A 72,089-nucleotide genomic window follows, 5' to 3' on the forward strand; every position below is an offset into this window, starting at 1 on the left:
GTCTTTATGATGGAGTGGGATATAACCCTAGTGTTTTACTTGGGATTATCTGAAGTATTGGGCACCTGCTAAAACAAGCATATACCCATAATTTGCTGCAGCAATAATGGAAATTGCAAATATTTGAGTGATGAGTAGGCTTAGCTGCTTTCAGATAGGTTTAGCTCAGAGCTAGTGAGCTGATAAGAGTGATCTAGGCTCACTCATAAAAATCTTTGGAGTTCTGCACTCATGAACCTCTTCCTCTTGGATATTACAAAATTATGTCAGAAGATAAAATGTATTATAGCTGCTATGTGTTATGCTATATGGGTATTTGGAGATTACACTCTTAACAGCCTAAAATGACTGGTCAGTAGTACTGGCACTTTAGAAGAGAAATGACTAGTAAAAAAGGGAATGAGTGGGAGGTAGCTCAGTCTGCAATTTCAGATCTGACGTGACATCATTATTCCAGTATGTATGAATCTGTATAGGTTTAAACACAAGTGGCACATGCACTTCTGTATGTTTGTGTGTATATATAAGCAGACTAAGCACACAATGCAGCCCCATAAGATGGTAATAAAAATATAAGAAAATAAAGGAAGTTTGCTATTTATAGACATTAACTATATTTATTTTATATGCAGGCAGCCCAAGACATTCCTCTTCACTCAATGCAGCACAGGCAAGCCAAAAGGTTGAACACACTTTCACTAAATCCTTATTCTCTGTTGGTCTTGAATATTTCAAAATCATTCTAACCAAAAATTGATGAAAACAGGACACATTGAACCACATGAATACATTGGGTATTTTGAAAGATGGCTTTCTCCTAACTTAGAAAGTAGCTTACGTGAGCCTTACTTATAGCTGTTTTAGTTGATTTAAGCCATTCCTCCTGTTATAAACAGAATTTTTTTTATCCCATTTATATCCCGCCCTTCTCTGAAGACTCAGGGCGGCTTACAATCTAAGAAGCACAAATCAATGTGCTTAGCAATAGCCTTCATTCTATGTATATGCCTGCTTATTAGGGCTTTCGGGGGGCCCCAAGCAGCATTATTACAAAGTCAGCTTATTGCCCCAAACAATCTGGGTCCTAGTTCGTATGGCTCACTTTACTCTGCTCTAAGTCTTTTTTTTTTCTTCCAATGATCAATTTTATGACAAGCACATTAATCCTTTTTCTATAGAGCAGTCTGAGTGGTATAACAGATTTGTTTGAAATTATGACATATCTTCTAACAATTCTGAGGTGATTTTGTGTTACACTCTTGCATGTTATATAAGGAGAAGGTTCAAAATGATAGCATCAGTTTTGTGAATTGTATTATTTGAGCACCACATATTATTTGGTATGCAAATGATCTTTATTCAATCAGGCATAAGTGAATAAAATATTCCTGAAGGCAGTCTATATAGTAAATAAGTATAATAATAATTGACTAAAACATGTACAAAACAGCACTGAATACTTTGAGCGTAACGTTTGCACATACAACATTATTATGTTATACACTGGCAGATCCTGTTTTCTTTTGAGGTATGATTCAGTTGATGCTTTCTATTCTAGGGGCTCTTTCCCTCCTAACTTTGATGCCTACAGGTACGTTGAACCACAACTCACATAATTCTAAGGCTGCATCAGTTATAGTGGCAGAGAATTACAATGTTTACAGTCTTCCCATTCTTTGCACAATTGTACATGGGAGAGGATACAAGGTTGGGAAAGACTGACCTAAACTGTTTAGTTCCTATATTTGCTAGTAAGATAGTGGTGTATCAGTCTAGACCAGGGGTATCAAACTCAATTTCATTGAGGGCCGCATCAGCATTGCGGTTGCCCTCAGGGGGCCGGGTGGGTATGGCCAGGGTGGGCGTGGCCTACTGGGTGGGCATGGCTAGAGTGCGTATGGCCTATTGGGTGGGCGTGGCCAGCTCTACATCGTTCACATCAAGGGTGCCTATGGGGGCCTGGGCAGGAGTGGGACAGATGTGAGGGTCTCTGGCAGAAGGAGGGTCTCTGGGCCAGGGCCAAGGCAGTGGGGGCCGTTCCCTCACTGTTTCCAGGATGGCTTCACGGGCCACATGAAACCACTTCGCGGGCCAGATCTGGCCCCCGGGCCTTGTGTTTGACATGTCTGGTCTAGACAGTGATGTAGCAAGCCTACCTTTCTTTCCATAGCATTCATCTAGCCTTAGTTTCATTTGTGTTGTATCTCAAAAATGGAAGTTTAAATTAAAGCATTGACATTTAAATGTGAGACTGGTTTTAGATCAGTAGGAACTGTTATGGCTAGAATATTGAAAAATATCATATTAGCCTTTGTATTTGGTAAACTGAGAAATAATCACTGACATATCAAATTATTGCCTCCTAATTCTACCTGTGCAGGTAGAATGTAAAAACTAATACAGTTATTCCTGTACAAGTAGTACAGAAATTTTGGGCTCAGTTGTGGTTGTACATTGACTTACAACCACAACTGAGCCCAATATTTCTGTTGCTAAGCAAGACAGTAGTTAAATGAATTTTACCTCATTTTACGGCTTTTCTTGCCAATCAATCAATCAATCAATCAATCAATCAATCAATCAATCAATTTATTACAGTCAAAGACCAACACATAGATTAAACATTCAAATAAAACAAAACTAAACAGAACCATCACAAGAGGACATAGCAATATATTACAATTAATCATGTAATCAATGGGTGACCAAGGTCTGCCTAGTTTTACAGACAGTATATCGGAGTGTCAAACTCAATTTCATTGAGGGCCGCATCAGCATTGCGGTTGCCCTCAGGGGGCCAGGTGGGTATGGCCTGGGTGGGCGTGGCCTACTGGGTGGGCGTGGCTAGAGTGTGTATGGCCTACTGGGTGGGCGTGGCCAGCTCTACATCGTTTGCATCAAGGGTGCCTATGGGGGCCTGGGCAGGAGTGGGACAGATCTGAGGGTCTCTGGCAGAAGGAGGGTCTCTGGGCCAGGGCCAAGGCAGTGGGGGCCGTTCCCTCACTGTTTCCAGGATGGCTTCGCGGGCCACATGAAACCACTTCGCGGGCCGGATTTGGCCCCCGGGCCTTGTGTTTGACATGTCTGCAGTATATCAAAAACTAGGTAGCTTCAGAAAAACTGAATCATACTGACCTGACAATAAAAATATATTGAGTATAGTCTAAAATTGGATATAGCACATAATGAAATTAATTATAAAAATTATTAAAAAGATCTAAAATGATTATTTATGTTTCTGGCGAATCCCCAATGCTGCTGCACAGACACTATCCACCTGCGCTGTGATCACTGCCTGCTCATCCTTAAGCAGCCACTGGAGATAAACACTTTCCGAATGACCAGGATGCCTATCAATTATGGGGAGGATATGGTTTTTCTGAATAGCTCTGTAGAAGGAACATTGAAGGTGTATGTGTCCAATGGTCTCCACCTCTCCTGAGCCACAGGAGCAAAGTCTTTCAGACAGTGGTGTCTTTTTATACTTGCCGTACAGAACGGCCGATGGAAACGCATGGCACCATGCAAGCGAGAATGCTTTCCGGTGGTTTACTGACTACAACTGACTAAGATACCTGGCAGATGTAACCATGTATCTAATAGAGTCTGGAGCCAGAAACAGCGGAGCTATACCTAAGTCCGTTTGCCTCTCAATGTCCTTTACCCTTTGACACAAGGTTTGTTTTGCTTGGTCGTAGTCCAATTTGAGAATTGAGGCTGACGAGAAGCCTAGTTTGACAAGGTTGGACTTGACTGCCTTGATCCATGAAGAGGAAAATTTATCTTGTAGCAAGGCCTTGTGGAAAGCAATTAAGCCTTAACCAGATGTTTAAGGAAGCTATACAGATTCTTGCTTCTACTTTTATCAATCCTGTCTCCAGGTGCAGAAGTACATTTGGGACACAGCGCGGCATCTGGAGAATTTGGATTGAACTCTTTCCAGTGGTGTAAAACTGAGGGTCCGAGCAAGGTCCTGTAGAGAAGCTGTGCTAGCGACTTTACCAGAAAGAGCTTAATTGCAGCTGGAAAATAGTGTCCTCCCTTTGTGCGGAAACATTTAAGAATGGCATTCACTGATCGTTGGCCAGAGGCAGCCGTGTATTCTCCATGGGCTTTTTGTGAGCCAGTGGCATGAATGACCACCCCTAGGTACTTAAAGATGGTTACCTGCTCTATTTTGTGGCTATTTAAATACCATGAGTACCGTTTTGGCCTTTTTGCAAAAGCCATAACCTTTGTTTTCTCATAATTTATGTCCAGTTTATTATATTTGCAATACTGGACAAGGGCTTGCAAGGCTCTTTTAAGGCCAACTGGAGAGAATCACAGCATCACCTATTTTTTGGGGGTGGTAATTTGGATTATTTAACCATTTTACCATATCATTTATGTAAAAATTGAAGAGCAAGGGGGCCAAAATGCACCCGTTTAACCCCCTTTTGAGTTTCAACTGATCTCAAGAGAGACCCTTGCATGTTACACCTCACCTTGAGGGATGTTTTGGTATGTAAGGCATGTAACAGATGGACGAGTGTGTGATCAATTGAGGCAGCTTCCAGCTTCTCCCATAGCTTAGTCCTTGTAACCATGTCAAAAGCTGTCTTAAGATCTATAAAGGCAGCGTATAATGATACAGGTCTATTTGATGCATATTTTTCAATCAAATGATGAAAAACTAAGTACTGATCTATGGTGCCTCTTCCCTCTCTCCTCTTCAGCAATCAGGTTCTCAAGATCCAGCCACTCCTTTAATTTATCTTGAAGGTTTAGGTTTAGGTTTAGGTTTTATTTGATTTCTATACCGCCCTTCTCCCTAGGGACTCAGGGCGGTTCACAGGGCATATATAAATAACAATACAAAAGTTAAAAGGAAATTAAACCAGTGCCCAGTTAAAACAACAATAATAAATACTAAAAATCAATTTAAAAACCCATATTCCCCCATCAGGCCAGACCAGCTAATTCAAATAAGTGGGTCTTCAACCCGCGACGGAAGGATCGGAGGTCAGATGCCATCCGGAGCTCAACCGGCAGTTGATTCCATAATGCCGGAGCGCCCACAGAGAAGGCCCTCCCCCTGGGGGCCACCAGTCGACATTCCCTGACCGGAGGCACCCTGAGGAGGCCCTCTCTGTGGGCACGTACTGGGCGGAGGGAAGTTGACGCCGGCAGCAGGTGGTCCCCGAGGTAACCCGGACCCATGCCATGTAAGGACTTAAAGATCATAACTAGAACCTTGAACCTCACCCGGAAGACAACTGGTAGCCAATGCAGCTCGCGGAGCAAAGGTGTAACATGGGAGTACCAGGAAACTCCCAGGACAACTCTCGCGGCCGCATTCTGTACCAGTTGGAGCCTCTGAGTGGTCTTCAAGGGAAGCCCCATGTAGAGAGCATTACAGTAGTAAAGGCGAGAGGTCACGAGCGCATGAGTGACCGTACACAAAGCATCCCGGTCCAGATAGGGCCGAAGGTGTTTGGCATAGAGTTTGCTGATTATATTTAGTAGACTTATTGGTCTGTAGTTGGCAGGGTTGTCTCTCTTTCCCTTTTTATAAATTGGGACCACAATTTCCAAGCCCCATTCCTCTGGGACATGGCTGGTGGAGTCAATATAGGACAGCACTGCTAGGATGGGTATCCACCACTCCATATTACAGTATTATTTAGTAATTCGGCTGAAATGAAGTCAGCTCCTGGAGCCTTCCCGATCCTGAGTTGGCCAATGAGGGATTTAATTTGAGACTCTGAAACTGGAGGCCACTCAGGTAAATCCTTCATTATAGACCTTGTACTCTCGCTGGAGGGGTCTTCATACATTCTCTGAAAATGAAGTTCCCAGGTTATAGGAGATATATGACAGTCTAATGGGGTACAGATTCTTTCAGAGGGGCAAGCTATTAGACACCAAAATAAAGAAGAGTTCTTTTGCTTTGCTGCCATGATGAGCTGTTCCCAGGAAGACCTTGTGTCTTGTCTCTTCTTGAATGCAATCAATTGCTTGAATTGTTTTTTAAGTGTAAGTAACTGTTTAAGAATTGCTTTATTGCCATATCCAGTCTTGCAGATTTTTTGAAAATTATCCTCTGTTAGGGCTCTCCTTACCTTCTGATCAAGTTGTTGGGTCCATTTGACCCGACATCTTGTTAGGTTGGCTGTAGAGATTGCAGGGATAAACTGGTCCTTGGAGGGTATCTGCCTGATAAAAGGCTTTATGTATTTACACAGAGGAAGATGATCACTTTCTAGGTAAGGCAGGACTTCAAAATCTTCTATATAATGTAACTTCTATATAATAGAAGTTAAGATGTAGTCAATGGTGCTAGTTTTGGACCCTGCCATGAATGTAAACTCGCCAGAATAGTCACCAGGCCATGAGCCGTTAGATACAAAGAAGTTAAATTTATTTGCTAACTTAGCAAGACAGAGGTCAGCATAGTTAGCTCTAATGTCTAGAGAGTTGTATGAGGGGGGCATTGGTTTGTATAGGGACCCCCAAAGGTGGGTATTGATGATGTTTCACAAATAATATATAATCATCTGGTCCCAATCTGGCATTAAAGTCACCCCCTAGTAGGACCCTGGCATTTGGGTGTTCCACGAGTTGTTTATTAACGTAGTGTTCCACCTCCAGCCATACAGCAGTTTGCTGGTTATATTTAGCAGACTTATTGGTCTGTAGTTGGCAGGGTTGTCTCTCTTTCCCTTTTTATAAATTGGGACCACAACTGCCAAGCCCCATTTCAGCTTTTCTTAGTGAAGGAGGGAGATAAACATTAATTATCAAAAGCAGGACTGAGTCCCACTTGACGAGAAGGGCCATAGCTGAATGGTTTAAAGGGGTAATAAGTGTGGACTCTGCTCTCACGTTGGTAGAAATAAATATACCCAGCCCTCCTTTCAGTCTCCCTGGGCCTCTGCCTGGCCTTGCTTCCAGCTTATATGAATAATAGCCATTAAGCAGGAGATCATCAATAGTTCAAGTCTCTTGCACCAATATAATATCCTTATCTTTCAGAGGATCAGAGGGATTAAGTCCTCTGAAATGATACCACCCACCTACATTCCATGACATGATGTTTAAAGTGTTTTTCTTACACTGGCCTTCATATAGTCAGTTCAAGTTCTTCATAGGGGTACTTGTTGAAGGATAGTTATAATTGCTATTTGATGCATTAGATTGAATAGTTATTGTCAATGCTTCTTTTAAAGCATCCAATCTCTGTGTATAATTAGCTTGCTCAGGTTCTGGCAATATATTGTTGAAGTCTATCAACATTTCTTCTGGCATGCCCTCAGCAGAAGCAGTGACTGTGGGTAACTCTGTTTGTGGATCACTTCTCTGTTTTCTCAAGGTTGATTCAGCTGACCGTGCTTCAAACTTATCAGTATGAGGTCTGTTGCCGCTTGGATTTAAAGCAATAGTTTCCTCATGGAAAGACTGAACCAGGAGTGGGTGCAGGTTTCCTGAGTGGAAGACACGTATTGGAAATATTGAAAAACTGCTCAGGAAGTACTTCATTCTAAAAAGCATTGAGGGACTTATGCTTGAAGGATAACAAAATCCACATACACTGCTTTCTTGTTGGCAGTCACTCTGCATGTAATAAATCAATCAGTATACTCGCAGCAGAGCAGCTGGCTCAGAGACCGCCTAACAGCTCTTCTTTCACTCCAATGTCCTCTATTCCTTCTGTTGTCATAGATTTGCAAGGTAACCTGGTTGGTCTGTAAACTGAGGTTACAATGGTCACCTCTAGAACTATCTGACTGAGGGTTGTCTTTGTGGATATTCTTTCCTCTCTCACTTATAGAATGGAGAAAGGGGCCTGTTCTAGTTTCCATTTCTGCATTAGCCACCCCATGTCTATCATTATGTGTTCTCCTTCTGCAACATTTGTTTGACTGCTGATAAACTTTGCAAAAGACTCTTTCAAGCAGTCAACCTTATTTGCGACAACTGATAAAAGTTCGTAGATTGAATTTACGGTTTGAGCTGTGAGCAAACATTGTCTGGAAAGGAGATCTGTTTCATTCTCCCTTACTAAGTTTGTTACAATCCCATCCTGTGCAGGAAAAGCGGGTGCTGAATTCCAGGGAGGGGAGCTATTTTCTGTGAGAGAAACAGAAAGGTCTATATGCTGTTTTGCTTTCAAGTTCAGTTTGTAAAACCCATTCCAATGAGTCACATACAGATGAGTTACTTACTGGAGCAGGCTGTCTATTTGCAGTGAAATCTTCCATTTTCTGCTGCTTCAGTGGCTTGGGAGAACTCTCTGCTGCCGAGTGAACATGCTGTCTCTTTCTCCTTTCCCCCATTCTTGGTAATCCTGGCTTGTAGACTTGTTAAAATGTAGGTAAAACAATGGTAGCCTCTCCAGTATATATCCTTTACAAAAAATCTTTGACTATTATAAAAAGTCAACCAAGGGTTAAAACAGATTTAAAAATAGGTTAAAAATGGGTTAAAAATAGGTTAAAATGGGTAGGTTAAAATGCAGTGTCCTAGGTGCTTGAAAGATTCCTTCCAGCTTATATATTTGCAGCCAATTTCTTTGACTAACAATTTTGCTTGATGATGCTAGCTACTGAGCTTGGCAAGCATCAAAATTCACTTCCCACATACAGTATTGTAGTATTCCGAATTGCAACTTCACTCTCTTCTTAATGGCAGCCAATTCTGATTTCTCTCCAATCTACTGCCATATAGTGATTGCTAGTCTGTATTGCTAGTTGCCAAGAGAGTTTCCGTGTCCTTTTCAATCAGGTGTTTCTGGATACAAGAAATTTGACACACACATATCCCGAACCTGTGGGTCAGATTTACCTTATGTTCAGGTAGACAATACTGCAGTATCACCTTAAGAGCATAGAAGCCATTAATTTCTGAACCTAAAGTTACTTAACACTGCTATTGTTGTTACCTGGGTGTTCAGAAAAACAATTTCTAATCTCTGTGGTTAAAGTCCATGTACATGTGCAAAAGACACAAAGGTTCTGAACTGCAGACAGGTATGAGTGCAGAAAAAGGAAAACCCAGCTTCATGTTTTGAAAGCCATTTAAGTGCAGCCTAATGTATTACAGGAAAGGCAAGAAAAAGTTAAATATAACAGCATGTGGACTTAGCTGTCTCAGGAAAGAAACATGCAATGCAGCTTTTTTCATTTCTTTTTGATTTCTGAGAACAATCTCTTTAATCCTTGCATCACGGAGACTTGGTTGGGGCCAGAGGGTGGGGTCCCTTTGGTTGATCTTTGCCCACCAGGCTTCCGGGTGCTACACCAGCCTCGAGCTCAGGGTAGGGGTGGGGGAGTGGCGGTGATCGTTAGGGAGACCTTATGTCCGCGGGAGACCACCGTTCCTCAGATAGTCGGGTGTGAGTCTCTCTTTATGAGATTTGGCTCTGGGGCGCAGTTGGGCTTGCTGCTCGTGTACATTTCGCCTAGTCGCGTAGCGGCAGCCCTGCCCGAGCTGCTCGATGTCCTCTCAGGGTTGGTGGTTGAGTTCCCCAAACTTATAGTTTTGGGAGACGTCAACCTACCATCCCTGGGAGGTTCATCTGAGCTTGCTCGGGAGTTCATGGCTTCCATGACGGCCATGGACCTGACGCAGGTAATTTCTGAGCCAACTCATGAGGGAGGCCACACCCTTGACCTGATTTTCTTATCTGGACGGTGGTTGGATGATCTTGGTGGGGGCTTTCCACTTACTATGCCCCTGTCATGGACCGATCATCACCTCCTGCGGCTGGTCTTCCATTTTGCCACCCCTCGCCGTGGAGGTACGGAGCCAACTAGATGGTACCGCCCCAGACGCCTAATGGATCCTGAGAGATTCCAAGCGGCGCTGGGGTCTCCACCTGCCTCCATTGCTCACAGCTCGGCGGATGCCTTAGTGGAAGCCTGGGAAAGGGCAGCCACTGAGGCACTCGACCGGGTTGTACCCTTGCGGCCCCTGACCCGGCGCAGATCCCAGCGAGCTCCATGGTTCTCCGCGGAGCTCCGGGAGATGAAGCGGCGGAAACGGGGCCTAGAGAGCTGCTGGAGGTCCAGCCGATCTGAACCCGACCGATTGCGGTTAAGAACCTATATTAGGTCTTATCTCGCTGCGATGAGGGAGGCGAGGTGTAATTACTTCTCTACCCTCATCGCGTCCGCAGACAATCGCCCGGCCGCCTTGTTTAGGGTGACTCGCTCCCTTCTTAATCAGGAGGTGAGGGAGGATCCCTTGCAGGGTCGTGCCGAGGAGTTTGGTCAACATCTGTTGGATAAAATCGCTCGGATTCGGACCGGTTTGGACTCCAGCTGGGCAGAGTCTGACGATCAGGACACGGGCGGTCTTGTCAATGTTATCTGGGAGGAGTTCGATTCTGTGACCCCTGATGAAGTGGACAGGATTATGGGGAAGCTGAGTTCCACCACATGCTTATTGGACCCGTGCCCTTCTTGGCTGGTTTACGCAGCTAGGGAGAGGACACGAGGCTGGCTCCAGGCGGTTATATCTGCTTCTTTGAGTGAGGGTTATTTCCCCACCGTCTTGAAGGAGGCGGTGGTGAGACCTCTCCTCAAGAAGCCTGCCTTGGACCCAGCTGTATTGAACAACTTCCGTCCAGTCTCCAACCTTCGCTTTCTTGCGAAGGTTGTTGAGAGTGTGGTGGCGCATCAGCTCCCTCTGGTCCTGGATGAAGCGGATTATCTGGACCCTTACCAATCGGGTTTCAGGCCCGGGCACAGCACGGAGACGGCATTGGTCGCTCTGGTGAATGATCTCTGGAGGGCTCGGGATAGGGGGTATTCCTCTGTCCTAGTCCTATTAGACCTCTCGGCGGCTTTTGATACCATCGACCATGGTATCCTGCTGCAGCGTCTCAGGGGATTGGGAGTGGGAGGCACGGTTTTTCAGTGGTTCTCCTCCTATCTCCTGGGACGCTCGCAGTCGGTGTTGGCAGGGGGGCAGAGGTCGACCCCTAGGACTCTCGCTTGTGGAGTTCCTCAGGGGTCGGTCCTCTCGCCTCTCCTGTTCAACATCTATATGAAGCCGCTGGGTGAGATCATTCGTGGTTTTGGAGTTGGGTATCATCAATATGCTGATGATACCCAACTTTTTATTTCGACCCCAAACCACCCCAGTGATGCCCTCGCTGTGATGTCCCGTTGCCTGGAGGCGGTTCGGGTCTGGATGGGGAGGAACAGACTTCAACTCAACCCTGACAAGACTGAGTGGCTGTACATTCCGGCTTCCCGAGACACCTGGGATGTTCCACCTCTTTCTATGGGGGGTGAGCTTTTACCCCCTGTGGATAGGGCTCGCAACTTGGGAGTCCTCCTAGATTCACGACTCACTTTGGAGGATCACATAGTGGCCGTGACTAGGGGGGCTTTTGCCCAGGTTCGCCTGGTGCGCCAGTTGCGGCCCTATCTGGATCGGGAGGCCTTGTGTACGGTCACTCATGCGCTCGTGACCTCTCGCCTAGACTACTGTAACGCTCTCTACATGGGACTTCCCTTGAAGACTACTCGGAGGCTCCAACTGGTACAGAATGCGGCCGCGAGAGTTGTCTTGGGAGTTTCCCGGTACTCCCATGTTACACCTTTGCTCCGTGAGCTGCATTGGTTGCCAGTTGTCTTCCGGGTAAGGTTCAAGGTTTTGGTTATGATCTTTAAGTCCCTACATGGCATGGGTCCGCGATACCTCGAGGACCACCTGCTGCCGGCGTCGACTCCCCTCCGCCCTGTGCGCGCCCACAGAGAGGGCCTCCTCAGGGTGCCTCCTGTCAAGGAATGTCGACTGGTGGCCCCCAGGGGGAGGGCCTTCTCTGTGGGTGCTCCGGCGTTATGGAATCAACTGCCGGTCGAGCTCCGGATGGCATCAGACCTCCGATCCTTCCGTCGCGGGTTGAAGACCCATTTATTTGAACTAGCGGGTCTGGCCTGATGGGGGTACTTGGGTTTTTTATTGGTTTGTTTTAGTATTCTGGTTTTAACTTGGGCATTAATTTAATTATTTTTTAATGTTTGTATTGGTGTTTATATTTATGCCCTGTGAACCGCCCTGAGTCCCTTTGGGAGAAGGGCGGTATAAAAATCTCAATAAATTAAATTAAATTAAAATCAATAAATTTGAAAAGTATTCATTATTGTCATCTAGTGACATTAGATTTTTGAATTAAAGGAGCAGGTTTTGTCTCACTCCAAAGCAGCATTATCATTTCACTCTCTCTACCATAACTGTTTGGTTGAATTTTGCAAAACGGGAATTAATCGTGAATCATCTTCAGATATAACTGTTGAATAGGGCTTAGTTAGCAAGCTAGCTTTACTAAAATGTTTTTTTGTGTGAAGTGATATTGGGAGGCCCATAGGGTTTTCTGAGTCTTATTCCTCAGTTATATTTCTCAAACAGAATCAAATCCATAGGTGGCATTGAATTCTCATATTCATTTCCAGTTAGCTTTGGTTAATCCTGCTTTTTCTATCGCTCCTTGTAAATTAATGCTTCACCCAAAGAGAGAAAGAAATTAAGCATGCATGCTCTCTTTCGCATAGGTATCTGCTTATCTTTACTTGTGACTTGCCAAATTTCTGAAAAAGTAAAATAAACAAAAAATCTAAGCAATTAATGAAGAAAAACAAGACAGGGACTCTGAAAGGAGGAAGATAAGCAAATAAGCCATCACTCTTTCATAAATGTTACATAGCTAAGTTGCAAAATGTCCAGGTGTAATGTTCACTGCTGTTGATTATTTTGGGATGAGTGGAGTAGCCAAATGGCAGCTTGTCCCAGATAAAAGGAGGGTGGATGAGTGGGTGGTGGGAGGGAGAATCTTAGTAACCTGCCTCTCCTTTGCTGCAGTAGGGAAATAAGTGGCTTAGTACCATTGGGCAGAGTTATGAATTTCATCACCTTTGCATATTGGACCAGCCAATGAACAGGGTGATTAAATATATCGTCCTGTCTATATTAACTCCAAAGTTTACAGTGACTTACGTAAAGCTTTGTGAGAGTTACACTGAGCCTTGTGCAAGCCACCCCTGGATACTGCATTTCCCAGGTGACAAATGTAAGATCGTTTTTTTCATATTTGCATTTTATGTAACTGCATCTTGGCTTAGATTGAATTTGGGGTGGGAGGAAGAGAATTCTAGTATTACTGTATTTGAAGGTTAAGAGTTACCTGAAATTCTTGGTGACTACCTGAGTGCACCTCTATAGTTTTCTTGTATGGAAATAGTTTGCCGTTGCTGTTTTCCTAGATGTTCTTTCAACTTGTTCAGATTCTATTTTTTTATGGTTATCCCTATTTTTACTTCTGGGCAATATGAAAATATGAGTGGCCCCAGAAAAAACAATCTCGGATTTTGCACCAGTTATGACTGTCTTTATTTCATCATTCCCTCTCAATATACTTGCTTGTTCTTGGGTATTGATCTGATTTTAATGTTGTATATTCACTAGTTACAATGCACAGTAAGTACTTTTTGGAAACCAAAATGTATTATTTATAGAAAGCATAATTTGAAGGTACCATAAAGGTGTAATATAGGAGAGAGAAGAAGTTTCCACTCCATGTGTATTCCCCATGATCTTTGATCTGGAAAATTGAGATTCCTGAAAAAATGAAACATAAATGACTAACGGGAAAAGAATATGCCTGTAATTTTCAGAGACTGCCAGGAAGATTTCCCCACCCTGTCTGTATAGAGCGCCAGTGAGAGTTCATGTTTACAGTTAGCCTTGTTCTTCTCAACCATGCTGTGTGTTCTAAGCCTAGAATTTGCAGCAGCCACATTCAACTCAGAGTGCAAACTTAGCCAATCCTCTATTGCCAAAATGCACTTTCTTTCTTTTCCTGTTGAGAAGCTAACAGGATAACAGGATCTGATTATGAGGAAAGCTTTCAATTAATTATCCCACTTGTACAAGAGACTTAGCTGGTACTCTGTTCAGATTTTTACAATTCCTTTCAATCAAGTGATTTGTCATAAATCCTGACCATGTGATATACTGCAGAATATGATGGAAGGCCTATCTTAACCAGTCTTAACTAAACGGTGAGTCTTTAGGAAAACTGAAATACAAATAATACAAGTTTCCTAGGATTGATCTCAGTAATTTCAGCAGACCACAGAGGAACCTGTGTCTCAACCATAATTCTTACTTTCCCTACTGAAACTAGGACAAGTTGGAACTATGGTTAAGCAATAACACGACAGCCATAAGTTTCTACAGTCCTGCTTTAGAAATTGATGAGGAATAATAGTTATAGTTGCCAACAGCTTAAATTCCATGCTTTCAAAAGAAATGTTGACAAGCTGGGAAATGCCTTTCTTCTTAAAGAGATCATTGGTCCGATGTGATTTCCAGAAATCATTGAGAAGAATGGGATTTATGTGGCAAAATGACACTGAAGTTACTCATGGGAGAACACTGAGGTGACTCTTTCAAAATCTGGCATTTTCAACCCAAATGAAGACAGAACGATTGCCCCCGCCCAGTACATCCACTTCTGTCCTGCCTTTTTTAAAAGTATGCTGTACCTGAAATTAGCCCATATTCTATACTTATCTTTTTTCTTTTATAAGGGTTCTTGGTTTCCATCCCATGCCCTTCTACTTTGGAGATTATCAGCAAGTTCCTTCTTTGCAGTGGTCAAAAATTACAATGATGACATTAAATAGCTGGCATGATTATAAATAGCTGGAATGGCAGACCACACAACTGCCACAGGCAAAAAAGCATTACTTACTATGTGTTTACAAAAGGGGCCATTAGTATGTCTGGAACTCAAAACCTACCCATCCCTCGCAGAAGAGCACAAGGTCATGCTCTTCAACTTCAGTCTGAAAATAAGCTTCATTACATCAAGTAATAAATACATACAGAGAGGCAAAGTTGCAGTTTAAATCCAGAGAAGGGAGAATTGTTGATATGAGGCTGAATTGGCTGTTTTCGGCTTGGGAGGAACGTGTGCGTTTTTTTGGGGGGGATGGCTGTGGAAAACTCATGCAAAGAAAGAGACACTTTGGAGGATACCATTTATAGTTTGTGCACCAAAAGAATACCACTTGAGATGATTATGGTGCTTGAAGGGCAGATGGCAGGGAATTTTATATCTCCTCCAGCTTAAAAACAGTTCCTGAAATGGTTGGGCTGACAGGCAAGTTAATTTGGGGTGATTAAGGCAATCCCCCCTCCCCAAGAGGCTAATCCTGCAAATGCTAAGTATTTACCTTGATGCATTGTAAAGAATTCTGGTTTTTTGTTTTGTTTTGTTTTGTGGATGCCCACGAGCTCATCCAAATAATGGTGCGGTTCTGTCCTCCCAGGCACGCAAAACTATTTGATGCATTATACAGGAAAACGTCAGTAACGCAGGGGGATTTCTATTAGGGAAATCTGTCCAGCTTTATTTCAGCGAGGGACCTCTGGAAAGCTGCCGAGGATTCCTCAACCGGCCCTGAATGCAGACTGGAAAACGATCTTAAGAGGACGCGAGTCTGCAGAGCAACCGCAGAAGTTGAGAGGGGACGTTAGGAAAGAGGCAAAGCCTGTTCCCCGATTAGGAAAAAGGGGGAAGAAAGAAAAAAAAACACCCAACAATTTCCATTCATCCAAGGGGTGGCTTTGCATGGATCGATCCAGGCTGCCTGCCTGCTGAAACCAAGGCTCAAAAGTCGTTTGTGAGATGACAGAAACATCTGAACGGGAGCAGGAATTCAACCGGACATGCGGATCCATTCTTGAGAAGGACAATATCCAAAACCAGGAAGAGGACACGCAGCCTTGCCAGTTTGAAGGGTGGCTCTGCCTGATTCAGAGGGAAAGGGGGGGGGGTCTCTTGGAGGCAGGGGGCCGAAGCGGGGGTGGGGGTGGGGGAAGCCGGATCTTAGGATCTTGCATTTCTCTCAAGTCTCTGCTAAACATTCCCGAACCAGTCCTCTGGCGTGGATGATGCCTCGTTTTAGCCTTTCCATGGGACTTTTACTTCCGGCATAGGTAGGTCTGATTTCTTTGCCTAATTCTTCTATGATGCTCAGGAGTTCTGCGTATTTGCTCTGAGGGACTCGATTGCTGCCAGTCATCTGCCCTCCTTGCGTGTAGCCTAGAGAGGGTGTGTGGGGGTCCGTAATCATTAAGCAGATGTCGGTACTGCCCCGAGCCGGCCATGCTGGTAGGAGGGGAATGAGCTGGCTCCAGGGGCTTGTAGGACACGCGGGCGCCGGGAGGCTCCGGGGCCAGCACGCCCGGCGAGGTCCGCACCACCTTCGCTAGCGGAGGAGGAGGAGGAGGAGGAGGAGGAGGAGGAGGTGGCTAGTGGGGGGGGGGAGAGCCGGCCCCGCCGCAGCCGCCCATCCCTCTGCTCCTCTCGCCTGCCCCGCCGCGCTCCCGGCTCGGCCGTGCGGGGGGCGGGAGGGCACAGGAGGAGCAACTTCAGTCAGAAAAATGTAATGAAGCTTAAGCATTTGCTATCATAATTTCTTCAAAGCTTCTCATGGCTGAGACTTTTGAGTAATATAGTTTTCTCCTGTCGCTCCAGTACAGTTCTATAGTACCAAATAAGGCCTCTCTATTGGCAACAAAATAATCTTCCCATTCAAAAATTTGAAATTTTGTACTGGCTTAGCCAATGGATTGCTTATATTTTTTTGCCGGAAAGAATGTATTGGGGCTTCGCACATTGTGCGAGTTGATAAGGTGGTTTGTTTGATTTTAGCTTATTAGGTTGGATCTGAATCCAATATAATGTGTTGAATTCTATATGCAAGCCTGATTTGTTTTAAAGTCACAGTTTTGTTTTAGGGTATGTTAGTGATGGTTACATATAGAGGTTCCATAGGGTCCTTCTTTAGGTTCATTAGCTTCCCTTCCAATTGGAGACTTCTGGATTCAGTCTGCAGTGTGTCTTGTATCAGCTGGCAGTTCTCTGTCTACAGCTGCCCCAAAAGTCCTTATATCATGCTGGCTGGAAGAAAAAGGCAAAATGGAAAATGTAAATAATTGTCTTTGACAGCATGACCAGCATGACTGTCACAAAAGGGGGAGCAAAGTTAGCCGCTGCTGTTTTCAGTCTGACCTTTGCATTTTTGGGATTCTTGATGTCATGGAGTGATGTTAAACTGGCAGAGTATTTGTTTCTGTTCAGGGCTAAGCTGTGAATGTGTGGGTGGGGGGTGGGGGGCGTGGGGTGGGTGGGGAATGAAAACTTTTCAAATTATCTGCCTTTTAGTTTCTAAAAAATGAAGCCTAGCAGTCCACATAATCTCTCCCCCCCCCTAAATTCATGACTTTGGTGGCTTTGAATTGTATTCTACAACTTTGCAGTAAGTGTGAGTTTGGAGGGACTCTGAAGAAAGAAGGGGATTTAAAAAACTTAAGTTCAGTATGCTGGATTCAAGAGATTAAAAGTCCCAGAGTGTGTAAAAATGAATGCTGAAAGCAAGATAATTTGGACTACTGCTTCTTCTTTCTTGTTTCTTCTTCTTCTTCTTCTTCTTCTTCTTCTTCTTCTTCTTCTTCTTCTTCTTCTTCTTCTTCTTCTTCTTCTTCTTCTTCTTCTTCTTCTTCTCCTCCTCCTCCTCCTCCTCCTCCTCCTTCTTCTTCTTCTTCCTCTTCTTTTTTTTTAAAAAAACTACATTGCTGAAGACCCCTTTGAATAGTAAAAGGAGAGGTGTGAGACAGTGAAAATACTTGTAATGCCAAGAGATAATGATGTATGTTTGCACATAGGTAGTAAGGTCAAAGGATTGATACTTGTTATCTCTGTAACACAATGCTGTATCTTCACACTACTCCTACACTTCTGTATTGCCATTCTCTCAAAAAGTCTGCCATTTGAAAAGAATGGTATCTTATGAAACGAGGTGGAGGTAAGACGGATAGCAAAGAAAGGAAAATACATTTCTTTGCCTATAATTAGACAAAAATAGAATAGGGAAGTAGCACCTTGTGTGAATTGATCATCTGACTCTGACTGAATGGCTTGAAATATTGTACCCTATTTCATAGGATCGCTGTGAGGAAGAGAAGTTTTCAGATGCACATATAAGTTATACTCTGTTGGAGCTTGAAGGCAGAGTTGCATGTGAAGAGGTCCTGTTCTGGATGAAAATTGCAAAAAACTAAAACTCTCTGCAATTTCATCCCAGCATGGTGCAGATTATGTGCGTCTCTTGTCCCTTTGCATATGATGTATCACTGTCCTTTTCCTTGGCCAGAAAGTTGAATTGAAGGATATGTGCACTCCCCTCAACGCTTATTGGAAGAACATCTTAAAACAAAATTAAGTGCTTTAAACTTGAAACTGTGTCCAGATTTTAAAGTGAGTTCAAACTATCTTGACCCAAAAGTGATTATTTGACAGTGGATAGTGAATAAGGGACACGGTGGCTCAGTGGGTTAGGACGCTGAGCTTGTCGATCAGAAGGTCAGCAGTTTGGCGGGTCAAATCCCAAGTGCCACGTAACAGAGTGAGCGCCTGTTACTCATCCCAGCTTCTGCCAACCTAGCAGTTCCAAAGCACGTAAAAATGCAAGTAGAAAAATAGGGACCACTACGGTGGGAAGGTAACAGCGTTTTGTGCGCCTTTGGCGTCTAGTCATGCCGGCCACATGACCCCAGAGACGTCCTCGGACAAGCGCTGGCTCTTCGGCTTTGAAACGGAGATGAACACCGGCCCCTAGAGTTGAAAACGACTAGCACACATGTGCGGGGGAACCTTTACCTTTACCTAGTGAATAAGGATAATGGCCTCTGCTGATAAAATGATCAGCCAAAGCCAAGGAACAAACCATGCGTGGCCTTGTTTCAGTTTTGCACTCTTGATCCTTATCTTGAGATCTGGGGATATTAATGCCACTTTAGAAGTTACAAATATATTTTATCATTATTTTTTAAAAATCAAAGCTCTTGCTTTCTTATGCCACTTACCCTCCAATAACCTTCCAGACCGTGTTTGAATGAGGTACTTGTAAAACGGCATCTTCAGAAAAGGCAATTCTGGACCGCCGGGCGGGCCCACCGCTCACTTCACATTCTTCCAGGAGGCAGGCAGATGGTCAAATGCAGCTGAGCACAAGGAGCCCTGAAAAGCCCAGCTAAAGTCTGGATCTCTTCCATGTGCATTAAAAAGGAAAAGCGGTAAACCCAAAGCCCCCAAATGGCTTAGAAGAAAGGGAAATAATGCCTGGGGCATTTCTACACAATACCAAACTTAAACTCTTATAAATGGGGACTCCTTCCCTAAATGGAGAAGGGGTGGGCTGGGAGGAGCTTGGCATGTATTGTCAGATATTTCTCCTGGCTGCTGTTGTTTCTGTTACCGGAGAGCTGGCTAGGCCACCTGTTGGGTTTTGACACATGGGAGAGGCCGCTGCCCTTTTTGACACTGCCTGCCTGTCCTCTTTCCCCTTGTCCGAGTTCCCTCACTTTTCCCTTCCAAATAGTTGTCTTCTGTTTACAACTGTCCCATTGTGGGGCTTGGCTAGAAGCAGCTGTGGGGGGGGGGAGAACTGTTTCAGGCTCAAGGGTAATTTCAGCCTCTTCAAAAGCCTTTAGAGCCTTGCTCCCTCCCTAAGAGGATGGCAGCACCAACAAGGGGATAATTTGATGGATTACTCTGCAGGGCTGAGAGGCTCTTGGCTAATCCCCTTTGTGTGTTTGCTGGGGGAGACACTCAGCAGAAGCCCCCACCCCCCCACCCTCGCTTTCCCTGCCTCAGGCAGAGAAAAGGCTGCTCAGCAGGGCGGGTTTTACATCCTGACATATAAATGCAATCAGCCGGGTCATGTGAGTAGGGTTTAATCCTTGCCCACTACCATGGCCAAGACTTTAAAGGGAGGGGGGCACCTTTGGGATGGCTTTAGATTTTTCTCACTTGGTTTGATTTCCATTTTTATTCTTCTGCATTAAACCACAGGAGGAGGCTAATTGGCAGAGGGGCAATCCTTAATCCTGGCCCGTTTGAAAGCAAACAGCTGAGGGAGGTCCCATCTTTATTTCTAAAAGGCACTTTTCTCTTTCTCACTGAAGATATTGACAATCCAAGTTTAATATGTCCGATTAGTGATTTGAATTAAGATCTTCCAAGCCATAAGCTACTAATACTGTGAGCCTTTGGTTACAGTAGAAATTACAGTTGGCACTGCTATGCTGTATATATTGACTGTGGAGCATGGATTTGTAGGACTAAGTGCAGGAACTATACATTGTGTGTGTGTGGGGGGGAGGACCCTTTGTTGGGCTGTAGGAACAGAGCTAAATCTTGACATTTTTAGAAGGATTCCCCCCCCCAGTGGATGGAGGGGAGGGGAAATGCTTTGTCGGGTGATGGTGGTGGAAATCTCAGCTCTGGGATGGGGGAATCTCATCTTCATATGGAAGTGAGATTCCCCCAATAGGCAGCTCTTTCAGCCAGCCCCCAGAGATGGCAGGGAGTCTTTCTGGCTGCTGGCAGCAGCTTACAACCTTCCCTGCCAGCTTCCCTATTGGCTTTCTGGAGAAGCCACCAGAGAAGATTCCAGATGGTGATCACGTGGTCACAGTCATAAGTCTGAACAGGTTTATTTATTTATTTATTTATTTATTTATTTATTTATTTATTTATTTATTTATTTAATTTGTATACCGCCCTTCTCCCGAAGGACTCAGGGCAGTGAACAGGGCAATAAATACTAAAATACTGAAATGCAAAAATTAAGAAGAGATTAAACCATAATGCCCAAATACAACAAATAAATTACATAAAAACAGTAATAAAACCGAAACCCATCAGACCAGGCCGGCTTGTTCAAACAAATAGGTCTTTAGATCACGTCGGAAGGAGCGAAGGTCGGGAGCCATCCGGAGCTCAACCGGTAAATGGTTCCACAGATCAGGCGCACCCACAGAGAAAGCCCTCCCCCTGTGGGTCACCAGTCGGCACTCTCTGACTGGTGGCACCCTGAGGAGGCCCTCTCTGTGGGAGCGCACTGGGTGGAGGGAAGTTGATGCCGGCCGCAGGTGATCCCTAAGGTACTCCGGACCCATGCCATGAAGGGCTTTAAAGGTCATTACCAGCACCTTGAATCTCACCCGGAAGGCAACTGGAAGCCAATGCAGCTCACGGAGCAGAGGTGTAACATGGGAGCATCGGGAGACCCCCAACATGACTCTCGCGGCTGCATTCTGCACCAGTTGGAGCCTTCGAGTGGTCCTCAAGGGCAGCCCCATGTAGAGAGCATTGCAGTAGTCTAACCGAGAGGTCATGAGCGCATGAGTGACTGTACGCAAGGCATCCCGGTCTAGATAGGGCCGCAACTGGCGCACCAGGCGAACCTGGGCGAAGGCCCCCCGAGTCACAGTTACTATATGATCTTCTAAAGAAAGCTGTGAGTCTAGGAGGACTCCCAAGTTGCGGGCCCTATCTACGGGGGGTAATAACTCACCCCCCATAGTAAGAGATGGAATACTCTGAGTTGCCAAGCATCCAGTTCACCATCATGTAACTGTGGGAAAGCATGACACTACAATGGCTGGAAGCACTTTACGGGTCATGAAGCACCCTTTCTGAGGCCATCATAACTTCAAACTCTCATTAAACGACCAGTGGTAAGTTGAGGACTCTCTGTATTAGATACGAAGGCAGACATTTGACTAACACTAAATAACTTCTGATTTACCTGCAAATTCAATTCAAAGAAGACCTAGAAACAGATCTCATAACCTGGAGACTACCTGAATTGCTTTGCTTGGAAGCTGGCAAACACAAGAGAGGGTGATGTGAGAACAATTCATTCTTGCAATTCAACGACTGCACAGAAATTACTTAAGAGTTTAGTTGCCTACAGTACGTGCAGTCTGGATGTTCTGTGAATTGGATTTGTAGACATGGTGGCCTAATGAGCAAGTCATTCTGAAACATTTGACTTTCCTTTTCTTATTCACACTCCTTTTTATGCCAGGCAAATTGATTCTACTGTTAAATTGCACCAGCTGTCTTTGATGGTTCACAGAGAGAAGTAGTACAGGGAAAACCTCAATAAAGCGTAAATGAAAGCCTCAGTGTGTTAAAATAGCTTTCCCAAAAATGGTATTGAACTTTCTTGAGGGGCGGTGTGTGCTTCCAAATCAATTTTGACTCCTGGCTGCTGCCTGGAGAACTCCATCCAGCTTTCTTGGCAGCACTTTTGGAAGGACTACAATTTGCCACTGGCTTCTTCCTAGGGCTGAGAGTAACTACGCCAAAGTTGCCAGCGGGTTTCTGTTGAACTATAATCCCCATAATTTCCATCAAAGCACTGGTTAGTCTAGTAGGGGATTAAAACAGGCATGGTCCAGTATCTGGTTGGGATAGGCCAGACATGTCAAACACAAGGCCTGGGGGCCGGATCCGGCCCACGAAGTGGTTTCATGTGACCCCCGAAGCCATCCTGGAAACAGTGAAGGAACGGCCCCCACTGCCTTGGCTCTGGCCCAGAGACTCTCCTTCTGCCAGAGACCCTCAGATCTGTCCCCACTCCTGCCCAGGCCCCCATAGGCACCCTTGTTGCAAACGATGTAGAGCTGGCCATGCCCACCCAGTAGGCCATACGCACTCTAGCCACGCCCACCCAGTAGGCTATGCCCACCCAGGCCACACCCACCCGGCCCCTTGAGGGCAACCACAATGCTGATACGGCCCTCAATGAAATTGAGTTTGACACCCCTGGGATAGGCTGATGCTAATAGGGCTGCCAAAGTTGAACTGGAAATATTAATGGCCACCAGATGGCAACAAAGAGAGCTCTCTGTCTAGCTGCCACATAATGGTTGCCCAGAATTTGCAGAACAGATCTGGCAGTTCTGTTGATAATGTATTTCTTCTCTACTCCCACTCCCTGGGTTGAGTGGCTTCAAAAAGACCAAAGAATATTTGGTTTTTTCTTTTCACCTTCTAATTTTATTTAAAGGTCTTGTTTTGAAATAGATTTTCATTCCAAATAACTTTACTGGCAGTCCCCAACTAATTTTTTTATGGTTAACGTAGGTTGTTGGGAAACAAAACTGAAGCACAATTGTATAATTAGAAATTTTTGTTGTTGTTGTTGTAGGGACAAAATAGCTGGAATAGTCAACAGAGTCAACAGATTATGCAACGATCCTCTGAACACTTACTCCGTAGTAACCTCCTGTAGACCATTCTTCAGTAATTGAATGTGTGATCCCAGCCTTATTTAAAATTTCAGTGAACTGAAATCAGCAGTTGAATGCCAGTTCATGAATCTTAAAGAAACAGGGAACTTCCTTCATTGTGAGTTTTCTTTTCCATTTACAGAAGCTGTTAGATCAAGGCAGTATTTGTGCATTCCTTGAATAAAAAGGGGTTTTTCAACATATTATTAGCCATGCTCTGATGAAGAGCTAGAAATATAAGTTACAGTTACCCAGCGGGCTTCTGTTGAACTATAATCCTCTCAGTTTACCAAACCAGGAGCAAATTCAAGGAGCTGAAATTAAATAAATTACAACTGTGCGTCTATCTTCTTTACTCTGAGCACATACTGTATTTAAGAACTGAGGGGGGATGGGTCAGAGAAAGGTGAGGGACTTTTCCCTTGCCCTCTCAGATCAGAGAGGAAGTTTATAACTCTTCTGTTCCTCTTTCATTCAGTTTGAAGGACAGCTTCCCAGTTTTTCTTTTCTTCTTGGAAAGCCAAGGTTTCTGAGTCTTTTTCTCGAAGGATAAATGCATACAATATTTCGCAATAGGTTAACTTTTGAGAAATATATTTTAAAATTAGTAAGAAGCAACTCCCAGTTCCCTCTGCTAAGGGTTTACTTTCCAGGCCAGGCCTTGAGAAGTAATTGTAAGCTGCCCGCTGAACCTTAAGGTAGACAAGTAGACTAGACAAAATGACATCAAGTGAGGCTTAAAGAAAATGTTGTCTGAAATGTTCCTCTTTCCAGTTCTAAGTTATAATTCTACATCTCCCTGAGTCTAAGCTTCATTAAAGCAATCAAATTTACTTTTCAGGAGACTTTGCTTATAATTGCACTGTGAAGCATATGCTCGTTCAATACAATCTGTGCCTTCAACTTTTCAGATGACCCCCAAAGAGTCAACTTCCAATGTCTAAGATATGGGTTTCATCCTTGTTTGTGGGTATCCATTTCTAGTGTGTTCTAAAACAATTTTGTACTTCTGAGAACTTTGGGCTTGACCCTTCACCTCTCTCTTGTGTGGATGAAGTCTGCTGCTGCTAATTTGGCGACTAAAAAACCCTATACTGTATTTGCATTTAGAGGGAAGATAATAAATTCTGTCATTTTGCCCTACAGTATTGTTTCTAAAAGTGCTTTTAAATGATTTAAAAATGGAAAAGCAGTATACAATATAATTAACTATGCCCATTCTCATTACTGTGAATTCTAGGCCTCTCTTAGGCATGAAAGCCTTCTCTCTCAGCCCAACTGACCTCACAAAAAGAGGAGACAAGAGGATTAGGAGTGTTTGCTATTATATTTTATTTCATCTGGGCAGGAGAAATAATAATAATAATAATAATAATAATAATAATAATAATAATAATAATAATAATAATAATAATAATAATAAATTATTATTATTATTATTATTATTATTATTATTATTATTATTATTATTATTATTATTATTATTATTATTATTATTATTATTATTATACCCCAGGTCCTTTGGAAGGACTTGATAGGCAGATAAAAATGCCAGATCCAATCTGAACCTCTGATTGAGTGATGAAAGATAATAATGTGTATCATATATTTCTGTGTTGTTGAATACTAGTATAGTTAATTAATATTATACATTGGTGCTGAATAATTTCTTCTGGAAGAATTTCTAATTTTTATTGATTTTATTTTTGCCCAGCAGTCATTCATACATAATTTTTTGAACATGTCTATACCATTTTTTAAAAAAAAAATCAGCTTGGTGTAATTTGTTGAGTTGTTACGCTTTGATACAGTCCTCAAGGTTTTAGGTCCATTGGAACAGCGTTTCCCAACCTTAGGAACTTGAAGATGCGTGGACTTCAACTCCCAGAATTCCCCAGCCAGCATAGCTGGCTGGAGAATTCTGGGAGTTGAAGTCCACGCATCTTCAAGTTCCTAAGGTTGGGAAACGCTGCATTGGAACATATTTGTGCAGAAGCTGCAGGAATGTTAAATATATGTTGTTGTAACAGTTGCCATCCTTCTAAAGTGTGCTTTAAATTTTTCTTCCCTTTGTCTGGCTTTTCCCTTTAAATCATGCTGAGGCCTGGCCTGCTTACCTGGTTTTCAGGTAAAGGAGTTTTGTTTCCTGGTTTCTTAGACAAATGTTGTTCTCTATTCATCAGGTAGGGCTTATAATGTGTTTTTTTTAAAAAAAAACTTCAGACTGTCTCCCAGGAGAAGAATAAAGCAAAGTGCGAACTGATCCTGTGCCAGATCAATTTAGACTCTATTGACTCTATTGCGTTCATAGCAGGCAGATGCTTATTTTTTTGTTGAAATGTGAATCTTAAGGTTCAAAAGCAGATTTGCAGGACACTCAGAATCCTTATGTTTCAGGGGGAGGGAGGGAATGTAGTATAATTAAGAAGATAAAACATCTAACATTTTGAATAGAAATTTTAGTTTAGGTGGTGAGTTTGACACCCCTGAGACAGACCAACTTTGGAGATTGGACTTTTATATTTAATCAGATAACAATTGATAATAGATGGTATTAAGAAACAGAAATGGATATTTGATCCAGGAAAAATTAAAGTTAACTCTTAATAATGAATTGGGATAAATAAGAAGCTATGGTAAATTTTTTATGTTGATTACAGTAACAGCTTGTTAACGGAGGGTTTTGAAATTTTAATCTTGTCTTTTTATTATTATTGTATTTTCAATTAACTATTTTGTCATTAATATAGTATATAGATGACATATTAATTGCAAATTGAATTAGTAGTTTGAAATTTTGGGGGCCTATTTTGCAAGGGGTGGGAAACTAATATTGTTGTAATATATTAATCAGCATTCAACTGGTGTGGGATAATAGGTTTATATGTGTTAGGTTAGTGTCTTGTTTCGGCGGGGGTTGTTTGCTTTTTAAAATAATAATAATTTTTTTTGAAGTTTCATATTTAAACTTCTTTTGAATAAAATATAAATAGACAAAAAATACTGTTCATAGTCAAAATAGCCAAATCATTTTCATTTTAGTAAGATATGAACACTGGTGTCTGGAATGTCAAGGTATAATAAACAAAGCAGTTGTATTAGACTCTCATCATGACCACAGTTTTATTTTCAGCATGGTGGGTTGCAACTGCAGTTATCTGTCCTGGACACTTCCACTTTAGCATCTAATTTGGCTTTATGCCTGGCAGACCTAGTCTCTTGGCAAGTGTGTTGTGGGAGAGATTAGTGGCTTATAATGCCTGCCTGCTCTCTGTTGAGACTGTTATTAGTAGCCAAAAAGGTACCTGCAAAAGTGTAAGCTTTGAATTATGAGTGATAACTTCCCCCTCTTCTTTCTACTTGATCCACATTTCCTCCATGACTGAGATATAAACAATGTACACTCCGTTCATCTGAATAGAATAAATGCTGTGTCTATAGTATCTGTTCATGGTGGTAAATATAAAATGACATTCAGTGATTCAGGAATAAATTTTGAAGTGTAGGTGTTTGGGTGTTTGCATATGTGTGCTTATGTGTGAATCCATTGAAGAGCACACTATAGTGCAGTGCCTATTGATTAGGACCAGCATGTTTGCAACTCTATGCGTAATTGCCTTCAAGTTATACGCTCTGGCTTTTTAGATTCAGTTAAAACATGTTGATCACGAATGAAAAATCTCCATCAAGTTGAAATGCCGCTTTCAAATTTTAATTAGAAATACAAACTATACTGCAAAGAAGTTTTGCCTTTTAAACTGCTAGTATACAGGAGGACCCTTATAAAAAAGCAAGCCATAATAAGCTTCTGCTTGATAATGTCCCATATTTGCTGATTTCATTTGAATTACTACATCACAAACAATAACAATTTGAAGGCTGCATTATCACATCATTCATTTATTAGATCAGAAATGACATTTGATGTTTTCCTAACTTTCACCACTATTTTGGAGAAAATCCTAAAGCTGTGCTCCCCTTATTCTCTCTCTTAGTGCCCAGATTTATTGAAGCTACAGTAACAGGAGATGCACCCAGAACAACTCAGTTGTTTCTTGGTCTATATAACCTGAGTTTCTCCTTTGATGATTCTTCATTTCTACTGTTGTCTTAATGGATTCAGATCACATGTCAAATGTCAAATATAGCACCTGGATTTCCCAATATGGAAATGGAGGAAATACAAGTTGACAGCTTTCTACTTGTCATAGGGAATGTGCAGCTTCAAGTTGGTGAGCACTGTAGAATGACATAGTTCTGAAGAGCAGCTTGCAAAGAAAATAGAGTTCCCTTCCAACAATAGCTTTTATTCCATGCCAACTTTTTGTGGACGCTACTGCATCCCTTCCAAGAGGCCCAGTAGAGTACAGACTCTCCTGTTGTGGAGGCAGCCCTATTCAGCTGCATAATCACTTTTGAGAATGGTTTCAGGGCAGGGTTCCCAGCTGTTCCCAGCCATCTCGTCTCTCTCCTCTCCCCGCCCCCCCCTGCTTTTGTACCCTTTTAGGACCTCCATTACCAACATGATGTCTTGGAGCAGAAGTACTGCTTTCTGCAAAAGGCAGAAATGGGAGTCTACCAGTTATCCTACTGATAATAATTCAACAGTCATGTCATCCTAGAAATTGACAACCTGAATTGTCAATGATTGTGTATTTGCCACTTTGTGACTCTTTTTTTTTGTCTTTTCCCCAGACAAAAAGAAGGTTGTGTATTGTAACTGGAACTCTCAACTCACTGTAAAATATACAATAGTTTTGCAGTACAAATACTTGGGAGAGGGGGGAGGGAAAAAGGGAAAGGTAAAAAGCTGCAGGGAGGGCTCTGAAACCAATCAGCTATGACAGTCAAGGGGTGGATCTTGGCCCCACCTCTCCTTGGTGCCCTCCCAATGCCGGTCCAAGCTTACTCTGCTGAAAAAGCTTTGTCTTTCAGAGGGAAGGGATATGAAAGCAGCGTACTTGAACTTCTTAGCCTGTTGGTTTCCAGCTTTAGCAAATAACCAGGTGAGTTGATCTTAGCATTTGGAATAAGTAGAGACTCTGCAGATGTTTTGGTGAAGGATAGTTTAAATTTACACTGTTTTCTCCTCTTTGCTTCCCAGAATAGTTCTGTTTTCTTTCTCATCCTTCCAGGTTACTGAATGAAAGCTGCAATTATAGAAACTTACAGGAAATAATGCCTTTCATCAACTACCACAGAAGAGAAGGGAAAGGAAGAGACTAGTTGGGAATTGCTTTAGGTTTTGCTGAACAGCTCCTTGCTTCTGAAATGTGTTAATATAGGGCATGAATTTAGGTTTGCACAGAAGTGAAAGAAGAATACAAGGTTTTGATTCGCTTAATGTCTAGCATGAAAGCTAAATATGTATTACATTTGTAAACATTACAAAATTGCCATTTCTAGAGGCCAAGAAGTTAATCTAATTTTGCCCCACATAGTATAGAAGATTCTTAGCGTTGCGGCATCTAATTCTGCTAACTGATGCTGTGCTACAACTCTGTCTAAATAAATGGGATTCAACATTACTTCCAAAATGCCTTAAGAGCCCTTATTTGAGTTTTATGACTTTAGGGCAGCTTTATAAATGGTCTATTTAAAAACCAGTTTTTAAATGGTCTATTAGCTTTTCATTAGCCTAGTGGCTAAATAAGAATTCTTCTAGCAGTTGAATAGCAATTTTATAGTTATTCTCAATGCAGAAATTAATGCGTACAGTAAATATGTTTCCAATTCACTCTTCTATATGGATGAATAGTAACCAAAGCTCAAACAAGATATTTAAATATCTCTGTCATCAAGATAATAGATTAAAAGTAATGAAAAAGCAAACATCTAGAAGCATGACACACAAACGCCTTACTTTTATGCATAATCTTCATAACAGTTGATATCTATGGAGATTCTTAGTTATCCAGGACATGGTTGTCCCAAAGGTGCTTTTTCAAGAGGCGATTGGACTTTCTTGTTTTTCTTTGAAGACGTTTTACTTCTCATCCGAAAAGGTTCATCAGTCCTATATGATTCTCCTGGAAATGACTTTAAAACACATTGTGGTTGTTTGTACCGTTCTTTGCTTTGCGAAGCAAAGTTCTGTTCAATTATTTAGGTTATACTGATAAAATACACGTTTTCCACGTATCAGTTTTGAAATTGAAGAGTAACTGTTGTTCAGAAAAAACATAAAAAGTAGCATGTAGTTGACTTTAGTTTCCCCAACATAACTGTTTTCTAATTTGCCAAATGTGTGTCTTTCAGAAAACTCAGAATTATTATTATTTTATTAATCTAAGAAGCCTATATTTAAAGCTAGGGAAAACTTGTTCATCTGGAAATGTTTGATCAGTATCTACTCACTTTTTTATATTTCCCTTTTCCCCTTAGAAGGCAGCAATATGAATATCTTTCCATTCTCGATATAAAACTAACCATGGGATCTGTGGTGGGCAGTGCTTTTTTTTGTAAAAGAAAAAGGTGCCGGAATTCACACGTCATACAACCCGCCTTGCCTACCCTACAAGGTTCCATCCAAAAAAGGTGCCGGAACTCCGTTCTGAGCGTTCTATGAGAAAAAAAGCCCTGGTGGTGGGTAATATGAAGAGAAAAGGGGCATTTTATGTGATCTCTATCCTCAAACTGGCACATGCTAATTTCCTTTGGCTATACTATATGGTACATAGTTTACACACCTTTCTCTTTGTATCTTTTATGGCTTGTTCCTGCTGATGCAATGCAGTGTACATACTTGTTAAAATCGATATGGTGGGTTTGGGTTGAATTGTTTGAGGGAGGAAAGATGTAGAAAATGAAGACGATGGCCCCGTGAACTTCTCAACTCTTGAGCAGAGTAGCCCCTCCTTAAACACCATAATTGCTTTTTTGGAAAGACTGATCAAGCTTTCTTTTAAGTTTCATAAATTTCAGGGAGTTAAGTGAAAGATAAATGGCCTTCCCTGAGTTAGCTTTTGTATTTACAAGAATCTCAGATATTACAAAAGCATGGAATTTGTGTGAATTACTTACCGTATTTTCCGGCGTATAAGACGACTGGGCGTATAAGACGACCCCCGACTTTTGAGAAGATTTTCATGGATTAAAAAGTCATCTTATACACCGGAAAATACAGTAAATGTAAATAATTTTCTAGATAGCAGAAGAAAATAATTTGTTTATAGTGGCAGATCTACCTGTCTTGATAAGTGAATTTATATAAAGTGTTAAAGTTACAGGTAGAAAGCATGCAATGATAGGGAAAACTCCTTACACACACACACACACACATATAAGGCAGTGTGTGCATGTGTGAATATTTGAAAATTTCAAAATATGTTTTCCAGGATTGAATGTTTCCCATTCATTGTTTCAAAATCCTGATTTTTTAAAAAAACAACTTTAATAATTTGTCTCTTTTTAAGTAATATTACCTGGAAAAAAGTACTGTGACTTTACTGTACTGTAAATTTTAGGATTGTTTAAAATAGGAAGTTCTGCATAATCCCTTGTTTTGATGACTGGATGCCTCAGCAAAAATACGTTCTTAAGAAAGGAAAAGGGAAATTCATTTTAGAGAAGAAGACCTCTCATCTTCATATCTATTTTAAATAAACATATGTAAAACGTGCTTAGTAAGTACATTTAGAGCTCTTAGAATTTCTTGGCTCCAAATAGTTTCCGACTTTAAATTTCTGCCAGAATGAGCAAATAACTGTTAGACCTAGTCAGCTAAAACAAAAGAGACCCAAATGTAAATAGCAATTATTGTTAGATTTCAGCTGGAAAACTGATAGATACAGGACTTTTGAAATTGTATAATAACAAACTGGATTTGAGACTATAATAAAGGATTGAATTTGATTATCATGGAAAACGTAATCTTCCCCAGCCGTATTAAAGATTATTATCTGACAGTTTGCACACAGTGAAGAAAATCGCATATTAATCTTGTTAAAGGGACATTGGTAGAATATATTTTCAGTGCTGTGATAAAAGTAATGCAGTCTTGGAGGCAATAGAGCCATCTACTGGTCTGTTTTGTTAAGATGTTAAACTATGGTTTACCAAAGATATATTGCTTGTAATTCCAACTCAAAGAGATAACATTTTTCAATGACTTGTATACCTTCTTTCCTTGCTAATACATTATCTGAGGAAAAATCTAATAGTGGGGATATTGAAAGGCAAATAAGTAATCGATATAGTAACTTGGGTATCAATTTAATCATTCTTAACTATATGTCAGCCTTGTGGACCAGCCCCAACAAGAACCAGCCCCAAGAATAATAACTCTATTGTAAGCTTATATTAACAGAAACTTGCAAGTCTGCAAGTCCCAGCAAACCTTTACAATCCAAGAAACTAGGGAGGGTCTTTTTCAAGACATTTGACATGCCCCCATTCCTGCTGTGGACCTAGCTGCATCTTATCTTATGTCAGATAAGGCCTTCCTCTTGTCTCCTAAGGTAATTCCCACATATCCTCACACTATAGCTGTTTAGAATTTATTCCTTGCTTTCTGAATAACACATTAACACACACACACAAATTCCTCCTTCATACAGTGTATTTGTTAATATCTTTAATTGTTCTCAATGATCTGTATTTTTCCTTCAGTTTCTAGCCCAGATTTTCTATTTAGCAGATGTAAATGGTAATTTAAACAGTTGCATTACAAAATCAACTGTGCCAGGTTGTTTCCCTCCAAAATATTTATTTAGTAGTATAAAATTTCAGATCTATCTTATTTTCACATGTCCCATTCCTGTTGTTCCTATGAGTGCAGAGTTTATGTACTTTTACTTGGATTCACATCCAATGAATATAATTGTCAGGTGAGTTTAAAACTGAGTCTGATGAAACACCCTAGAATAGCTAATTAGAAGCCCTAAGTGGGATGTGCAGCTAATAGTGAGATATTGCTTTTTCAGCTTGGAGGTGATGTGTTGTCATTATGCCCAAAAGCCTATGCTAGACCCTTCCTCCAAGAATTTATTCCCCCCCCAGCTATCTCCTATTGTTACAAGTTTATATAGGTTCACTATGCAACTACCTGAAGCTCTTCCTCTGCTTTCTCATCAGCTGTGAATCTCCTGCCGTTTGACTTCATTATACCGGGTTTCTCTATAATCAGAAGATCCAGTTTCTTTATACATCATACATTTCATGATCTTTATTATCTCTTCCACTTTTCTTGTTGAAAACTCAGAGAGCCAAACACTATAACATTTCTTCATACAGTCATTCTGATTGGCCTTTCTGGCAGGGTCCTACATTATTCTTTTTGAGCTGTGACTAGAGTTGTAGTTAAGTATGCACTTACCGTATAACCTTACCATCAATTGTCTAAATGCATAGGATATTGACAACCATGTTTCATACATTGGGGTGACGGGGGTGTTGGTTGGTTGTAGCTACCTTTACAACCAAACACTAACCCTAATCTTTTTCCTGATTACTTACAACTGGTTCAGATCTCTCCTTCACTGAAAGTTTCATTTCAGCGCTTATTTCCACTGAATCCCATTTGTCATTTTGTTTCCTGTTCATTTAATGAAGTGCAACTTTAACGTACCATATGATAAAATTTGCAGCTTTTGGAATAATAGATAAATAGGCATGTTAAGAAAGGACTTGTAAGCACCATTAAGGAGTCTTGAAAATTTAGTTCTATGAAGCTGTTCGAGCTTAAGTGTTTGAATTGCAATTCTTAACATCCTCTCAAAGTACAGTCCTGAAACTTGTTTGGAGAAATCAGTAGCTAGTTTAAACTGCTTTATTTGCATAGCTAAACAAAAGGAAAGAACCAGCATTTAGTCCAGGGCTGAGCAATCATTTGGTGATCATGGACTGCATTCCACAATTATTTTAGGAAGGGTTATGCAAAATCTGGGTAAGTAGCATTTATATGGATGCTTTCACTAAGCCTTCTATTATTATTTAGATTTCTATCCTACCTGTTGCACAGGAGCTCAAGATGGCATATATAATACCACTTATTTTTCCCCACAACAATGATCCTGAGGGGAAAGTTGGATTGATTCACCCACAGAATCACCAATTGAATTTATATTTCCTGTTGCCAAGTGGTGGTGGTGTGGTATTTGGGGCAATTTTGGGCGGAGAAAAACAGGTGCAAGGACAGTGTGGAGTCATGGAACCTTAATTTCTTCAGTCCTAAGTTAGACACAATACAATTGTTATTCACTTATGAATGATAAACCTGCCATTTTAAGTTACATCATGGGGAGGGTTGGTATTTAAGAAGTAGCTGCCCTGTGTGTTCGCTGCAAAACATGGGGAACATTTCATTTGCAGGGTATTGAGTGGTAGGGGAGGCTGCTATGTGGATTTCATTGCTATTAGAAACTGCCTCAACTTAAGAAAATTCAATGCTGATATGTATTATTTTTAATTTTCATATTTTCATAGGAAAGTGAAGCATGATAAACAGTTAAGACTACTCATCTTGCCTGAGCTTGGACCCAAGCTTCATTTTGATCAGTGGGCAACAAACAGATCTTCACTGGTGGATATAACATGGCTACCGATTTACTGCCATTCAGCTACAAAAGAAAACTCAGAACTCTGAATTCCTGCTCTGAATCTCCCTAAGGAGCATGCTGTGGGCTGAGGCAACTCTGGGATGATGAGGTGCATGGGTGGCCTGGCTAAGAATCGCACAGTCCAGCTTTTGCTGATCAACTCCTTAACTTTTGGCTTGGAGGTCTGTCTCGCTGCAGGTGTCACATATGTGCCACCCCTCTTGTTGGAAGTAGGAGTGGAAGAGAAGTTTATGACAATGGTTCTGGGTAGGTGGCTTATTTTCTTCTTTGCTGGGAGATTCTTCATGCTAGATTTGATAGATTTTGAGTTTAGTGTGTGAATATGTAGGTGTGTATGTTTATCTGTCCATCAATGAAGGTCTTAAGGCTTCAGGCTGCCAACTAAATAATATTCAGACTGCAAATAATAGTTTTGTGCATGTGTCTATGTAAAATGAAGTGGCGCTTTATGGAATAGAACATAAAAAGGAATATGTAATTGCTATCATATACTAAATAACATGATACTAGCCACAATCTACTCCAGATATGGGCAACCTAAAGCTTGCAAACCATATCTGCCTCTACATTGTCATTATGTTAGCATTACCAAATTTTGGCAGCATAGTTTTTCAGTGGATTTGGCTGAAAATCAAACATGTATTTATTTATTTTTTAAAAAAGGGCTCGGGGATGGGAAGCTCTGCATTTTAAAAGATATTTCAAGATTATTCTCCCTGTCACACAGGATGACTTTCCTACAATTCTATCATGTCTTTCCTTACCTTTGAATGTGACTACAGTTGCTACCCTTGTTCTAATCTGTTGAAGTCACATGGGCACACACACACACACTCCATTTTAGAAAATGGGTGAGGGGTTACTCAAAGAACCCCTAACAGTTGTTCATTTCTCCTTAGAAAGTCTGGCTTTCATTGCTGGTTTTGGAGACCTGGAGGTAGATTATCTGACATTGTACCTTTTATTTTGTGATAATTTGTTTCCAACTACTGCCCAATTTAATCGCTTCCCATCAAATTTCTCACCCCTTTTTATTTTCCAGGAATTGGGCCAGTTCTAGGTCTGGTGTTTGTACCACTGCTTGGTTCTGCCAGTGACCATTGGCATAGTAGCTATGGTCGACGAAGACCTTTCATCTGGGTGCTATGCCTAGGGGTTTTCCTGAGCCTTCTCATCATTCCACATGCTCACCATCTGGCCAGACTTGTTGCCTTGGATGCCCGTGCACTGGAGCTGGCTTTCCTTATCCTAGGGGTTGGCCTCCTTGACTTCTGTGGCCAGGTCTGCTTTACCCCCTTGGAAGCTCTTCTGTCTGACTTGTTCCAAGAGCCTGACAGCTGCCGACAGGCCTTCTCTGTTTACTCTTTCATGGTTAGCCTGGGAGGCTGTGTTGGATACTTGCTCCCAGCAATTGACTGGGACAGTAGCTTCCTTGCTCCTTACTTAGGGGGTCAGGAGGAATGCCTCTTCAGCCTCCTCACCATCATCTTCCTTGGCTGTGTCTTAGCAACTGCGTTCGTGACAGAGGAGGTGTCAGCTCAAGTAGAGCTCAGCTCAGGCCCTACAGGAAAGTCTTCTTCCAAGTCCCCATCATTTGCCTGCTGTTCTTTCTGGCTTCCAAATAACTTTTTGAGGACCAGACATCTGGTTCAGGCCTTTAGGAATCTTTGTGCCTTGGCCCCACGCCTACACGGAGTGTGCTGTCGTATTCCCAAGGTACTCCGAAAACTTTTTGTGGCAGAATTCTGCAGCTGGATGGCCCTCATGACGTTCATGTTGTTCTACACAGACTTTGTTGGGGAAGGATTATATCAAGGCATTCCCAGGGCTGAACCTGGGACGGAGGCCAGGAGAAACTATGATGAAGGTATGAAGTGTGCGAGAGTTCTTTTGCTTATGCCTTTAAAGCAGATTTCAGAACTGAACATTTTAAAAATTATGTAATTAGAAAATTAATTTTCATTAAGAATGTTTGATAATTGATGCAATTAGAGCAGACTTATTTAAATCTGCCTTTGCCCTCTGTTATAAATTTTTCCTTCTCCTTGAACCTGGACTTCTTTGAGAAACAGCAAGAAACTCATTACTATTCATGCACATAACATTAACCTATATCCATGGTGGAGAACCTATGGCACGTGTGCCACAGGTGGCACTCAGAACCCTCTCTGTAGGCATGCACACCGTCGCCCCAGTCCTAGGCCTTCAGCTGGGTTTTATAAAACCTTTTCGCTTTAGGCCTCCACTGCTGTATGCAAAAAAAAGAGGTTCAATCAATCAATCAATCAATTTCAACTTCTCACGGGGAAAAAAAAAGATCTTGCGAAGTTGGAATTGATTGATTGAACTTTTTAGTCCCACCCAGTCTGCCGTTACCATCGCAGCCATGCCCACCCAATGGGCCATGCCCACCCAATGGGCCCACCCAGCACCCAACGAAGTTTGGGCACTCGGTCTCTAAAAGGTTCACCTTCACTGACCTATACTTTATTCTTTTATGAAAATGCATCCCCTCATTGCTAAAGTAATTACTATCTGATTTTTCTGATTCATTGATTAATGTATGATGGCCTGTGAGCAAAATACTTTTGTTAATTAAGCTTGTAAAATATTCTCTTATATATTTGTCCTGCACTAAATCAAATGTGCAGTTGCAAAAGGATAAAATCTGTACTTGACTTGTTCTCTCATTTCTTTCTTAACATGAAAAGCTACCCAGACGGTAGCTTTTCTTGAGTGTCTCCTCTTAAAGGCATTTGATCTCCAGCTTGCCTTTTGTTCCAATATAGCATATTGTTCCAAGGTCTGAGTGACCCTGTTTCAGTGTAACTAATGTTTAACATTTATTAATGAAGTGTACACAATGTGTTCAGTAATTGCCTCATCTTGGATCTGTGACCCATGTAATAATTATCTTTTAGAGATGCATGAAGAAAAGTTCACAAGAAACTGAAGTGTGGCACTGATTTAAACATCAGTTTCAATATAAATGAAATGTGAGCAATATTTGTCATTTTCAGGTATAAGTTAACATCTTGGCCACAGTTAACTGCTCAAATTAACAGCTAGGCAAAGTTCTGAAAATGTTTAAGGCTGAGCTGTATTTGAGTATTATGTTACTCTGTGCAAGACATCTGAGGACAGATTTGAGTTCTGAAATATCAAATATTAATACTTTTAATGCTTTCCTCCTATTCATTTTTAAATTTCATAAACTTAATTACCACAGGTCCAGATGACTAATGATAGTTGGTTTTATGAAATTTGACTTTTCTATAGCTAACCTTCCCATCTTCTCTATTACGCTGTATATATCTTTCTTCTCAGGAATTCGGATGGGTAGCCTGGGCCTCTTTCTCCAGTGTATCATCTCTATTTTCTTCTCTACAATCATGGATTGGATGGTGAAACACTTTGGGACACGAATGGTCTACTTAGCCAGCGTGGCCTTATTTCCATTGACAGCCTTCATCATGTGCTTCTCTCAAAGTGTGGTCATTGTCACTGTTTCTGCTGCCTTGACTGGCTTCCCTTTCTCAGTGCTTCAGATCCTTCCATACACACTTGCATCACTTTATCATCATGAAAAACAGGTAGGAGAAACATCCTGAAATGGCTCTGAGCATGAAACAAATGGATATAATTTTAATATGATGTTTGGCACATGTGCACCTTTTTCCCCATAGCTCTCTTGTATGAAAACAGAAACTAGCACATATCAGAAGTAGCACATGTATTTTTTTATCCCCAATGACTATATTCAGTGCACATAAGAATGGTGTCAACTTTAGAATGAGCAGGTTCTTTGAGGAATTTGGAAGCCTCGGAGTTCTGCTTTATTTGACAAATGGTTCCAGAGAATTCTTAGATAATTTTTCAGATGAATTCATATGTCATCTTCCAGATGTGATTCACCTATCATTCTGTTAAGGAAAAGGCGGAATGGTTGCATAATAATTTGATTGCTAATATTCCCAGCCATCCAGCTGAAGGCAGCCTAAGACTAAATTTGCTTAGTGTATTAAAGATTCAGTCAGCAGTACCTCAATTGATTCCTGCTTTATTGATTCTTGCCCGTTGTTATGTAAAGCTATTGACTATATAAAGTACTGCAGTATCTTGACTTGGTCACCTATTTTCCACATATATAGACATTTTAATAAGGAATAGTTATTCATAGACTTGGTATCTTAGACACATATCTTAAAACCTACATTGTGGAGCAAAACAATTAGGAAAAGGTGAATAATTTCAACTAAACTAAGAGAAAATTACCATCAGAAATTCTGATATTACAAACTCCCAGATTTTCCAGAGGTTCTGTAGTTTAAAATTCCAGTAATTGCTTTTTTAGATATATAACTATCAGTACCGTAATATAAGCCTGGGACACTTGATGCAAATTCCCAAGTTGTAAGGGCTTTACCACCACTAGCCTTGACAATAGTCATGCAGCATAACTTCATGCTAGCCAGTGCATTTATGTATTGGGTGGGATTCCTGGATTTCCTTGACCAGGATTTCTATGGCCTGGAGATCTAGATTTTTAAAGCAATAAGTCAATCATATGGAAGTAACAAACAGGCATATTCAGTTGATCCTTATCTAAAGTGTTTACTTAAATCTTCAGAGAACTGGCAGTATGGTTGCCCTGATCAAACCCTTAAATACATAACTTCTATTGTTAAAATATTCAAAAGTGCCGCCATGTTACTTGGTTTTGCCAGTTTTGCAACCCAATGAGGATATGTCCAAAGCAGCTGTTCCCTGTTATCTAACTGCACAACTACCAAGTGACTACTGTATCTTCTTTGTAGATGTTTGTAGGGTGATACCTAAGCCTCCTCTTTTTTTCTTTGCCTTTTGTCAATCCTTTATGTCTGCTTCCTCTATCTTTTTGCTTATTTCTTCTGAAGTGATTTCTTCATAACAGCTGCCATTCCAGTGTTGTGAGAGCCAGCAAGACTAACTCTGTCTGAAGCTTCCAGTGCAGAAGCCGTGTAAGTCGGTTGCATTTCATGCATGCCCTTGAATCGTACTGTCCTTATAGGACTTTCATCTTTCTGGAATCAATTCCTGACTGTTCTGTGTTGGCTAAAGCACTTTGACCAGGTTGAGATTATATAAACTTAAATGGTAAATAAACCAACTGAAGTGGTAGCTAAATAGTAAATAATACCAAGCTGCTTTGAGGTCTTATTTAAATGAATCCCTCAATTCATGTGAAATAGCTTGAATGACATCTTTAATTTCTAGAAAACAGCTATCTTTGTTTCTTCTGTTGATCTATATTTTAAAGCTTTCACCCTCACTTTTCTCTGCCCCAGCTAATCATATATTTCATATTGTATTCTGTAATTCCTATGTTTTTGGTGAATTGTCTTCCAACATCGTATCATCTTTTATTTTCTTGTGCTTTCAGATATATTTGCCTAAGTATAAAAATAAAGAGAATGCAGCTCAATCAGAAAAGAAGCTGGGTTTCATCAAAAGCCACATTTCTACTCAGAAACTGAGCTACCAGAATGGACATGGGGGTAGCCTGTACTCCCCCCCTGCTGCTGGCTCTTCACTCTGTGTCAGCTCACCATGTGAGGTTTCGCTCATGATGATGGTGGGAGATTCAGACACTGCAGCTGCAAGCCGAGGCATCTGTTCAGACCTGGCCATCTTGGACAGTGCTTTTCTTCTTTCCCAGGTTATCCCATCCCTTCTTATGGGTTCACTGGTTCAGTTCACACAGTCAGTCACCACTTATATGGCGTCTGCTACTGGCTTTGGATTGGTAGCCATTTACTTTGCAACCAAAGTTATTTTTGACAAAAGTGATATGGCCGTGTATTCACTGTAGAAGGAGAAAAGTAGAGGGAAAATTAATGTGCATTAAAGACATAATAGAGAAGAGTCAGGAGTGCAAATATAGCCTCTTTCTACTTCTCTGGTTGTTTAATGAGATGTACAAAATATTTGACTGAAGGAAAATAACTGGGTTGATCTCAGGGTGTCTTAACAAAAAGTGTGGTATTGGGCTGCCTGTTTTTACCCAATACCTTCAGTAAAAATATGTGCCCAATCCTTTGGATCAGGCTTACAAGAGCCATTCTAACAGGGTGCTACTATGATCACTTCCTTAAGTTGTGCAGGTGGAAGATGACATAGTGCAGAAGGGACCAAAGACAGCTCAGAAATGCAATGAACCTCACTTCTTAGTTACTTTCTGTATCGAAATGTTGTTGGTCAGCTTTTGTATTGAGTTACAAGTCCTCACAACTTGCTGTGAGCCAGAAATTAAATGGAAGAATGTGATATATTAATGTTTTTTGAAAATATGTCAGAATAATACACTCCCTTCATTTTTCTGGATATGTTGCAGGTCAAAGTCTAGGTGGTATAAATAATCTAAGCAGAGCTACATAGAAGGGAGTTTGTTTAAGAGAAGATGCTGTGGTTACACTGGCAGCAACTCTGCCACTACATGAAGGAAATGAAACCTTAGTTGTCAGCTGATCTTTTTCCCCACATCTGCCCAAAACAGAGCTTGCAGTTAGTGTAAATAGAAAACCTTGCATAAATGGAGGCCGAAGAACATGCCTCTCTGGGGACTTGCCTTTAAGTGACTAACTGGCCCAAATAAACTACAGTGCCTTCTACTGTGTGCAATCCTGAAAAGAAGGCTGAGAGTAAAAACATTTGGGTGTAGGCTGCTATTTTGGCTAAAGAGATGTATGGTCATTTAAATTTCTGTGGAAGGACTGCATAGAAAAGGAACTGTGTTCTTACTTACCACAAGGCAGGCGCCAAACTGAGTTTTCCACTGTGTAATGATCCATTCTTTCTGCCACCCAGATAGAGCATAGGAATTTCTTGGGCTAGAAAAGTATTGTAAGCCAAACTGCCCTTTTTTAAATACACATACACACACTCATACACCACACCCCAACTATTTTTAATAAGCCATTTAGCTGGCATTGATTCAGTCAGCAGCAAGCAGGGCAGGTTTTCCTGGCCAGGATTTACACATATCGAGTACAAGAGCTCAGGATGTATAGAACAATGTGGCCAGAAGGTCAAGATCAAATCTCTTTCTCCAAGGTAGGATCCTCTTTCCAAGGGTTGCACCATTTAAGATTGAAAAGACTATATTTGTAATTAGAACAATTGGTAGATTAGATCTGACAATAATATTAAGTAAATAGGGATTGCTGGAAGCGTTGGGATTACAGAATTTGGGATGGGAAAGAGGACTGTCTTTTATATTCTCAAAAAAATATAGTGTCACCAAAGCTGCAATTTGTATTTCAAGAGAAGCTTCCATTGATGATCTTTTCTTGTAATGTAGATAACCACTAAGATGAGATGACCTTTTGGGGTTGAGAGAGTATAAGAAAGATGACTGTTTTATATTGTATCTGTATGATATAAACCTCAGTTGGTCATTTCTAAGCTGACCTGTTTTGCATTTCAAACTATGAGATAATTGTTGAGACAATCATGTGGTCCTTGAAGCCTATGCCCGTGAGTTAGCTTTAGTGTGCTGCAGTCTTGCAAATTATCACAGTGTAAACCAGATTGCAGTATGTCACAAGAACCTATTAAGAAATTGCTAGATGAATTTGAGCCAAAGACCCCTGTAGGAAAAATATTTTTATTCAAATGGATGAATCATGCAATTGTTAAATGCCTTACGCAATTTTAACACTAGTGCAGATTCTTAGCTTAAAGAAACCAGTCTGTTAAATCCTGTGAAAGATGACATTTATCCACAAAATCTCCTACTACAGACTCATGCAATTTAATCTTTTAAGTGGAAGGAGTAAAGTGTTAAAACAAAAATAAGGGCAAAATGCTGGAGGAGGAAATAAAGGATCATAGAGCTGCCTGTCAGAACTGGAACAGGGGAAGATGTAAATTGAAGAGGAAAAAGCAAAAAAACTGAACACATTGCTATTACTTTGGCTTTACCCAATCTGAGGTTCTTCATATGTGTTAGATTATAACTCAGCATTCCTGTCCAGCAAGATTACAGGTGATGGGGGCTACAGTCCTAACATATGCTTTCCTCTGATGCCATAAGTACAGGGCTGTCGAGAGACCACATTTGATATTAGATCTTAACATGGTTTCATGCTTTAAACAGTGGCACATGTTGTATTAGTCATCAATGTTACCCATGTGTGATCAAACAATAAGCATTTGTATATTATACAATGGTCCTTCCATAATGTTAACTCACAAATTAGCAAATAGATGTGTGCTTCAGCACACTTATGATTCCATGAAGCAATGGGATTATTTTCCAGAAAGAACATGCAAACTACAGCCTTCCAAAAAGAGGTACTTCAGTCTGTCTTAACCTGACATCTTTCAGAAGTTTTGCAACGGCAAAAATTCTAAGCAATTTCATTCCATCTTGTCTAAATAATATGAAAAACTCATTCATAGTGTCACTATCCTGATTCTGATCTGAGTAGACACAAATAGACTTTTTTCAGAGCAGTGAATCTAGTGATTGGTATTAAAGATTATGCCCATTTTCACTGAAACTTTTATTCTTGTAAAATCATCCAGGTGCCCACATTCCTGTCTTGGTAGGAATGACCTTGGTTTATTAGTTACCTTGCATGGGGTTCTTTAATTCTTCGTAGCCTAAGAGCACTCACTATTGGACCAATTAAGAGAAGCTATAAAAGGGAGTAATAAATTCCCATTAGAGAAAGTAATAACATAGGTCTTTTTTCCCTACGAAATTTTAGTTAAAGGACCCAGGAGAGCTTGCAAAGCCTCAGTAGGTTCAGGGTAATTTGATAACTACAATTTCATTTTATTGCTGCAAATCAGATCTGGAATAAAAAAAACAAAAAGAGAGTCACCTTAGAAACATAATGAATCTGACAAATCATCTGAATTCAGGAGAAAAAAAGAAAGAGAAAAGGGCTTATGTGGAAATAGCCCAGGTTCTATTTTTCCCCCCAAGGAAAATAGTTCCAGAAAATTTTAGTCATCTTCAAATCAGTTACACCAGTCTTTATATTATGAGAGCTCTCACTGTAGCCCTGGATCCTCTGTGCCAAAAATGAGGGGCATTAGTTGTTCCTAGGATCCTTCTTGAATCCTAGATCTAGAAAGCCAAAAATCTGGCCATTCCCCAGTGGTTTATTTCTTCTTCTTCCTCATACCATGTAGCAAAAGATCAGCAAAACTTTTACCTTTTATCAGCAAAACATCTGCTTCAAAATACGGTACTCACTAGATCCTGCAGTGGTAAGCAATTTCATGTACCGTACTAAATACATATAATCAGTTTTAGAGTCAATCATGCTACTATCGGGGATGATGGTGTCTTTTTTTAATATGGGTCTCTGAAAGTGATATGTCAATTGAGTTTTTGCCTCTGCTGTAGGCTCCTCGCAGTCTTTTCCAATCAGGCTAGATTCACATGCTTGGCTTAGCTTGATAAATCAAGATTGGGAGGGAGAGAGAATATAGAAATAATACACAAGTGACATATGAATTAGCTGAGTGGCTGAAAAGGTATTGGCAGAGATGCCTACACAAAAGTGCTTGACAAACCATCCAATTCATCTTCATACCAATCCCTAAAAATATAAATTGGGTTCATTAATTCCATTTAGTCATTGGTGGTTTGACCATAATGTATTGGATAAGCCCCAAGCAGCAGGATTCATAGAAACAATAGCTATAAACTATGAGTTAACTATTTCCATTACTAAGTTAATAAAATATACTAAAACAACCACATTATAGTTTAAACTTCAGCATAAGTCCATTTTTGTTTTTGCATTTTGAACAATTTATCCAGGGATATAAACTAGTGGAATGGGCTGGACAAACAGTTGTGGGATTTGTAACAAATTGTGACCATCTTGCCTTTCTTATAATTAAATTTGTTCCATTGCATTATGTGGCACAATGCTGTCCAGTTGGAATTATGAAATATAAATCCGGTACAATTGTTCTTGCTAACATGTGGAGGGTTAACATAGAATGAAAAGATAAATTCATGAGCCATATCCAAAATCCATATATATATATATATATCAGTAATCAACCTGGTTTAAATCAATTTGATTATTAGAAAAGTTCTTTTTATACTTGAGACGTGCTAACAGAGAATCCATTGCATAATGGATTCACACATTTCCATTATTATTGTGTGCCCATTATTGGTAGGTCCCTAATGCATATTATTCACAAATTTTCTTTGGTTGTGTTGAAATTCTATTAGGGTGGTAACTGTGGGGCAGCAAGATGGACAAATAATGACACAGGCATGATGATGGAATCACACAAAACCTGCAACTTACGCATTTGTGTCATTATATGTATCCATAATGTTTACATGATTTCATCTTCTCATATGAATTGTCATTTTGGCATCACATCAGCTTTGGATGTTAATTATGTCTCCTTTGTTAATGGTATTCATCTTTATCTTTGCTACGCAGCTTTATTTAAAGGGAATTTTCTGAATCAACTTTTGGCCAGTGATTAAATGGTATCTTGTGCTATGTCCTCCCCGCATTAAAAAACTGTGTGGAATTTGTATGTTTATTTATTTATGAAAATAAATATTTTGTACAGTTTGTGCAGGAAATATTAAAGTCTATTAAGGAATGGAAATGTTTAAATGGCCTTAATTTAATACAATAAGAACTTTTGGATTTAGAACCAAATACCAAGTTATTTAATTTTCCTATGCTGAATTGAAAGAATGAATAACACCTGAAATGGTAAAGTAAGTCAGAACCATTTACAGTAAGACTGTAAGAGGGTATATATTTATGGGGCTAGATCATTGGGATTTGTTTCTGAAAATGGGTAATTTCAACAGAAAAATTAAAACAAAGCTGAAGTGTACTTGGTCACAAAGTTTGAATAGCTCACTTTTCAAGACATGGAATTTTCCATATTACAATAACTTGTAACTCTAATACATTTAAACAAAATACAAGTTAATTGTTTGGAGGCACTACAATATTAAGTTCACAAAATATTTTTATTTTCAAATTTTACACTTGGTTTATGAAGCAAATGTATTTGTGCTTCATACCATGTCCCATTTGGTGTTGATTATAGAATTGTATTGAAGGAACTCTGTCTCCATTTTTCACCCAGTCACCTCCTTTTAGACTTGCCATGCATAACTTTCAGCTCTATTTATATATTACACTGTAAGCACCACAACTGTATCATGGGACACCTTTATTGCTCTATGATTCTGTCATGGCATGCTAGGAAATTGACAAACCTCAGCAGGTTTGTCAATTCCTTTTACAGAACAATTGTACAGTAAACATATTGGCAGATTTCAGCTATAAATCTGTTGCAGTTATTTTACTTTCATTATTATACTAATTATATACCTTTTAATCACTAACACTTTTGCAGCCATTAAATAATAGACCAAAATATTTGGAATGAGCACAACAAACAAGTTTCAGAAAAGTTAGAAGTTATCAACCTTTGCTTGCATCACATAAACACCAAAATTCTTAGATTAATCCAAACTTCTCTGAGACAGTCATCTCTGCTTTACATTTTATTTATTTTATTATGACTATTGAAAGAAACAGTGTGGGTGGTTGTAACTTAGACCAGCCTTTCTCAATTTGCAGCCCTAAAGAGATATTGTACTGGGGGTTTGACCCCCAACATTTCAAGCCAATATACTCAAAGGCTGGAAATTCTGAGAGTTTCCAAATTTTTCGGCTGCCAAACTATTTGGAGAACCAAACCCAGAATGCAGTGGTTTGAGTTCTGAACAAAACTCAAATGTTTCCATTTCATGCATATCCATGATATTAACAGAGCTAGAATATAGTAAATACTAGTTACTGAATGCTGAAGTATTCAGATTACAGCTGCCATTACGTATGCTAGCAGTGCAGCATAATTTATGTATTCAATTTACGGTACATAGGATCCATGGTGGTTCTGGAAGGCTAATAAAATTATTCTTAAAAACTTTAAACAGACACTCTCAAGAAATTGGCAGTAAATAAAGAGAAATTCTTCTATGAAAAATAGCTTGAGGTATGGAATGCTAAATTGACAAATTGTGAATTATAATTGAGGGAAAGCACAGGAATAAAGGATAATTTGAAGGATCATGTCTGGATGTGTATGGTGGAAATAATTAAAGGAGGGAAAAAACCCTCCTAGAAAAATTTGGCAACTTTACATTAATTTATGCCTTCATTTTAAACTATAAAATAAATCAGCCAGTTCCATCTCTTGGTTTGTCATGCATTCCTTTCTGAATTAGTACAGTATCTGCTAGGGAGAAAGTAACAGCTTTGTTTCCAAGCCCCACACCCCTAAAATGATTGCAGAACTAATAGTTGTTCATAGAACAGCCTTGATTTTTTTTCCCCACTTGGGAGAATTTTGGGGAAAAATATGTAAAAGCATGGGACTGTCAGCAGAATAGGTCTTCAAAAACAATGCAACAGGATCATATTTGGTATGGGAAAGAAGCTGGCAAAGATATTTGCAAATGGGCTGAATCAGCTCAGGTGCTACAGAGAAAAAATTGTGGGAAATAGCAATTGGCCACAGGCTCAGATTGCTGGCAGCTGTTCCATGCTGAGCCCTCCCCACTTCTTAACACATGACCCAAAGCAAAGTATTCAAACAGACACAACATGACACCTCATGCTCACATAGATGAGACTTACTTAGCTACACAAACAAAAGTGCAATTACCCCCAATGGTTAGGAGGCTACAAAAATATGTGCTGTTTGCTTTCTTACCTCATTTAGGTATGGATACACAACACTTTGGTAGGATCTCCAGCAAGTGGTGCTATAATATTCTAGGTGGGCTAGCTAGGCAAATGCTGTAGCAAGTAATCGGCATTGGTGTACAGATTGCTTTTTTATATATAGTTGACTTGGATTACTAATGCTACATCCATTCCTTCTGAGAATGAATCCTAGCCTGGATTAATCTTTTCGGCATATCAGTTTCTAGACTAATTAATTTGGTACCATATTTTGGCAATTCTGGATAATTATGCTTGCAGTTGAAAGATTTGCATATTGCTTATTTGATTCTAAGAGTTACTGCTTACAAATAATAGCTTTCAAATTCAAAAAAAATTAAACTTCTATAAACCGGAGCAAAGGCAGCATGATAATTCAATTAAAGACATCAAACATTAAATGGATAACAGAACAAAGAAAAATAATAGAATCACAGATCTAAAACTACTAAGCTGAATAAAAGAGCAAGAATATGTAAAAAGACTAAAAGCAGTCCTTTAGAATGCATTCCAGTGTAGCCAGCCTAACTCATTAAGATAATAGCTAGGTAAAATATGCTATTAAGAGAAATATATTGAAAAACTTAACAGAATAAGTTGATGAACTGAAAGTTAATGCTGATTCTGAGCCTTTCTGGAGAAGGAAGTCATGAATATATGGAATTGAACTACTTTAAGGAACTGAATTTATTGTCCAAGACTAAAAGTACACAGATATAAAGGATAAACAAAGTAAGAAGCCAACACATTAGAAAATGGTGGCAAACATTATAAAGTATTCATTTTTGCCCAATATATAACCAGACCATTTGAGCCTATGGGAATTCAAACTAGCACCTTTACAGCAATTGCGTTTGAGCAGAATTTGGCATCTTTTATAGAAATTTCAATAATCTGATGTGTAGTAGTAGAAGTGTATTACTACGTACTATTTTAGCCGAATCTGGGAAATATTAATTCAGAGGCCTTTTCTGATTAACAAGGATTAGGATGTGAAGCTCAAAAGCACAAATCGCAAGTTATACTTTTTTCTACCAGGAAATAAAATGTCAGCAAGAATAGACAGGGTCAAAGATCAACCCTGAAATTTTAATTGGGAGCTACTAAGAAAGCGGTGAAATACCATTTGATTTCCCTCAGATGGTAGGGAACATAGAAAGAAATGAAAATGACTTCATTGGACAAATAACAGAACATGTATTCTTTTAAGAACCTATTCAGATTCTGCAACACTTTAGACACCTAGGAAAAATGCTTCAGAGTATGTTGCACTTGTTTACAGTTTCTTAAACAAATGCATTTTTTCTGAGGATCACATTGCAATTATGGATGGCAACTACATAATCCCAGGAAATGATGCAGCTGCTGGCAGGTAGTACTTGAGCCTCCTATGTCAGGGGTCTCCAAACTATGGGCCGCGGCCTGGGACTGGGCTGTGGGCTCTTGGCTAGCAGGCCACAGAAATGGCTGGCGAGTGCGCGCACGCAGGGGCGTGCATCTCCCCGCTCGTGCTAGTGCTCGTGGCCTCGTGCACGGGCGTGAATGGTGTCGCTAGCATTGGGCAGGTGTGCATGGCCCATTTGCTCATGCACGAACGAAGCTGCTAAAGCTGGGCATGTGCACAGCCATTTACGCATGTGCACAGCACAAGCCACATGCACGAATGGGGCCACTAGAGCTGGACAGGTTGTGCGGCCATTCACATATGTGTGAACTGGGCTGCTAGCTGCCGTGGGGTGTGTGCAGCCGTTCACACATGCGCATGGCACCAGCACATGCCACAGGCACAAACAGGGCCGCTAGTGCTGTGCCAGTGTGCGTGGCCCCATTTGTATGCGCTCGTGCACCAATTTAATTTAATTTAATTTATTAATATTTCTATACCGCCCTTCTCCCTGAGGACTCAGGGCGGTGTACAGGGCAAGAATAAAACACAGAAATGTACAAAAATTAAAAGATAATTAAATACATGCCCGATTAAAATACAGTTAATACATAATAAAACCCAATAAAAATGATAAAAAACCCCACCAATCCCCCTCATGCCAGGCCGGCTTGCTCAAACAAGTATGTTTTCAGATCGCGGCGAAAGGAGCGCAGATCGGGCGCCGTCCGGAGCTCAACCGGTAACTGGTTCCATAGCTCCGGGGCGCCCACAGAGAAGGATCTCCCCCTGGGGGCCACAAGACGGCATTCTCTGACCGGTGGCACCCTGAGGAGGCCCTCTCTGTGGGAACGCACAGGGCGCAGGGAGCTTGATGCCGGCAGCAGATGTTCCCTGAGGTACTCCGGCCCCATGCCATGAAGGGCTTTAAACACCATTACTAGCACCTTGAATCTCACCCGGAAGACAACTGGCAACCAATGCAGCTCACGGAGCAGAGGTGTCACATGGGAGTATCGGGAGACTCCCAACACAACTCTCGCGGCTGCATTCTGTACCAGTTGGAGCCTCCGGGTGGTCCTCAAGGGAAGCCCCATGTAGAGAGCGTTGCAGTAGTCTAGACGAGAGGTCACGAGCGCGTGAGTGACCGTGCACAAATCATCCCGGCTTAGATAGGGCCGCAACTGGCGCACCAGGCGAACCTGGGCGAAAGCCCCCCTAGTCACGGCCACCATGTGATCTTCCAAGGTAAGCCGTGAATCTAGGAGGACTCCCAAGTTGCGAGCCCTATCTACGGGGGGTAATAATTCACCCCCCATCGAAAGAGATGGAATATCCGAATAGACCCGGGATGAAGGTATGCAAAGCCACTCGGTCTTGTCGGGGTTGAGTCGAAGTCTGTTCCTCCCCATCCAGACCCGAACCGCCTCCAGGCAACGGGACATCACGTTGAGGGCATCACTGGGGTGGTTTGGGGTAGAAAGAAAAAGCTGGGTATCATCAGCATACTGATGATACCCAACTCCAAAGCCACGAATGATCTCACCCAGCGGTTTCATATAGATGTTGAACAGGAGAGGCGAGAGGACCGACCCCTGAGGAACTCCACAAACGAGAGACCTCGCGGTCGACCTCTGCCCTCCTGTCAACACCGACTGCGAGCGTCCCTGGAGATAGGAGGAGAACCACTGTAATACCGTGCCTCCCACTCCCAATCCCCTGAGACGCCGCAGCAAGATACCATGGTCGATGGTATCGAAAGCCGCTGAGAGATCTAATAGGACTAGAACAGAGGAATGACCCCTGTCCCGAGCCCTCCAGAGATCATTCACCAGCGCGACCAATGCCGTCTCCGTGCTGTGCCCGGGCCTGAAACCCGATTGGTACGGGTCTAGATAATCCGCTTCATCCAGGACCAAGGGGAGCTGATGCGCCACCACACTCTCAACAACCTTCGCAAGAAAGCGAAGGTTGGAGACCGGACGAAAGTTGTTCAATACATCTGGGTCCAAGGCAGGCTTCTTGAGGAGGGGCCTCACCACCGCCTCTTTCAAGATGGCAGGGAAGCTACCCTCACTCAAAGAAGCTGATATAACTGCCTGGAACCAGGTGCGTGTCCTCTCCCGGGCTGCATAAACCAGCCAGGAAGGGCACGGGTCCAATAAACATGTGGTGGAGCTCAGTCTCCCCATAATCCTGTCCACTTCCTCCGGAGTCACAGAATCAAACTCTTCCCAAATGATATCGACAAGACCACCCGCATCCTGATCGCCAGACTCTGCCCAGTCGGAGTCCAAACCGGTCCGAATCCGAGTGATTTTGTCCGACAGATAATTGTTAAACTCCTCGGCACGACCCTGCAAGGGTTCCTCCCTCACCTCCTGATTAAGGAGGGAGCGAGTCACCCTAAACAGAGCGGCCGGGCGATTATCTGCGGACGCGATAAGGGTAGCGAAGTGATTGGACCTCGCCACCCTTATCGCAGCGAGATAAGACCTAATATGGGTTCTTAGTCGCAATCGGTCGGATTCGGATCGGCTGGACCTCCAACCGCTCTCTAGGCCCCGTCTCCGGCGCTTCATCTCCCGGAGCTCCGCGGAGAACCATGGAGCTCGACGGGATCTGCATCGGGTCAGGGGCCGCAAGGGTACAACTCGGTCAAGAGCCTCAGTGGCCGCCCTTTCCCAAGCTTCCACTAAGGCATCTGCCGAGCTGTGAGTGGGGGAGGCAGGTGGGGACCCCAGCGCTGCCTGGAATCTCGCGGAATCCATTAAGCGTCTGGGGCGGTACCATCTAACTGGTTCCACACACCCACGGCGGGGGGAGGCAAAACGGAAGACCAGCCGCAGGAGATGATGATCGGTCCATGACAGGGGCATAATAATTGGAGAGCCCCCACCAAGATCATCTAACCACCGACCAGATAAGAAAACTAGGTCAAGGGTGTGGCCTCCCTCATGAGTCGGTCCTGAAATTACTTGCGTCAGGTCCATGGCCGTCATGGAAGCCATGAACTCCCGAGCCAACTCAGATGATCCTCCCAGAGATGGTAGATTGAAGTCCCCCAAAACTATAAGTTTCGGGAACTCAACCACCAACCCAGAGAGGACATCGAGAAGCTCAGGCAGGGCTGCTGCTGCGTGACTAGGCGAAAGGTACACCAGCAGCAAGCCCAACTGCGCACCAGGGCCGCATCTCAAGAAGAGAGACTCACACCCGACTATCTGCGGAACAGTGGCCTCCCGCGGAGCTAAGGTCTCCCTCATAACAACAGCCACTCCCCCACCCCTACCCTGAGCCCGAGGCCGGTGTAGCACCCGGAAACCCGGTGGGCAGAGATCAGCCAGAGGAATACCGCCCTCTGGGCCCAACCAAGTCTCCGTGATGCAAGCCAGGTCTGCCTGCTCACCCTCGACCAAGTCACGGACGAGAGGAGCTTTATTAACGACAGACCTGGCATTCAGGTACACCAGCCGGAGCTCAGGAGGCTGCACATCCTCACTCCCGGGACCTCGGGGTAGAATAAGAGGGTCGGAACGCCTCACCGCTTGCAAGTAGCGGAGAGGCCTTCCCTGAGATCGATACGGCCCTCTGTTCCGACACCTGCTGCCATTCCCTAACATCGTGGGAATAGGCATTCCCACGACTTGCCCTGGAGCCCCGGGGGCGACCGACCCCCGCTCCTCCCCACCGCGATCAATCCCGGCCCTGGCCTGAACAGTGGTTGCTGGACTGCCCCCCATATCCGAACAACCAAAAGAAATTCCCACCCCCCTCCCTAACCTCCTAAAAAATTTAACCAAAAAACTAACCAGGGGCCTCCTATTTGGCTTATATCGGAGGTCCCTACCCATGCCCAGCCATCTCTCAGGGTCCCAACACTCGGGCCCTTCATCAAGAGGAGGTGTAAACAATAAGGCGGGTCGCTCCCAGGATGGAGGGGCCCCCCTGAGAGCGTATAAGGTCGTGCTAGAATAAGTCAGATGCATGATCTTAACAAGTCCGACAAAAAAACAGTAAGGCAGACCAGATCAACATGGGAGGATCTCAAAATAAATAAATCGAAGGCAAATGACCAGAGAGCCAGCCCAGCTCCACTGCCACTAGAGCTGGGAAATCCCGGGACAGATCGAATCCCGCCCTCTCACGGCGGTCAAAGCCAGGGGGCAACCTGGTGCATACAAACCGGGGGAGCAATACCCCCCAGAGCTCTCACCTCTGGGAGGCAGCAGATATAAAAAACTTAACCACTCTCCCACAGTGGTTACAACCCGGGCCTTCTATTATAGGGGAGGGGGGAAAAGGGGAGGGAACTAGAGCAAAGAGTCTATGAAATACATCAGGATTAATAAACCGGCATGGTCACAAAATGGTAGGAGAGATTATGGTTATATAAGTCACTTCCATGTTGCAACAAAAAAAAAAAAAAAGACTAGTTGATAGTCAGTCAAGAAGGGAAACCACAACATGGTCCAATGATTTCCTGGCGGTGCAGAAATTAAATTTTGCCTCACAAATGTCCGAGGCAACAGCGTCCGCGTTCCACCACCAGGCCAGGTCACCATATCAGAGAGGCCCACTCCCTTCACCGTCAGCCATCTCGGAAACCAAGTAAACAACTTCTCCACCACTCCAGCATTTTCACCCCCCCGCCGCTCCAAGCCGCGATTCATAGTCATTCCAACAACACGCGGCTCCCCAAGCAGCAGGAAGGCATTCCGGAGCATCACCGAGCTGTAAACAATTAATCCGGGCGTCACAGATCTCAGGAACACCACCAGGCTCCGTAGAAGGGGTCTCAGGACCTCCGTTACACAAACGGTCAGCCAGTCGGAGCCACGCTGAGCGAAGCTTCAGCAAAAATCAAGATCTTTCCAAATGCCTCAGCAGCCTCCACAGTCTCCATCGGGGCTCCGCCCACCTCCTCCGCCTCGAACAGCCTCCATCTGAGTTCGCCGGGTCCCTGCGGCACCGACAAACAGCTGATCGGCGCCATACAACACGGAGCTCTGCTCGGCTCCTCCGCGGCCACCAAGCCATCCAGGAACTCCCGAAACTCCTCCGGGCTCCTCCAGGCTCCCCCGGGCTCCTCCGGGCCCAGCCGACAGCCCCCAGAAGGTCCCCAGAGAGTCCTCGGAGTCCTCGGAACCCTCGGTGAGTCCAGGCTCCCAGAGCCAGGCAAACCATGTCGGCGTTCTCCAGGCAGGCACCAAAGGCGTTCTCAAGGCAGTTCTCAAAGCAGGCACCAAAGCTCAAAAGCTCAGCTCCCTCGTCCTCATCCTCCTCCTCACCTTCACAGGACCCAAATATCACTGTGAAGCTCCCCAGGGTCGCCACATTGTTAAAATTGCCGAAGCTCCTAACGGAGCTCAGCCGTGCACGTCCGCCATCTTGGGCAGTTAGATTAAAAGTCAATTTGGAAGCTGCTCTCCTTCCCTCTGGTCCACGAGTCCAGGAAGGTTGGAGACCTCTGTCCTATATTCTCCAAATTGTGAATTGTGCCATAGCATAGATCCCAAAGATTGCTAATTTCCAAAGAATTGAGGCCTTTGAACTCTGGTGCTGGAGAAGACTCCTGCGAGTCCCTTGGACTGCAAGCCGATCAAACTGGTCAGTCCTAGAGGAGATCAACCCTGACTGCTCTTTAGAAGGCCAGATCCTGAAGCTAAAACTCAAATATTTTGGCCACCTAATGAGAAGAAGGACTCACTGGAGAAGAGCCTAATGCTGGGAAAGATTGAGGGCAATAGAAGAAGGGGACGACAGAGAATGAGGTGGCTGGATGGAGTTACTGAAGCAGTTGGCGTGAGCCTAAATGGACTCCAGAAGATGGTAGAGGACAGGAAAGCCTGGAGGAACGTTGTCCATAGGGTTGCAATGGGTCGGACACGACTTCGCAACTAACAACAACAACAACAACAACAACACATAACAATGTAATTGGCCTTCAGGAATCATGGTCAGAAAAGACTTCAAGGCTTTTCTTAAACCAGGTTCAGAAGTTGCTCATTCCTGTTTTTATTCACAAGTTTTGGGAGATATATCTATACACATAGATACACACAGTATAAATAACATAAACACAACTGTACCATCCAGAAAATTCCTTAATCCATCTCTAGTTTCAATAGGCCATTCAGAATGGTGTTGTGGTGAAGGCATCAGGCTAGGAACTGGGAGACCATGAAGCAGATGTGGGGAAGTAGGAAGAGGAAGAAAGATTATTATGTATGTTCACCACCTTAAATTACTTGTAAAGTAATAAAGGTGGAATAAAAATCTAATCAAGGGATCCTTGTAAAGGGAGAAAGCCACTGAAAGATTAAACATCAACAGGCAGTGATGTAGCCATGACTAATGAATAGAAATACTTATCTGCAGATCACTGGCAACCTGTCCAACTGAGAAAACAAAGTTCAAAGTAGTCCCAACTTAGTCTGGGCTGATTACAAGTCAAGATAACTGTGTCTGAAATGGCAGCTTTGAAACAAGAGCTGCCCTTGTTGAGGCAGTGCTACTGCTACAGGTGCCTCAGGAAAATCAGCTTGAGAATCCGAATACTGAAAAAGCCATTGCCTATTTACAAAGACTGCTGAAAAGACACTGGCGATATCCCAGCCAAATTTGAGTGCTCAATTCATGATACAAAGACTCCAGAAGAGCCCTGGTGGCACAGTGGTCAGAATTCAGTATTGAAGGCTAACTGCCCACAGCCTGGAGTTCGATCCTGTTGGGCTCAAGGTTGACTCAGCCTTCCATCATTCCGAGGTTGGTAAAATGAGGATCCAGATTGTTTGGGGCAATAGGCTGACATTATAAACCACTCAGTGTGTGCTGTAAAAGCAGTATGTAGGGGTATAAAATTGTTACCGGTATTGCTACTGCTAATACAGGCCCAAACCAGAGGCCTTCAGAGGGAATCTTATGAACAAACATGAATAGGCTAACTTTTATTCCTACCCATTTGCAGTGCAGTAGGTATATATAGCTTGTATTTTATTTTTAGAATAGAAGTCCCATTATATTATCATTTCTTAGAGCAGATCTTATTGTTACTATTAAAATGACATCAACAGAGCAACTACTTGAAATGGTTTGCAAATTTCACCATTGAAAATTTCAGGTGCTATTCAAACAATGTTCTGTGAGCACTGCCTGTTAAAACATGCATTTTAAATGTAGCAGGAATCAGTTATGATTCCTGAATAAATTAAAGATCAAGAGTGTTGGCAACCTGCATCTGGAAATTAAGGGTGGTACCATCTTACTACCATTCTAATAGATCAATTAAACTGTTTACAAGTTAATGCAAGTCTCTGAAGCCTCTGGGAAGTAAGGGCTAATCATGCATTAAGAAAGAAACAGTGTTGAAATAATATAAGAATAAGATCCTCTTGTGATTAGCATAGAACATAGTAGGTGCCAGTCACAAACCAAGCTTTGAATGCCAATAAGTTATTAGAATTTTTATATCTTTTTTGAGTGTTCAGAACATTATGTACTCATTTTCTCAACAGTCCTTATGACGACAATATAAAATGATTAGGTATTGTAATCCCTGCTTTCCCTTAAAATAAATGCAAATTGAGCTCTATAACATACACATAAACATGCATATATCTCATATCTTTGTAGAGACAATCTTGGCTTCTCCAAGAAACTCTGATTAAGTTTGTCCATATATTGTGAAATTAATTAGCTGTGAGCATCTTAGACCAAGCCAAGTCCAAAAACACTAGATAATTCCTGGAAGCCTGGCACTCAAATTGACAATCAACAGGTATACAGAGACAAACAACATCTATATACCACTCAAAAGAGGCAATCAACACGTCAAAAAGGAAACAAAAAGGCCCAAACATCTCACCTGCAATTAATACCCAGATGAGCAATGATTAACAACAAGATTAACATTAGACTAACAATCAAGAAGCAAACAATACCCCAATCAGACAAAGAAGCTAACAGTTAACAACAGCCCAATCAAGGAACCACCAAGACTTCTTCCACCAACACTGACAGAGCAAGCCACTATATAATGAATGAACCTTTATTGTCAAAGTACAACATGTATACACTGAGATTGGCTGAGCCTCCCTTTGTGCCCCACCACAACTCACAGTGACAACAGACCCACCATCTTGTTACACCATGTGACCTAATTGCACAACACACCGGCCTCACAAGTCAATCATACATAAAGTTATTTCCCATTCAGGAGCCTGATAGCCCATGGATAGAAGCTGTTCTTCAGCCTGTTGGTACGGCTGGCTATACTCCTGTATCTCCTACCCAATGGTAGAAGAGTAAAGAGATACCGACCAGGGTGTGAGTCTTCCCTGAGAATTTTCCTCACTCTTCCAAGGCAACGAGCCCTGGCGATGTCATCCAGTGGTGTCAGGGAACAGATCACGATGTTCTGTGCTGTGCTCACCACCCTCTGTAATATCTTCCTATCTGTGGCTGTCAGGCCAGCATACCAAACCACAATACAGTGCGAGAGGACGCTCTCTATAGTAGACCGGTAAAAGAAGGTCATTAGCCATTGTTCTATCCTGTTCTTCCGCAAGACACTGAGGAAGTGGAGTCTCTGTTGGGCCTTTCTGGCCATCTGGATTGTATTAACTTTCCAGGTAAGATCTTCACAGAGGTAGACTCCAAGGAATTTAAAGGAGGAAACTCTCTCCACACAGCCCTCCGATGTAAAGTGGGGCAGGTTCCTCTCTTTTTCTCTGGAAGTCTAGCACCATCTCCTTTGTCTTGCCGATGTTCAGGTGCAAGTTGTTCTCTAGACACCATGAGGATAGTTTTTGTACCTCCACCCTGTACACTGTTTCATCTCCACCTGTAATAAGACCCACTACGGTGGTATCATCTGCAAACTTAATGACTGTACTCACTGTATGTGTACAGTGAGTCAAGGTAGGGGCTAAACACACAGCCCTGTGGCAAGCCTGTGCAAAGCTTTAGGGGGGTGGATGAAACAGACCTGACCCTCACTGTTTTGTAGCCGGTCCCTTAGAGAGTCTTTAATCCAATCGCAGATGGAGGGGGAAAAATTCAAGTCAATCAGCTTTTCAATAAGGATGCTCAGCAGAATAGTGTTGAAAGCCAAGCTATAATCAATGGAAAGCATCCTGACATAGCTTCCAGGTTTTTCCAAATGGCTTGCTACAGAATGTAGAGCAGTAGCTATGGCATCGTCTGTTGACCTATTCCCCCTGTAGGCAAACTGATGTTTGTCGAAATCCGGTGGGAGGCATGTCCTAAGATGTTGGAGAATCAGTCTTTCAAAGCATTTCATCACTACAGACATTAATGCAAATGATAGCAAACCCACTCCCCACTAGCACTGATGATGTTACCTAGTTTGGCAATGAAACATCAGAAAAAACCAAACAACCTGAGAGTAACAAGGTAATCTCAACCCTGAGTTACAAATATTCTCTTCTATCAGGATAATTGATTTAATCAGCAATGAACCCAATTGAAACTCTCACTGCTCTCCTTAGACCCACAGGCCTGATGACAAAGCAAGTTCTTGAATAATTTCAAAAAAAAGAAAGAAAGAAAGAATGGAGCTGTCCTTACTTTAGGGGTGGGGGTGAATGTTCCATAAGGCAGCTATCACAGAAGAGAAGGTCTGCCTCTATGGGACCGCCAAGCTTAGTTCTCTGAAAGATTGGGACCTGCCTGTCTTGCAGGATCTGATAAGATAAGCAGATATAATCAGGGAGAGGTGGTCCCTCAAAAAACCCAGCTTTAAAGGTCAAAAACAGCGCTTGAGTTGAACCCTGAAGCAAACTGACAACCAATGCAGCTCATAGAGGTGTAATGAATGTTGTTCTAGAACACATAACTGCTTGCGCAGCTGCATTTTGCACCAGCTGAAACTTCTGGATACTCTTCAAAGGCAGAGCCCTCCACTCTAGGTACTGGCACACTCCTAGCAATGACTGCCACCTCCTCTTTGAGCAGGAGTTCTGACTCCCAGATTGCACACTGAGTCTGTCTGCAGCAGTGCTACCCCAGCCAGCACCAAAGACGGCATAGTCCTAGAGACCATAGACCAGTAGCCCCCAAACCAAACGCTACTACCGTAAGTCTTGTCAGGGTTCAGCTGAAGCCTATTGTTCCTCATCTAGATCTTCACAGCATCCAGACACCAGGATAACATCACTTAATGTGCCAGGGGCAGAGATGTTGCAGGTAATCTCACAAAATCATTTCGGGAACAGGGAGAAATGAGTTTGTCTGTTCACAAAATAGCTTTTGCAATAGACATATTTATCACAGTCCATTCATTAAACAAAAGGTAAACTATTCCTCATCATCCATTTTCACTCCTGAAGATGGTCCTTACCAAATTTCAGCTTTCTGGGCAAGTGAATATTTTCAAACAATGACTAGATTGCAACTATGCACAATGTTTATTTTTTGAGAATGCCTATAGGACCTATATCCCAGTGGTATTCATGGAAATACAGATAATGCTGAAGGGTTGCATTTGGAGAATACTAGTTGTTGTTGTTGTTGTTGTTATTTTAAAAAATATAAAGCCTGATGGGTGTGAAGGGAGCTGTCCATGGATACATTCATTCCTACAGACAGCTCTACCCCAACCCAGAATATTAAGCCTTTTCAACAGGACATCTTCCCCAGTATTTGAATTACGTGTCTGTGAGTGTAAATGCTGTTATACAGTAGTATTGAGAGGATATTTGTTGCTATCCTTTCCAATGGTTACAGTTACATTTCAGAAACATTTTAAATCTGCCACACTACCCTGGAGCAAATCTGCCTTTAAAGGCACTGGAAAATTTAATAAAGCAATTTTAGCTATGAACTAATGTGCTAATTAAACATGCTCAGGAGCACAAGAAAAGCAGATGACCATTTTGCTAACTTTCAAATTTGAAACTGGCCTAACCAAAAGAGCTGGCCCCTTAGCATAATGTTCCCATTTTTGAGAAAGCAACTGGGGAAAAATAATATGTGTAGTTACTTCCAGATATCCTTAAATTACATCCATATGTTAAAAGGCATTACAGGTGGTTGGCCCTACCATTAGTCAGTTTGAGGTGATAATCTTAGGAAGCACATGTTGAATGCCATGAAAAAAATCAGGAAAGGTATTCCTATTTTATATTATGGGCGATCGTACAGTCAGCCAAATGCTTATACTGGATTTGGCATTTTTAACTATCAAGTCCTTCCCAAAAACCTGGGATAGGTAGATTTGGTGTCAACAGTATTGTAGCAGGATGCAATCTATTCCAGGAAGTTGCTTTTTACATTTGACCGATGGTGATTTTGTCAATACTGATATAGTGTTCAAGTGGTGCTCCAGATATTTGGGGATTGTACCCAAGGTGATTCTTAATATTATCATTGTTTTCTTTTGCCACAGTCATTCTACTTCTATCTGCAAGTCTTTGTAATATTGTTTTCCCTTGCCAAGGATGGGGGGGATGCTTTAGAAAATTTGTCAATTATGTGTCAAAATAACTCTACTAGCTTTTATACTAAGCATCTTCTATTTTCCTACAGTATATTCAAATTCAAACAATACAGCATCATTTTATTTTATTTTTTTAAAAAAATAACAACTGACTTAGGAACCTTGATGTTGAGAAAGTGCCCTTTATCAGTCAGTCTAAGAAGCTTAATGTTTTTAGCCTTACATCCCAGGACTGAAAGTGAGGACCATTTGCATTCAAAACAATTCTCAGCTACTAAAATATCATTAGGAAGGTTAACTATTTCTGACCTGGATGGATGGGAGATGCCACTTAAAGCCAATTTGATTCTGTCACAGTTTACAGAGTCCTTAGAAAATATCAATTTTCAAGTCAGTGGTATTAATGCAAATTAGAGTATATGTACATCATGCCTTGGTGGAGCAGTGGGCTAATGCCTCCTTAAGTAACACCAGCTGCCTGCAATTAGTGCAGGTTCGAGTCCCACCAGGCTCAAGGTTGACTCAGCCTTCCATCCTTCCGAGGTAGGTAAAATGAGGACCCAGACTGTTGGGGGCAATTAAGCTGACTTTGTAATAAAGCCCTAATAAGCAGGCATATACATAGAATGAAGGCTACTGCTAAGCTTGTAAGCTGCCCTGAGTCTTCGGAGAAGGGCCGGATATAAATGGAATTTAAAAAAAATAATGTCTAATATTGAATCCCTGGGAATCAAATATAAAACCATCTTGATTTATTTTATGTTAGAATCTTGCTTCTTATTAACATATAACAGTGTCAACAAAGGCGAGGGGGGGAGGGCTTTTTTTGTTAAAAAAATCCACACTTACCTATGATTTAATCCTTAAGCGATATGAATAACATTTAATTTTTTTAACACAGCAGATGCTTTCCAGGTTGCCCCGACAATGAATTATTCTTAAAACATATTCACCTGTTTAGCACAATAGATAGAACAATTTCACATAGTAACTTGACAGACTTCCTAATCAAAGCCTGTATCTTTTAATCGTACTAATTTCAAGACGTATAAAACTGAAATATCAGGCCTTTTGACCTTTAAGCCAGCGGCGATTATAGAATGAAAATGGAAACACCAAGCCAATTTGCGCGCGCGGGGAAATTTCCGAGGACGGTTCGGCCGCTTGCTCCTGCCGGGTTCTCGCCCAACCAACGGCACGTGGCTCAGCGGCTAGCAGGGCCAGGCGAGCCCCTGAGACGAGCTGTCCAATGAGGAGACGAGGCTGGAACCGAGCCTTCGAGTGGGCGGGGCCACCGTTTCGGAGGGCACCTACCTTCGGATCATGTGAGCAGAAAGCGAGAGCGCGAGGAGGAGGAGGAGGAGGAGGAGGAAGAGGAGGAGAGGGAAAAGCGGGAGCGCTGTCGCAGTTGGCGATGGTAAGGGTTAACGGGCGTGGGTGTTGGCGTGGAGGCGCGCGAGAGAACGAAGGGGGACTCGGGGGACGCGTGTTGCAAGGTGTGCCCGCGTTTTCCACGGAGAAGGCTGCAGTGTATTATGACTGTAAAAGGGCCGCTTTGGGGAAGCTGGTGATTTGGGAAGGCACGCAAGGAATGCACCAACAGTCGCGTGTGGACGAACCTCTTCCAAGCAATAGTTGTGCTGTTTCTGTGCCCCAGCTAGCTGGGTCGGAGACGGATTCACCCCCAAGAGCCGATCTTTTTTATAATTGCTTGCCGGGAAGCAAAAGTTCCTGCTCTGGGTTTATTTTAACACACACCCCCACCCCTCCCGACTCATTACATTGGAAACTCGAGTGGGAAATAAATCCTGTGGGTTGTTTCCTGCAGATGGCGCGTGAAGTGTCCCACCGCTTCTAGTGGAAAATTTGGGCTTCTTGCCGCCAAATGACGGATAGCGCTTTTCTTTTTTCTTTTTTTTTTCTTCTTCAGTCCCATCTCCGCACCCCGAAAGCGTTAATTCAGAAACGCGGCCGAGTCCCATCACGCTGACAAACGTAATGGGGCTTCAGGAATCCCGCTAAGCAGGCTAAACTTCTAGAGCGGAGATTTTGGCAGGCGCCTGAAGCAACGCGCGCGCCTCTGAACGCGAGTAACCCGAGGCTGCCGTCGGAGTCGATCTCGCCTGGCCTATCGGAAAACGCCGAGCTCCGTTGATTGATGGCAGACCTGCCCCGTGCTTCGGCTTGCAGGGCGGGACTCTTTGCTCCTTGGGATGTGCGCGAGGGGAAGCGACGCTGTAGTTCGGGGGTCTTCAAACTTGGCCCTTTTATGACTTGTGGACTTCAACTCCCAGAATTCCTCAGCCAGCTTTTGCTGGCTGAGGAATTCTGGGAGTTGAAGTCCACAAGTCATAAAAGGGCCAAGTTTGAAGACCCCCTGCTGTAGTTAGTAGAAGGTGGAACCCGATTGGTGAGTCGAGGAGCGCGTGCGGGCCGGGCAGCCTTGTCCTCGTCTTCCCGAGTGGGTGGCTCGTTCTTGCCATCTGAGCTGCTCGCGCCCGCTCACGGAAAAAACCAGGAGCGTGCGGGTTATGCGAGGCTCGGGATTCCCTTTCCCTGCTTCTCAAGCTCTGACAGCTGAAAGCAGAGCCTTAACCCGGTTCCAGTTTTGGCACACCCGTAGTTGACGCTGGGAAACGCCCTCTTTCTCAAAAAGTTACCCCCGCTCTTCGTTTACTCTCCCTCCTTAAATACGCTCCCCTCTGTTTTTCCCCGTTTTGTCGTTGCCTGTGTCCGTACCCTCCTTTGTGGTAGAAAGCACCAATCCCAATCTGGCTAGGTCAGAGGTAGGCAACCTCGGCTCTTTTATGACTCATGGCCTTCAACTCCCAGAATTCCTGAGCCAGCATAGCTGGCTCAGGAATTCTGGGAGTTGAAGTCCATGAGTCATAAAAGAGCCGAGGTTGCCTACCCCTGGGCTAGGTAAAGGTAAAGGTTCCCAAAGCCGAAGAGGCCGGCATGACTAGACGCCAAAGGCACACGGAACGCTGTTACCTTCCCACCGGAGTGGTCCCTATTTTTCTACTTGCATTTTTTACGTGCTTTTGAACTGCTAGGTTGGCAGAAGCTGGGACGAGTAACAGGTTTGACCCGCCAAACTGCCGACCTTCTGATCGACAAGCTCAGCGTCCTAACCCACTGAGCCACCACGTCCCTCTAATCTGGCTAGGAGTGATCCTCAAATATTAGCGTGAGATTGGCCTTTGACACCTTCGCCCCCATTTTAAAATGAACGCAGAAATTCTGTAATTGATCCTACTACTACTACTACTACTAATAAACCATTATTGTCAAAGTACGTGTACATTGAGATTAGCTGAGCCTCCCCCCCCTGCTCTCTCTCCCCCCAACACACAGTGACAACAAACCCTCCATCCTACCACACCATGTGAACCAACTACACCACACACCGGCCTCCCAAGTCAATTCTGCATAAGATTATGTCCCATTTAAAAGCCTAACAGCCCATGGATAAAAGCTATTTTACTGGCTCGAGTCTCCTCCACATCGGTTCTGGTGCAACAATACGAGAGTCGTTTGATGATGCTTTCCTTGGAGAGGCTTTTTCCAATTCCTTATAAGCTTCGACTTTGTAAGATTTTAAGGCGGCCTTCTATCCAAGGACTTACCAGGTCTGATCCTGTTTAATTTGTCAAGATGAAGTCAAACCTAGCTGGGCCTTCAGCCTTAAATCTTCTCTTCACTTTTTTTTTTTTGTCTCTGTTTTATAAGCCTCCAGCAACATTCTCTTCCTTCTGATTGATCCCTGAGATCCATCCAATCTGAATTTGCCTAAACCTACATACAGGTAGTCCTCGACTTAAATCATTCATTTAGTGACCGGTCTGATTTACAGCGCCAATGAAAAAAATGACATAACCATTTTTCACACTTAAAACTGATACAAGATCCCCATGGTCACATGATCAAAAATTGAGGTACTTGGCAACTGGTTCATATTTATGATGGTTGCAGTGTCTCATCACCTTTTGCAACCTTTTGACAAGCAAAGACAATGGGGAAGCCAGATTCACTTAACAACTGTATTACTAATTTAGCTGCAATGGTTCACTTAACAACTATGGAAAGAGGTCATAAAATGGCAAAACTCACTTAGCAACTGTCTTGCTTAGTTACAGAAATTTTAGGCACAATTGTGGTCATAAGTCAAAGACTACTTGTAGTCCCACCTTCTCCTATCCCCCAAATATTGTGCAAACCATTTCTGTCCTTTTTTTTTGCTCAGTCTTTTCTCTTTCCTCTACTTGTGTGACCCTGTGTCCCAGTCTCTTTCTCCCTCCCACCAACATTTCTCTCTAGGAAAAAAAAGGACCGGGCGCAGGGAAGCTGCGATCTGTTCCTGTGAGTTACAGGACATCAGGCAACATCCATATCTTCTCAAAGAGATTGACCTCTTATGGCAGCTCTTACATCTCTCCAGATTCACTGCTCTCACTTCTTTCCACCCATTTTACTTGGCACCTTCATTTTCTTTAATAACACACTGCTGGTCATGCAGCTGTTTTGGTCTTTCAGTCTCTTGCTTGTCTTGTATATTTTAAAACATTTTCTTTCCTCTCTTCAGTACTACCAAATTTCCACTTGTTAATGTGTCCATTATTAATGGAATTAATCAAGATTCAAGGGGAATTGGATGGCTTAGCTACCTTTTGTATATAATATTAAAATCTACATAAATACTAGAATCCAAGGAGTTAATTTCTTTGTTCAACAGGCTCAATTTGCCACTGGCAAAACTGGTTTTCAACAAAATTAACACAGTATCCAAGATAGAGGAATTGTTCTTGTGCCAGATTTTCAGTTAAAGCTTTATAAACCTTTAATTAGGCTGTGAGACATCCCAATATCGGTGTTTTTTATGTTTACAGGTGTTCTGTGCAATAGGTAAGATGTCTCCTGTTTTAAATAGGTCAAAATTTAAGTGCAAAAAATGAAAATATTTTATGAACTTGGTCTCCAAATTCTTTCCACATGTACAAATTTCTTATTTATTTTTTCTTTAATACTTGGCTTGCAGTTACATTTGTAAATTGACAGGGTCACTTTAGATATTTCCCATATGGAATAATAAATTGCTCATAGTGCCAATACCTGCTGTTTGGTTTTAGTAGTGATTTATTGTATTCAATCATCATTTGATGCTGACACACATGTGAACCTATTTCCTGACTATGGTTTTTCTCCCTCTATAAATTAAGAGACAATTCAGTTCAAAGGTGCTTAAAAACATGTTTTCTTCCATTGCATCTAAGGGTAGATGATGCATGACATCAAATGGTAGCCAATTGTTGCCTGTTCTGGTATTTTATTATTGAAAATATTATCCTAGTAATTGAATTATAGTTTAATATGTATGCTTGGACTCTTTATTTCTGAAATTTTAATTACTATTTTATATAATGACCCAGATTTTTGGGGGCAATAAGCTGACTTTGTAATAATGCCGCTTGGGGGGGGGCGAAAGCCCTAATAAGCAGGCATATACATAGAATGAAGGCTATTGCTAAGCACATTTTTTTTTGTGCTTAATTGTAAGCCGCCCTGATTCTTCGGAGAAGGGCGGGATATAAATGAGATTAAAATAAATAAAATAAATAAATAAATAAATAAATAAATAAATAATAGCATTACATTCACATTTTGGTGACTGCCTTTAATGGCCTGGTTCAAAAAAGGAGCTTAGTGAAATAGAAAAGCTGTGGGTAGACATTTGGCAAGCAAAGTGACACTGCTATTAGTCTGTTTCTGTGGTGAAGATAGGAAGCTGAGTCTGTTTCACTTGTCTTGATTTTAGATTTCTGTTAATATACAAATCTTTTAAATATGTAATAAATAATTTTGCCACGTAGGACAGGACAGAATTTGAAGACATTTAAGCAAAATAACATGTCAGCTCAGTTATTTTGTTTTATCCATATATTAGCTATGGCTGTATTCACAAAAAGCTAAGTCAAAATGTGATTCATTCATTCTTTCTTTCTTTCTCTTTCTTTCTCTTTCTTTCTTTCTTTCTTTCTTTCTTTCTTTCTTTCTTTCTTTCTTTCTTTCTCTCTCTCTCTCTCTCTCTCTCTCTTTCTTTCTTTCTTTCTCTCTCTCCCCCCCTCCCTCCCTTCTTCCTATTATTTTTATTTAGTCAATAAACCTTAGTTAAACAAACCACAACAGTGCAATATGAGAATCCAGTTTTTTATCTGCATCCAGTTAGAGCCAGTTCTCACTTGGTTCAGTGTTTACACTGAGGATGATTTGCTGAGGACAAATCACCTTTGTTATTGATAGAGCCTCTTTTGCAGATGTTGAATGCCTCTGTTCAGACAACAAGTCAAGTTGTCCCCACACTGCTTTATTTTTCAGATATAATGTGCCATCAAGTATGAAGGAAGGAAACCCCCCCCCACATACACATACTTCTTTGACTTTAAATTGCAAATGAGATTTTTAAGTGGTTCCTGACAACACATACATAGACACACGTGCCTTTCATGCCTTCTAAAAATAATGTCAGATTTAGCTCTGACAACAATCACAGTGTTTTCAACACCTGCTGAAGCTGCTGTTGTTCGAAGATATGAAACAGTGCTGGACCTTTAAAAAGTCACTTTCTGAAGGAAAAACCTGGGGGTTAGGGGGGGGGGAAGAGACATATACTATAATTAAAAACACTAGCAATGAAAATAAACACTATTATTAACTAAAAACAAAATGGGAAAAATCTGGTAAAATGTGACCAACTGGTTTTGAATTCTGGACCATATTTAATTTCTGTTCTAACCCACAAAATGAAGCCCTTTTAAATATTGGCTTATTTGTTAGACTAACAGCCTGCCCTTAGTTTAGAGTGTAAGGTGCCAAAGGCAGTACTACCTCCTCTCATTTTTCCCAGTACAGCATCCCTGTGAGGTTGGTTGGGCTGAGACAGATTAAATGGACTGAAGTTATCTAGCTACAATGGCTACTACAGGCCTGTTCCAGTTTTCAGAGCCCTAGCCATAATAAAATGGAAGAAATGTAAAGAAAATACTCACTCTCCATACAAAGACTGTTAATTTGAACAGTTTACGCTTTAAAAATTCCAAACTTGTAGAGTATATATTCTTTGAATGTGAATTCCCCCACTTGTCCCTTTAATTAATTTGAAGACATCATATATTTGTTTTTTGGCTTAATATATTATATAGCCCAGGCTGGCTTCGCATTGTGTCTAAACCAACCCAACGGCTGTTTTCACTAAACAAAAGGCAAGTGTTATTTAAAGGTAAAGACTTTTAGCTAAGCTTCACTTCTTGTGACTGTGGTTCCATGGCCATGTTGATTCTCGGCAACAGAACAGAAATAGTCGTATTTGCCTTTCCGGGGATGTTCTTCAGCTAAATCTGGTCTCCATTTTGACTGCAATCAAATGTTCCAGAGGAGAAGGAGAAGGCAGGGTGATCTAACTCCTTGCCATTTCTGGACTTACGTTGCAGGCAGTTGTAGTGGGTATGGGATCAAAAAACATTCCAACTGTTATGAATGGTGTGTTGCAAAATGCATTGAGTAATGCCATGTCTTTGACCTGAATGTTGCCTTGGGCTGGAAGTGAAATGCTTTGAATGCTGTGCTCTCAAAAATGTGTATGTTTATTCAGGAATGTACCTGTAATTAGGTTTTCTTGCAGGAAGATGCACAAGAAGATAAGCCGTGGTTGACTGCCATTAAAGAAAAGTGCTCTGTCAGTAAAGCCCATAGTTGTGGATGTGTTCTGAATTATAGCACTTAGTGGGCTGTACTCAGTGGGGACAGGAACAAATATTCTCTTTGTTTTTTCCTCATTCAGATCTTTTTACACAAATTTGGATTCATGTTTGCTTTTTAAATATTTCCAGTTATGGCTACCATTATATAAAATATAAGGAAACAAGTGGATTGAAAAAGATTTTGAATTGGTTGATAAAACTTATGTGTTTTACAAAATTGTATTTTCATAATTTGTAACTACACAAATGCATGTATGCAATGAAATGAAAGTCATACATGGATAAATCTATGAACTGATATGAACTAATAGTCCAGTGAAGTGTTTCTGATTTTTAACTCCAGATACCACCCCCAAGATAACTCAGTGCTTAAAGATGCTGAGCTTGTCATCTGGAAAGTTGACAGCCTGGGTTTGAGACCCAAGTGCCGTGCAATTGATGAGCTCCTGTTCCTGCCCCAGTTTCTGCCCACCTAGCAGTTTGAAAGCATGCAAATGCAAGTAGATTAATAGGCACCACTTTGATGGGAAGGTAATAGCGTTCCATGCACCTTTAGCGTACAGCCATGCTGGCCACATGACCGTGGAAAAGTGTTTTCAGACAATGCTGGCTCCCTTGTCTACAGGTTGAGCTCAAATGAGCAGCAGAGTCAGACACGACTGGACAGGGAAACCTTTTTACCACCCCACCACCAGTAGAAAAAACAAAAAAGCTCTCTGCTGTAAGAGTATCCTTATTTTTAAGTCAAAATAGTATGAGAACCACCTGTGCTGTTGCCAAGAAAATTGCATGGACATATTCATGAAGTCCTTGAGTAGAATTCAGCTTGAAGGAGATTCACTTTGTCACAGGGACCTTCAATAGGATCGTAAGATTTGATGAATTACACAATGTAGCAACAATTCCTTTGGATGTAGGGGAGGGGAGCTTTTTCGTTGATTAACAAAGTACATCAAAGCTAAGGTACTAGTTTCATTTTACCAGCTATCTCTGCAAAACAGAATTTACAACGGGCTAATTGCATTCCAGTGCCCACTTCATCTTCCCCCTTGGCTACTGATGACACTGTCACTTGATGTTTTAAATTTTCTCTCTTCTTTGCAAGAAGACTCCCCCTACTTTTATTACTGAATAGGATAACAAGATTTTTCTTAATTTCATGCTGTATATGTTTGCAAGCAATAAAATTGCTCTAACATATACGCCCCAAAGGTACTTCTATTGATGTTCTACTTTAAAAATAGGGAAAGAGCTAAATACATACTGGCTGGCCTTCTTTCTTTCCTGGATTGGCCCAAGCTTCCTCCCTCAACTTTGGTTGGTAGAATGCCTTATCTTCCTCCATCTTCACTCCCTGAGATCAATTAGATAGGGTCTCCCAACAGCAGCCCCCTCTTTGGTGAGCTTTTTTCCAGATCTCTGTCAGTGACTCTTAAGCGACTTCTTCCAGATTTGCCCTTAAGCTTTCTACAGTATAACATTGCCCAGTTTAGTTTTGGTCCATCAGGCCTCCTTGCTCTATTTTGAAACCAACACCAAAGTGTTACAGTGTTATTGTGTAGTGAGTTCTGGAATGCATGGAGGACACCAGGCAGAAGAATACATCATAGCAGCTCTTTATTTGGTGGTGGAAACTGTACTGAATAAAGGGGGTTACCTGTACCCCTTATATACCTTGCCAGGTACACTCTCGGCCAATCCGTTCATCTAAATCTCCCGCCGAAAGCTAACCAGCCAATCCGGTTACGGTACAGCGCCACCTGGTGGTCTTTACTGAGCTGCTGCTTAGACCCCATAGATAACAAGTGTAACATGGTATACAGTCATCTTGACAGCTATTATATTACTTCCAGTTCCTCCCCTTGGCCCTTCAGAATCCTCTCTACTCTTTTTACGGCCATCTCAGCAGTTCCTCCTCCTATGGCAGGGGTAGGCAACCTTGGCTCTTTTATGACTCATGGACTTCAAATCCCAGAATTCTTGAGTCAGCTGACTCAGGAATTCTAGGAGTTGAAGTCCATGAGTCATAAAAGAGCCAAGGTTGCCTACCCCTGTCCTATGGGGATACTTTCCTAAGGGAAGCTAATCCACAGTATGCTACTATCAGCTTTGACTTATTTGCTCACAAAGCAAAGTGTTTGGATGTCTGCACAGATAAATGAAGAGCCAGAAGGAAGTCATGGCTGAATGTATCTTTTATTCTTACTGACTGTCTGAAATTCTGACCAAATTCTACATTTTACCAAATTCAGTGTTGGATTTCACATTTGTGGAAAATGTCTATATGAGAAGGGATTGATACAGAGGTATGAACACTGGTTGCTCTGACTTTGCTAATGGTTGAAACAAGGTTCTCATTAGTTTCCCATCAGCCTACAAAACTGAGAAATACCAATTTAGATTTGTTGTGCCCCATACTTTATACAATGTGCTTGCCAGAAACTCTGTGTTCTTTCTCTGAGCTATTTTCTGTTCTACTGAACTGAGAGCACAGGCATGTCTATAAGATTAACTCTGGTTACAGAATCATTTGTCCCATTCTAGCATAAGGACAGCTGTGTCTGCAGGTGCAACAGGACAGATATATGATGATACAGATTTTATTTGTACTGCAATGCTTATTTGTCCAATTGAGTTGTTTCACTGAATCTTTTGATACAGAGCATAACATGTAGAGTGTTGTATATGTCTATAATACAATAAGTATGTGTGGATTTTCCTTTATCTTTTTTTTGCAGAAATGTCTTTTTATTTTAAAATTGTTTTTGTGCATATATATTTTAATGCAACAACATATCAAAATCTAAACCCTAAAATTGTACACTGGAATTGAAAATCAAAATGTTAAGATATGTTTGCCACCTTGAGTTATTATATTTTTATTCCACCTTTCTTTATACATAATAGTAATAACACTAAGAAGAATGTGCAATAAAATTCAGAGCAAAAAGAAAATGCCAATGTATCACTGACCAAATAATTTAAAAAATAAGCATAAATTTTGTGTCAAATCAATGGCTTTATTAACATAATATCAGATATCAGTTTGTTGCTAACTAGAAAGTCATTGGATATTTTGATACTAATGCAGTATGCTTCAGGGATATTTTTTTTTTTAATTGGAATGTGTGTTCCTATAAAATTAATTTCAAAAAATCTATATTTTTGATTTTGTTTCAGCTAGATGTGGATACCTTTAGACAAGCTTGTGGTTGTTTTCTTGCAGGTGGATCTATAGATTTTCCAAGGCCTCCATTTCCATCTGATTTGATTACACACCATGCAAGTCATCTTTTTATGATGGAATAGACCAACCCATGGTCTCAGTAAGTCATAGCAAACTGCTATCTGTTTCTGGTCCATTGCTTGCTCCAGCTTTTGATCAGCAAGATATCATATTAGATGTTCCCAAGCCTGACATGCCACCATTAAATTTACTGCAGGACTGCAGCAATGAACAAGTATCTGTTCCAGCTGTTACCTCAAATGTTTCTACATCAGATATGGGTGTCTCGTTGTCAATGGTAAAGAAGGAAGTGGAGAAACCACAGAATACCATATATGAGGCTTATCTCAAACTGCCAGATTTTTGTTCTGAAGTCCCTAGAGATTTCATCCCTACACTGGAAGAAATTGAGGAGTTCCTCAATGAGAAGAAAGCACTTGTCAAGGATGAGCTGAATGACAAACAACCAGGGGGACAACTTGAGATAAAATCTGAAATCAACTTAAGTAGTGCAGGAGATCAGTCTGCTACTGGGACTGATGTAGATGAAGGTGTTTCTAGTTCTGTTCAGGCTGGAGTAGTATCTGGAGATGTAAACATGCCTGGAACTGTGGGGACAATCCCTGTTCTCCTTCAGATCCAGCCTGTCCAAGCAGAAGATAGCTCTTCCATCCAGAATTCTGTGGGTGATATTCAGGTGGCCCACTTGATCATCAGAATGCAAGGCCAAAACTTGACTGTTTATCCTCAGGTCATTCCAAGTCCTGTGAAAGGCACAGACCAGAAGTATGTACGAATAGCTCCTTTGCCTGTGGCACTGAGGCCAGAAGTTCTTGGAAGTCCAAAGAGTATAGATACCAAGGTCCCCAAAGTTTCCCCTTCTGTTATTCGAGTCCACAAGTGTACACATCCTGGCTGCACCAAGATGTATACTAAGAGTTCCCATCTTAAGGCACACTTCCGACGTCATACTGGAGAAAAGCCTTATACTTGTACTTGGCCTGACTGTGGTTGGAGGTAAGTGGGTGACAGTGAAAAACGTTTTCTTAGCTAAGCTCTCCAGCTATATCTTTCACTGCTTTTGTAACTGTAGGCTTACTGTTCAAGCCAATTTTTACCATTGTTCACTGTTCAATTATGCATTTCAAATAAGTGTAATGGTCTTAGAATTCTGTCATTTCTATGACTGTTTCTCTAAACCCACATTGTAATTCCACATATATTTTTACAAAAGACATTCCGAATAGGTTCAGTGAACCTTGTAAGACTGTTTAGGATTGTAGTCTAAATAAAGATCATACTTTGCTTGAAAAATAATTTGAAATGTATTTACCTGATCTGAAAAACATACACATAATCTCAACACAATTGACAAAAACAACTATATAAGCATTTATTAATACTTGGATAATTGGTCAACAGTATCTTATTATATAATTATATGAAGCAATTTTTAAATAGTGAATATTTAAACAATAGTATGTGACTATGCTAATGTATATTTAATACAGAGTTGAAAAAGATACAGAAAATGGCAACTGAAATATTCAAATTGCCCAAAAGGGAAGATTACAACAACGTGGACTGTTTAGTTACAAAAAAAAGCACACATTTGTCTTTTTCTTTTGGGATATATCTTCCAAAACTCATTGGTAAAAATGAGGATAGATAAAGGAAAGTACTTCTTCACACAGCACCATAAATAAACTATGAAATTAAAAGAGCCTTGGTGGAGCAGTGGGCTAATGCCTCCTTAAGTAACACCAGCT

The 72,089-nt window shown here is 41.8% G+C and overlaps 3 protein-coding genes across 5 annotated transcripts in view; 2 read left to right on the forward strand and 1 right to left on the reverse strand.

Annotated features, from left to right (window-relative positions):
• Nucleotides 1-12,995: 12,995 nt before the first annotated feature.
• On the forward strand, nucleotides 12,996-44,342 carry SLC45A3 (solute carrier family 45 member 3). 3 transcript variants are annotated; one of them, XM_083359741.1, is made up of 7 exons: nucleotides 13,023-13,051; nucleotides 27,144-27,380; nucleotides 28,084-28,154; nucleotides 33,574-33,953; nucleotides 34,750-35,574; nucleotides 37,035-37,300; nucleotides 39,130-44,342. In XM_083359741.1, exons 4-7 carry the CDS (start codon nucleotides 33,788-33,790, stop codon nucleotides 39,556-39,558), a joined length of 1,686 nt encoding a protein of 561 aa, XP_083215867.1. In that variant the 5' UTR covers nucleotides 13,023-13,051; nucleotides 27,144-27,380; nucleotides 28,084-28,154; nucleotides 33,574-33,787; the 3' UTR covers nucleotides 39,559-44,342. The 3 variants fall into 3 exon arrangements, with proteins under 3 accessions (XP_083215865.1, XP_083215867.1, XP_083215866.1); XM_083359740.1 differs by having other exon boundaries at nucleotides 13,024-13,060; XM_083359739.1 differs by lacking the exons at nucleotides 27,144-27,380; nucleotides 28,084-28,154 and having other exon boundaries at nucleotides 12,996-13,060.
• Nucleotides 15,906-16,133, reverse strand: LOC310637953 (cyclin-dependent kinase 2-associated protein 1-like; the record flags this gene model as incomplete). The annotated part of the gene is made up of 1 exon (XM_083358589.1): nucleotides 15,906-16,133. The coding sequence occupies one exon, from the start codon at nucleotides 16,131-16,133 to the stop codon at nucleotides 15,906-15,908; it is 228 nt and encodes a 75-aa protein (XP_083214715.1).
• Nucleotides 44,343-60,686: 16,344 nt separating the features above from the next.
• The window catches only part of LOC310637170 (Krueppel-like factor 15), a 19,212-nt gene continuing 7,809 nt past the window's right edge, over nucleotides 60,687-72,089 (forward strand). The window contains exons 1-2 of the mRNA XM_083357487.1: nucleotides 60,687-60,754; nucleotides 70,321-71,337. Of these exons, the coding sequence (XP_083213613.1) occupies nucleotides 70,412-71,337 (926 nt within the window). The 5' untranslated portion in view covers nucleotides 60,687-60,754; nucleotides 70,321-70,411. The remainder of the gene's footprint in view (nucleotides 60,755-70,320; nucleotides 71,338-72,089) is intronic.

This window comes from Vipera ursinii, assembly GCF_947247035.1.
Source record: "Vipera ursinii genome assembly, chromosome: 3".
Classification (NCBI taxonomy): domain Eukaryota; kingdom Metazoa; phylum Chordata; class Lepidosauria; order Squamata; family Viperidae; genus Vipera; species Vipera ursinii.

Coding starts and splice junctions, on each gene's coding strand:
- SLC45A3 (XM_083359739.1), top strand. CDS start 33,788: ATGATGAGGTGCATGGGTGGCCTGGCTAAGAATCGCACAGTCCAGCTT. Junction 33,954..34,749: donor GTTTATGACAATGGTTCTGG/GTAGGTGGCTTA, acceptor TTTATTTTCCAG/GAATTGGGCCAGTTCTAGGT. Junction 37,301..39,129: donor TTTATCATCATGAAAAACAG/GTAGGAGAAACA, acceptor TTGTGCTTTCAG/ATATATTTGCCTAAGTATAA.